The 72089-nt window shown below is 43.1% G+C and overlaps 2 long non-coding RNA genes across 2 annotated transcripts; one reads left to right on the forward strand and one right to left on the reverse strand.

The window, feature by feature from the left end:
* Positions 1 to 34334: 34334 nt before the first annotated feature.
* On the reverse strand, positions 34335 to 57858 carry LOC130543704 (uncharacterized). The gene is made up of 3 exons (XR_008959212.1): positions 57559 to 57858; positions 37998 to 38061; positions 34335 to 37559 (listed from the first exon to the last, which is right to left on the reverse strand). It is a non-coding gene; the product is annotated as an uncharacterized LOC130543704 (long non-coding RNA).
* LOC125283369 (uncharacterized) lies at positions 34909 to 42649 on the forward strand. The gene is made up of 4 exons (XR_007191139.2): positions 34909 to 35069; positions 36528 to 36658; positions 42243 to 42363; positions 42492 to 42649. It is a non-coding gene; the product is annotated as an uncharacterized LOC125283369 (long non-coding RNA).
* Positions 57859 to 72089: the final 14231 nt, after the last annotated feature.

Genomic DNA, 72089 nt, shown 5'->3' on the forward strand with positions numbered 1-72089 from the left:
TATGTTACAACAGCGATAGGAAACTATTACAAGGTCTTAACTCAAATATCACTTATTAGAAAGAACTTCATACCCTAACTGAATAGTCTCAGTCACTTTACCGTATTATCTTCTTCACGGCATTTATCAGTACTTGAAACTACTACTTTAGACACTAAGCACATTAAAAAGTTTTTTCCTTCTGTTAGCACACGAACTCTTTAGGGACAGCAAGGACTCTGTCTTGCTTGCCTCTATGGTCCCAGCATCTTAGAAGAGCGTCTGGCACAGAGTAGCTGCTCACATAATGTGCGACGCCTCCTTTCCAGTCTTCCTTCTCCTCTCCTTTTTCAGGATATATCTGGCAGAAGGGGGAGAACACACTATTTTCATTTTAATTTTTTTTTTTTTAACTGCAAAACAAACCATTTGGGGCCATGCTAAACACTGAGTGGGAGCGAGTGTCCTCTGATCCCCTCCACTCTCCTGATTACCTTTCTACTCAAGCTTGGGAATAAATCAGCCCAACCAAGTTATTCTAGAATTCCATCAGATTGTTCAGCCAAGAAGGAGGCTGAAATTCCAAGATTCAGATCTCTGGTAAATTTCCTGAGGGATGTAACTTGGGCCTGAGCTTGATGTACTCCCTGATATGATATTATCATTCATTTGTGACTTTTTGGAAGCTTTCTGTGGCATGTACAGCAGAAGAGATTGGCCGGTGGAGTGAGTGGAGGCATTCATCAAATGCCTGTGCTTGCCACATAGGGTCCTGCCTTGCTGGGCCACCATGGACTCATTCTTTACTCACTCTCTTCCATGTAGGTTATGTTCTTAGGCTCCCAGGAATCTTTGCTGCTCCCTTAAAACACTGTACTTTCATGCCCTGTGTCTTTCTCATGTTGCTTCTGAGCCTAGAAAGTCTGTCTCCTTCTTGTCCACTTGGTAAACTTGTGTCTTCCTTTAGAGAACAGTTCTCCTCATCTACTTCCCACCACATTTCCCCTGGGTAGCTGGTATTGACTAAGAGTTATAACACAGGCACATCTTCACGGTCATCTGTCTGAAGGCAAGGGCATTGTCTTGTGAGCTCTTGAATCCCTAATGCCTAGCACTGGAACCAACATGGTTATTTGTTGGAGGACAGCATCTCTCTCCTGTGCTGGACTGGACCAGGGCAATGCATTACTCATTTCTGTATCTTGAAACAGTGAAGTGGTCCAGAGTGACATTGAATGCAAGTTTAATGACTAGACTTAAATTAAATGGCATGGATGGTAGAAACTACTCACTATCCCCTGGTGATATTCTTAGCTTGAAAGAGTTTTAGTTTGACCTTTGGCTATTGAGAACATTTTTCAATTTTACAGCTTACTGTGGCCAAGCAAGCAAGTTCTGGCCAATGAAATGTGAGCAGAGATGTCATGCGGTAGCTTCTAGGAACCTCCATTGAGATATGGATGGCATGTGCCCCCTTTGACTCTTTTTGGGTCTATCTCCCATTTTTCTGTCTGGAACATGGATGCCTCTAGTTATGCAGCGTCAGAATCCCAATGTGGTGTCTCGTGGCTAGTAACAGTGGGATACTGTTGATACTCCAGGCCCGGGACAAAAGAAATGAGTAGTTATTGGTATCTAGGTGAAGAGGGCTGTGTGGAGAAAGCCACCCATCAGGAGTTATAAATTTTCATGGAGAGAATCAGATAGCCCTCAGGGAGATCACTAAGGGAATAAATATCTGACCTGACTTTCCTCTGTCCACAAATCAATGTTCTCCACAAGCTGAACTGTGTGGAAATCAGAAAGTGAGAGAGCCCATTGATGTGGGGACCTCCAGGGGCATAGCAGGTGAAGAAGGATGGCGAGTGGGTACGGCTGGGTAAATAAAAGATAATCGGTGCATTTGGGTAGATCTATTTTCTCATTTTAAAAGCAAGGAAATTGGATTTAATAATCTCCACTATTCTTTCTGCTTGTAATATTCAAACTGGATTTTTTTGTATTAATTGGTTTCACTTTCTCAGAACTTTATGCCAAGGCTATAGGGCAACCTACAGTTAGACATTCCAGAGTATCAGTTACAGACTAATGTTTCAACTCAAAATCGTAATAGTTGATGAATAGAAGACACATGGAACAATGGGTCATATTAACAAGCGCAGAAACACGGGGCACCTGGGTGGCTCAGTCAGTTGGGCATCCTACTCTTGATTTTGGCTCAGGTCATGATGTCAGGGTTGTGGGATTTAGCCCTGTGTTGGGCTTTGTGCTCAGTGGGAAGTCTGCTTGAGATAATCTCCCTCTTCCTCTCCCCCTCCTTCTGCCCCTAACACCTCTCACGACCTCTCTCTCTTTCTAAAATAAATAAATATATATATTTTTTAAAGTACAGAAATAAATCCACACAGTTGATTTTATGATAAAAGTAACACTGCAGTGCAGTGGCAAAAGGATTGGGTAGTCTATAATAAATCACGCTGGGTCAATTGTATATGGACATGGAAAAAATAAATCTTAACCTGTAACCCATACACACTTCCATATGGACTGTCAACCTAAATGCAAAAATAAGTAAGTAAGTAAAGCTTCTAAAGAAAACATAGGAGAGTATCTTCATGACGCTGTTGTAGGCTAAAAGAATGGACAAAAGACTTTAGCAGCGCTTCATAAAATAAGCATATCCAAATGGCAAATTAACATAAGATAGGAGTTCATCTGCATTAGTTATCATCAGAATGTCTAAGATTTCAGAGACTGATGATTAAAAAGTGTTGGCAAGGATGTGGAGCAACTGGAACTCTCATATGCTGCTAATAGGGTATAAACTGGCACAATCACTTCCTAGTATCAACTAGAAATATGTTTTCTAGTATCTACTAAAATTGATCATACATAAAATATATGACCCAGAAAAACTAGGTATATCCACAAAAGAAATCCATACATACGTCCACTAAAAGACATAATCTAAGAATATTCACCGCAGTATTATGTGGGAGAGGCAGAAACTTTTAACAACCCAAGTGGGAATCAACAGTAGAATGGATACATGGCTTGTGGTACTTTCATAAGGAAATACTGGTAGAGACCAATAAAAATAAATAATTGTTATATGTGGTAACAAAGCTGAATCTCATGAAAAGTACATAGTATGGTCATATTTATACAGGCTTTAAAAACAAGCAAAACAATAATCAATGCTGTCAGAGAACAGAGTTATGCTTACTTTCTGGAGGTGTGTAGGGACTGGGAAGGGCAAGAAGTCAACTACTGGGGTGGGCTGGTAAATTTTATTTCTTGATATTGGTTGTGGTTCTCTGGGTGTGTTCACTTAATGAAAGCTCTTTGTACACCTATTTGCGTGACTGTTTCTATAAATACAAACTTACTGATTCTAATAAGTAAGTGTTATTATTTAATACAGCTTTTTTTTTTTTTTTTTTTAATAAAAGCAAGGGTAGGAACCTGAGTACCAGCCCTTCACTATTCAACATGAACATAAAGATCAGGACAAGAGCATGTCTGTACTGCCAATAAGGAATTAACAACAGCGGACACTTTCAAACAGGGTTTCTTTGAATAGGTGTTCAAAACCAAAAAGGTTTTTTTAAGTGTTTTGTAAAACCAAATTTTACTGCAGTGTGGAGTCCTCGGTATTGTGTCAGAAATGAGATGCAATGAGATCATTTTCTTTTGCTTGCATTTTTGTCTGATAAAGAAAATAAATCTGTCTGCCAGAACAAAGAATTGCCTCAGATGAGAATATATTGAAAAAAAGGCAGCATTATTTTCAACTCTGAGGGCCTAAAAGAAAATGATAGGCGGTTTAAAAGAAAGAATTCTCTGTCCTGGGAAAGATTAAACTTTTACACACTTTCTGAACAATTTTACATTTTTAAATTCCAATTACTTCCAACAACTTTAGGTGAATGACCAGAAAGACACATCAACATAGAATTATAATAAAAATGTCTTTGATAACCAAAACATCCCAAACATGAACCGCGTTGAAGATCAGAGGGGTGGGAGGAGTTTTACCATAAAATCTATCTACACCAAAGTTCCTCCATTTGGGCACCACATTTCACTCTTACTGTCCTAGTGGCCAAGGCAAAAGAAAAATTTAATAAATTATTTAGCTCTCATTTTAAAAAAACGAAAGAAAAGGAAGGAAAGATGTGTGCTAGTCCAACGCAACAGACAAACATTCCCTGCATATTATGAGAAAGTAATTAGGAGGATCGTTTACAGAAGGTTGAAAACGTAATAAAAATTGTCATTGTAGTAAGTTTTATAGTATAGATGAAAACATTTTTTATTATCTCTGGCAAAAGGCAAAGCTGTAACAACCTTGAATCATGGTTTCTTGAAGGCACAGTACAATGTATATGCCCTGGTGATGTCAGCCAGCACTGAAGTGACTGTGTTGTGCTGGGGGTGGGGGTGGGGAGTGGTGGATTTCTGTCATCCCCGTTTCCTTGGCCACACCACTCTGGGGCACAAGTAGAGTAAGGCCCCACAGTGTGTCTGGCCCTGCCCTTAGTCAGCACTGCAGAATGCCGGCCCCCCACCCCCCAGCTGTTCATGGGCAACCCCAGGGCTGGCCATGGGTGCTCTCCTGCGTGGTCCTCTCCGCTGCCATGTGATGTCTGCACTCAGCTGGCTCCCTGTGGCGATGCGTGTGTTGGGGCATGATGTATGCCTTTCCCCTGAGGACACCCATGCCACTGAGGTGCTATAGCCGTGCTGCAAAGCCACGAAACGTGTCCCCTGCTGCTGCAGCTGTTGGCACGGATCTCTGTCTCTCTCTCTTGTCCACTTACTGTGACGCCTCCCTCCCATTCCTCTTCTGTCTGGGTTGGGCTGAGGTGGCCCTGGCACACGCTCTAGCCATTTTGGGCTCCCAGCCATTTTCATCCCAACCCCAGCCAGAAGTCACCATAACTCCCTCTCGTGCTCTCCATCCAAACGTTGCCCACTGGGGCTCCTGGCGGGGTCATGCTCTTGTTTCCTACTGTCTCTTCTCCTTTGGGACCCAGCCACTGGGGGCAAGACCAGAAATGTCCCAAGTTCAGATAAAGTGTGGGATTAATCACCCCTTTCCTTTCTAACATGAGTTTATTAACTTGAACCAAGCTTGTGTGACAGACTTTATTCCCATAGACTAAAGGCTTCCCCAGGGTGGGGGATCTTCTGTCGGGAATGCCCAGGGATGTGAGTGCAGGGGGATCAAGGCTGGAATCTGAGCAGGGATGCTAGGGGCATCAGCATGACCCTAATACCATTCCCTTCACGTGTTTATGTCTGTGCTTCCATCTTGTCTCAAGCCAGCCTCTTCCAGAAAGTGCACATTCCTCTTCTGGCCTTGCATCACCCCGGACAGGAGGCTCCATGTGAGTCACAAGAGTCCGGGTTGCTTAACTGCTGCTTCATGCCGGGCCCTTGGAGGCATTATTTCTGCTTTTTATAATCAATCGGGAAGGGAAGTACTGGTCTTCAAATTTTAAAGATGGCGAGGTTAAGCGGTAAGGTTAAGTGACTCGCCCATGGCCGCACTAAGTGAGTCGTGGAGCTGACCCAAGGCCAGATTCGTGAGAATCGAGCCCAGCCTTGTCTTGATGAAACGGTTGAGTATTACACAGTCCTTGGAATCAGAGCCTTCTCATGAACGGCTTTCTTCAGACACATTCAAATATTTTCATCTTCTTTTCCGAGCATTTAAGACACAGGTACAAGTCCCCAACACACACCTTTTTGAGTCTTGGCATCAAGTCTGCTCCTTTTTATCCTTGGACTTTTTATCTTTGGACATTAATTCCATGCACTCAACATTTTTTAACTAAGGAAAACTTCCAGCTTTCATATACTAGGAAGGCATTCCAGGGTTGATCAATTCAAATTCCTTTGCTTCTCATGGCTTACTCCTGTAGAAATCCCCTGGGCTTGCCGAGGGGGAGGAAGACCTCTCCGTGCCCTGTTAGCACCCCGCCTAAGCCCTTTCTCTGAAAGGGACATTTCTTGGTCTATTTCTCTTCCTTTTCCCCACTCTCAGTTCCATTTAGGGATTCCTGTGCTGCCCACACCTGCCTCCTCAGTGGAACACGGGACTATCTTCTGGTCGTGTGACTGATTCGCTCAGCTTAGGCCCCGAGTGCCATCCCTGAACCAGACCGAGTCCCAGGACACTTTCCAGAAAGGCTGGGGCAAAGACACTATCTCTTTTGGCTGGATCTGAACAAGGAAGCATGTAGCACTGGTCATCTTCAGACTGAAGGAGTGCATCCAATACCCCAGAAGACAAAAGGGGGAGGGATGGAAAGGGAGCCCGGGGACGGAGCCAGGGAGAGGGAGCCAGCTAAGGCAGACCTCTTCGGGGAGTTTTCAATCATGTGAGCCAATAGACTTCCTTCCCTGTTATAGCCTGATGGAGCCATCCTTTCTGTCGCTTGCGTTACAGGCATTGTAGACATACATTGTGCAATGCTGAATCACGTTTTTAATATCTCTCCTGCTAGATGGCGACCTGCCTGATCCCCGAGAGAATATCGTTTGAATGAATAAATGAAGGGGCCAAAGAAATGAGGGAAGAGATGTTGAGGGCTCATTTAAGGCCATTGCCACTTCCCTAGTTCTTCATTTCTCTCAATTCATAGCCAGTTACCAATTAATGAGCTGAGCAATTCTTGGTGGCAAGAAGCCCCAGTCCTTCAGAACTTATGAAATCTTGCAAAGTGAGAAATAACGTGAAGAGAGTGCCGAGGAAGGACCTGCATCTCTTATCATGCAGGAAACAGAAGACTCTGATGCATCCATTTTTCAAATCAGGATCTTGGCAAAGAAAACCCTCCGCAGGGATGTTGCCATTTGACTCTAAGTTCAGAAAGGTTGGTATTTGGAGGCCCCCACAGCCCCCTGTTCCACAATAAAGGCACAGGATGAGGTGGGGGGGGGGTGAGTGGGTGTGGGTCTTTCAGTCTTTACTGTAGGAATCTATTGAGTATCTGATGTTTTTATGAGCATTTATGTGCAGCCCTCTCCCGCCCCCCATTCCGGGCCACATTTTCCGTTGAGTCTCAAAATAAAAAAGTGAAGTTGTCACTGAAGCCTCAGGGGCAAAAGAACATGTGTGGGGATAGATTTCTCGCAGTTTCCCCTCATTTTGCTTGCCCTGGCTTTTGCCCCACTCGTCCCCCTCCCCCTCCCCCTCCCCACTAGAACAGCTATGCTCTTCGGGAATTGCTGGTTAGGAGGAAATGCCCGGCCTCGGCCTCTTGCTTTTACAGCATCAAAGGTCAGGGGCCGTGAGCCCTGGGCAGGAAGCATTGCATACATAACTTTGAGTTAGCAAATCGGAACTAAAGGCTTTCAGGCAGCAGCTGGGAGGAAATAACGGATGACAGAGAGCATTGCTCCAAGAATCAGGTCTAGGACTGGCTCTGCCACTATTTTTGAGACTCTTGGCAAGTCCTTAGGCTTCTCTGGCCCTCAGTTTCTTCAATATCAAAGCAGGGAGGTTCTGGGTAACAAGATAAGGCCGGATGGCTGCTACCACCTGGAGACATCCCACTGGCAACCAGCAGAAGGAGGACAAAAGTCATTTTTCCAGTTCCTCTGCAGTTTGTCTCACCAACACCTATAGCTGCCTGAGAGCTTGTGTCCTGAATTCCTTCTCTCGTCCCCACAGATGGCCAACAGCATCCCCCTCCTCACTCAGAGGGTCTCGTTTCCAAAAGGTTCATGCTGCCTGCCAGACTTTCCTATTTAGGAAGAGGGAAAAGTAATATTCACTTGTCAGGTGCTATGGTTTGAACATTTGTATCCCCTCAAAACCCATATGTTGAAATCCCCCCCGACGGTGATGGTGGCAGGAGATGGGGACTTCAGGAGGTGCTTAGGTCATGAGAAATTTTGAATGGGCTTGACACTTTATAAAAGAGTCTCCAGAGAGTTTTCTAGCCCCTTCCACCAAGTGAAGAGAAAATGAGAAGTCGGTGACCCAGAAGAGAGCCCTCATCTGGCCAGGCTGATGTCCTGGTCTCAGACTGCCAGCCTCCAGGATGGTGAGAAATACGTTTCTGTTGTTTATAAATGACCCAGTCTGTGGATTTTGTTATAGTAGCTCAAAGAGACTACGACAGACCCCCAAACTGTGGGGTCACGACTGAAAGACCACCTGAAGGGGTAGCACAAAGAACCACACACCTGTACAAAAGCACAGTCCGACAACTCTTCTATCAACTGCCATTTATTCATTTTTTAATTCACTCATTCAACAAATATTTATGATGAATTTATTCACTCACTCAGCAAATCTTACACTGCCAGGAATTTGGGGGTATAAGAGTAACCAAGGTATAGACATTGTTTTCTTGTTGTTTAGTTTAGTAGGAAATATGGATTAATAAGTAGCCCTAAAAACACTTAATTAAATTGCTTTTGATAGAGAAGCCATGGAATAATATAGGAGTACCCATGAGGGGCACCTATGTCCCTAGACTTTCCAAAGGAAATGACGCATAAAGATGAGCTCCAGGATTAGCCAAGGAAGAAGGGATGGGGGAGGGTCTACAGAGAGGATTCCAGGCAGGAACAGCCTGTGCGAAGGCCTGAAGGTAAGAGAAGACACAGCAGGTTACACAGCGATTGCATGAGGATAAGGGTGGGAATGGGTGGGAGCTTGAATAAGGTAGTCATAATAAGGTACTGCTGTAGATTCCTGAGCAAGATGATGGCCAAAAATGCTTTTGGAAAACAATTCAGGGAGAAGTAGAGTGGGTATTGGCAATAAGGAAGACAAGAACTAGAGTGCTGTCCATGAAAACTGAGACTACAGAACTGGTAGCCACTGACTGTCTTTCAAATTAGCCTACGCCCTACTTGGAGAGCCTAGAAAAGAACTCCGTTAAGTAATAAATGAACCCAGGAACTGTCATCCATTGGGTGGAATTTGCCCGATATTCACCTGGACTTAGTTAGTGTTGTGGTTTTCAAACTGTGTCCAAAGATCCCTAGGGTTTCCCAGAGGCGCTCCAGAGACCCCATTCAGCCAGAATGGTTCTGTTGATCTATTTTGGACAAATGGACACTTGAAAACCTCTAGTCTACTTTTTCTTCAGTGTGCATGTTCTGTCCAAAGCCCAGTGTTCCTGGTGATTACTAAGTTTGGATTTGTGTGTGTGTGTGTGTGTGTGTGTGTGTCCAGACCACTATTTTCTCTCTCAGAAGCTTCCTAGCAGCAACCCCATCCAAACCCCGACTAAAGATGCGGTTGCTCTTTTTTCTGTTGTTCTGTTTTCTGTTGCCCTGCCCTCCCTGCCTAATTCCGGACCCAGTTCAACAAAGAAAAACCTTCCTCAGCAGTCCTCCCCATTTTAATTCTCTTGCACTCTTCTCTGGAGGGTAAAAAAAATTATTACTGTCAACACCAGTCATAATAAAGCATGAAAACTGACCGGTGAGTTTTCGTTCAGTCAAACTTCTTGAAGAGAAACGGAAAACAACAACAGTATTTTTTTTTTCTTGACTAGAATGATCATTTCCCAAAGGAAATAACAGAAGTTCTGCATTTTGTGGGAAGGAAAGAAAGGCACAGATAGGAGGGAGGTAGAGGGGTGCAGGTACGGTCCCTGGCTCACAGAAGTTGTTCAATAAATGGTGGGTTCAAAGACTCTTTCATTCCTTCGACAAACTCAAATGCTAATCTCTATGAGGGTATTTTATTTGCCTCCTAAGCTCTCTCTTGGCAAAGCCAACAAAGTCACCATGTAAAGGACAGGCAGTGTCTGTCAGCTGGCTTGCATGTTTCCCAGGTTACCCAAGTTCAGCACAGTAAGCAAGAATTAAAGGCTCTCAGACGTGGAAAGGACCTTGAAGAATGACCCGAAGTCAATCGCCCAGAGAGATTCCCTACTTGTTTGTGCAGGCCCAGCCTCTCTGTCTTTGGACAACTCTGATAGAAAGCCCTTCCCGATACTGAGTTGAAATTAATCACCTGTAACTTCTCTCTATTGTCTCAAGAAATCCAGCATGGGAGACGGGAGGCAGCACAGAATTATTCTAACTCCTCTCCCTCTTGTCAATCCTCGGAAAACTGGAAGGTGGAGACCAAGTTCTCTGAGTCTTCTTGCCTCCAGGGTCCCTGTATCCTAGTCTTTCAAACATTTCTGTAAAATGGGATTTTCAGATCCAAAGTTATCTTGGTCCCTCTCCACTAAGAAGCTTTACTTTCCAGCTCCTCAAAGCATGCTGCCCACAGTAGAAATACCTCTGTATTGCCTGGCCAGTGCAGAGGAGAAGGGACTCAATTCTGTCTGATTCCAGAGCCGACTGCTGGCTACCAGCTTTGGCAAGTTTCCTCACCTCTAGGAACCATGGTTTGATATGTAACCTCATGCAAGGTGCCAACTCAACTGACCCAAGGCTCTTTTATTCTTTAGTCACATATTGCATGTGTGTGTGTGTGTGTGTGTGTGTGTGTGTGTTTGTCCAAATGTCAGAATTTCAATTTATCTTATAAAATTGTACCTGTTAGATTCAGGTTATTGTTTTTCTCCTAGCTTTACTGAGGTATAATTAACAAAACTGCAATGTATTTAAAGAGTACAATGTGATGATATGTTGTATGCATACATTCCCACCAATGACTCAACACCTCATGTATTTGTGTGTGTGCTTGTGAGAAAACTTAAGTTCTTTCCTCTTAGCAAATTTCAATCAGACACTACAATATTATTAATTATAATCACCGCATTTACGTGAGATCCTCAGAACTTACTTATAACTGAAAGTTTGTATCCTTTTACCACCCCCTCTCCATTTCTCCACCCTGCTGCTCACCACAATCACAGTATTCTACTGTTTCCATGAGTTTGACTTTTTTTTTTTTCCAAATTCGACGTATAAGGGATACCATGTAGTATTTGTCTTTCTTTGCCTGGCTTATTTCATTCAGCAGGACATTGTTTAATGTGAGCACACTTAAAAAACAAACAAACAAACAAACAAACAAACAACAAGCCCAAGCCCTCTATAGCTTTATCTAAATAACTAATAAAAATGTTTGCATGGTTATAATAAAGAACCAAGCCCGGCTACTATTAGAAAACCTCCTTTGGATTGATTCTATTATTAACCGGCACCTTTTGAGTAAGTAATAATCCACATAATTCCATTTTTCTTTTGTGAATAATTTTCCCTGTTAAGCAAAAGAATATGTGAAATTTTGTCAAAAGACTTGGACAAGTCCAGAAACACCAGGGCTCCTGTGTTTTCTTTCTTTACCAACCCAGGAAACTATCACAGTAGGCAATGTGTTCCCTGTGAACTCCTTCAGCTTCTAGTGATCATGGCTCTTGTGCCTCTATGTTTATGACTTACTTTAATGACTCACTTGGGAATCTCACTGAGGAATAGAAAAAAATTTTTTTCTAAAAGAATGATAATTAATTAAGGTAATGCTAGTAATCCCCACATCTCAGTGGTAGCACTTTATTTCTCATTCATGTGAAGTCTGTAAGGGGCCTTCCTGCTCAGTAAACGATTCTGTCTCCGAGGAGTAATGCAAAGCTCTTGGCTTCCTCCATCTTGTGGTTCTGCGAGCCTCCTGATGGATCTACCTGATGCAAAGAATAATGCAGGGTTAAAAGGAAATGGTTGCAATAAAGATACTGAAGAGAATCTCAAACTAGCAGGGGAAGAAAAGACAAACAAAAGCAGGGGTCAGAGAAGTATAGAGTATGTGGCACACTCAGACTCAGGTATGTGGGGAAGGTTTGAGGGATGCGGCCGCCTTGCATCAGTGAACAAGGAGGGAGCCAGGACATCCATCCCCTGACTTCACTGTCCTCCTCCTGGGTTCCACATTTTAAAAACGGAACCATTAGCCAAAAGGCAGGGGAGTTCACTGGTCCTCTCCATCGGGGTTGGCCTTTTGGGCACAATAGAGGGAGAAGGGCAGAGTGGGTCTTTAGAGGCAAAACAAAGATAGTACAGGAATCACTACATTTCTGAGGTGAGAGTAGCACAATCAGACCTGTGTTTCACAGAGCTGAGTTTGGTGGCGGTGGAAACAGGGGCTGGACAGGGGAGATACTGGAGGCAGAAAGACCTTAAAGGAGGCAAGGGCTAGGCAACACAGGGCAAGGGTAGGACGAGAGGCAAGGGCGAAACATTGGAATCTGTGGATTCCCAGATGTGAGAGGCAAAAAAAAAAAAAAAAAAAAAAAAAAAAAAAAGCTGAAGGGGACTATAAAGCCATGGTTTTAAAAGGAAGATGATGAGTTCATTTGAGGGCAAATTACCTTGGGACATCCATATAGAGATGTCCTGAGTCAGCCGAGCCCCAGGGGAACTGATATTGTCATCTGGTTCTGTTGCCTTCTGGAAAGTGCTCAGAAATGTGCAGATAATCAGGCTTGGCCCAAAGCAAAACTGTAGCTGCCTATCTAAATCATGTCTCTTAACAATAAAAAAATCGCTGGAGAGCAAAAGTTATTTTATACAAATTCCATATCTCCAGGAATGGTTTATTTCATGCTATATTGATTGCATTGGTTTCCAGAAGATGCACGCTAGAGATGAGTACGAGGCAACACGTGCTACCTGTAATTTAAAATGAGCTTAAAAGTGCATGTTGGCTTATCTCCCAGAAGGATGGAACTGAATCCGAGTTTGTAAACGTTAGCATTAGTCTCAAATGCATGTGTTAAAATATAGATTGACTCTGCATTCATCGCTTAAAAACATAAAAATCAACACAACAGTTCAGCAGGCTCAGACTCCTGCTTGCCAAATATTTGTCCAAAATTAAGGTCACTTTGATATCGTAACAAATTCAATACTCAAACTTATTCTTGACTGGAATATTAGAAATAGCTTTTAAGAAATACAAAATTAATTCTAAATTGAGCCTAAGTAAACAAATCGGGAATTTAACGTGGGTAGAATTAATCTACACGTAGTGCCAAAAGTCCCTTCATTTTTTTAATATCTTTACCCTCAGCTATTTACAGTAATTATCTTTCTAGAGGGATTTGGTTAATTTTAGGTTGAACTATTTTAAGTAAAAATATCCGACCATCTTTGTATTTTCATATTTATAAATTGAAGTACAAGCAGCTACTCTTACATTAAGGCAGTATCGATTACAAAAGGTCAGAAAAGCACTTTGAAAACAAAATGCCTTAAAATTGTGCATAAGATTCAGGATAAATTAGGCATGTGATGTTTAATCACATGTATAATATCTCACAAGACTAGCTGGTGTCATAAACATTTACTCCGACAACATTTGCCGTAAGTGAGTCACATTTCAAGGATGGTTGACTTTTCAGGGCCCTCAGTAAGTAAGTTGGAACATGTCCATTTCTTCTTCTAAAAAAAAAAAAAAGAAAGAAGTTTCCCTACAAACAGAATATTTCCCTGAAATATTTTTGGATCTTAGTTACTGTGGCCCGAATTATCAGTTATTCTAAACAACCTAGGCTGGGCTATGCCGTGGAAGCAAACAACCCTAAATTCTTGGTGGCTTAAAACAAGGTTCATTTCTCACTCGGGTGTTCTGTCCATTGCCCTTCAATGGGGCCTCTGTTCCACACGTGTACTCAGGGAGCAAGGCTGCTGGGGCCGCCTTAACTGCAACGTTGCTGAAGACAGCGAGACAGGGATAATCACTGGTAAACCCTTAAAGTCTCCCACCTGGAAGACACACGTATCTCTTCCATTTCCATGTTACTGGTGGAAGCAGACAAATATGGCGGTGTCTAACAGCAGGAAGGTAGGGAAGGGTAATCTTAATCATGCCCAGAGGAGAATTGGAAATTTTAGTGAAAAGCACCAGTGTCTACCACACCCACCTTTCTTAGAATTTTGTTTTTTAGTTTCAGAAGACAGTTGCCAGATCAAGTGAAGTCAGAGAAGACTTGAACTTGGTGTTTGGGGTTCCTGGATTTCAAGGACAGAAACAGTACTGGAGTCAACAGGAGCTGGGTCATCTGGACATAGATCAGCTTGTCCTGAATGTGGCCTGACAAGGAAATTTGCAGAGCTGGTAGGAACCTAAAGCCTGGTGAGCAAAGGGTGTATGGCTACGGACAAGTCAGAGTGAGGGAACATTCCTTTTTGGAAGAGTGATCTCCCTTCTGATCTCTCTGCCCCAAAAGCTGCTCATTCTTGAACAGCTCTAGCGTTTTTAGCTTAGGAACGCCTCATCTTTTGTTGCTTAGGGAAATACTTCCTGCCAAGTGGTTTTAATTTTCTTTTTAGCTCCTTTCTTTCTTGGTATCATCTGTATTTAGTTGAGAAGAATAGTTGGGGAAGACATTAATCTGAACCATTCTAGTTGCTTATTTTCCAATTCATTACTTTTTATTTTGGATCAACTGACTTTTACCCCTCTGTTTTCACATTTTTTTTCTCCCTTAAGTGGCTCACAATGTTGATTCTCAGGATTTTTGAAGAATATAATAATTTGGCATTAATCGTCTTGTCCTAAATTGGACCCAAGCACATACTGGTTTTCCTGCCCACTCTAATTTTTGGTTTAAATCTCTTCTGAAACCAGGTGGTATGCAATTAAAGTTGCTTCTTTTTATTTATTTATTCCATTATGGAACAGGGTCTTCCAAATTTTGAACAATCAAGAAATTCCTTTAAACCGTTCTATAATCAGGATGCAGCGAGCTTGGAATGATTTTAAGCCGGAGTTTGCTTTGAGGATGGTCAAGATGAAAGCTCACGTTGGCAAAGAGAAAGAGTTTAGGATGGAGTCTAAGCCAAGTCTTTATGGAGGGTTCCATCAACCAGCGGGCCCTGGAATTGCTGTGATTGCTGGCTCTCAGAGATTTCTGGAGGAGAGAAGAGGGAAAGAAGGAACCAGCTAAGTCCTCTCCTCAGAGAGCTCCTCATTCCCCGTTCCTAAGGACAAATTATTTAACAGGTTGGCATTCTTTTCATGTGGTTAGAGTGAGTATAAATGAAGGCCCACATGCTAACCACCCATAGACTGAGTTTCATAAAACAAATTAAAGTTTCATTATTTTTTAAAAATATCAATACACTTTATTTTTTTACAGCCTTTTTAGGTCCACAGCAAAACTGAGCAGAATTTCCAGAGTTTCCAGTACCGCCGTCCCCACATGTGTGCAACTCCCCTCCCTCCCCCCGCCGTCCATATTCTACACTGGAGCTGTACATTAGGTCATTTCTACTCCAGTGCCCTCTTTGCTTTATGTAGATCTGAGTTTCTGACCTCTATCAGTTTCCTCTCTTAAAAGAACTTCTTTTAACATTTTTTGCGAGCCAGCTCTATTGGCAAAAAATTCCCTCAATTTCTATTTGCGTGAGAAAGTTTTTATTTCTCCTTTACTTTTGAAGGATGACTTTGTAGGGTGCAGAATTCTAGGTTGGTGGGGTTTTTTTTTTCCTCAAAACACTTTAAATATTTCATTCTACTTTCTTGCTTGTATGGTTTCTGATAAGTCAGATGTAATTCTTATTTTTTTTGCTCATAGGTAAGATATTCTTTCCCTCTGGCTTCTTTGCAAGATTTTTTTTCTCTCTCTTTGATTTTCTGATATTTAATTATGATATGCCTAAGGATAGGTTTTTGTTTTTGTTTCTCTGTTTTTGCCATTTATCCTGAGTGGTGTTCTCTGAGCTCCCTGGGTCTGTGGTTTGGTGTCCAATATTAATTTGGAGGTAATTTCTCAGTCATTATTGCTTCAAATATTTTTCCTCTTTTTTTTTTCCCTCTTTCTTCTTCATGTGGTATTCCCGTAATGTCTGTGTTAGACCTTTTCTAGTTGTTCCATGGTCTTGGAATATTTGGTTCCAGATTTCCTTCCCTTCCCTCCCCTCCTCTTCCTTTTCCTCTCCTTTTTCTTTCTTTCTTTCTTTCTTTCTTTCTTTCTTTCTTTCTTTCTTTCTTTCTTTCTTTCTCTTTCTTTCTTTCCAATATTTTTCTCTTTGTTTTTCAGTTTTGGAAGTTTTTATTGCCTTAAAATTCCTTCCCTCAGTCAACTCCAGGCTACTGACAAGACCCTCTAGGGGGTGCTTCATCTCTGTTTCAGTGTTTTTGATCTCTAGCATTTCTTTTGGTTTTTTTCTTAGACTCTACGCATCTCTTCTTACATTATCTTTCTGTTCTTACATGTTGTCTACTTTATCCATAAAAGCCCTTAGCCTATTAATCATAGTTTGAAAAAATTCCTGGTCTGAATAATTCTAACATCCTTGCCATTTCTGACACTGTTTCTATTGCTTGTTTTCTCTTCGAACTGTGTTTTCGGCCTTTTAGTATGTCTTGTAACTTTTTGTTGACAGGCGAACATGATGTACTGGATAAGAGGAACTGTGGTAAGCAGGCCTTTCATCACGTCCTGGTAAGGTGTGTGTGTGTGGGGGGGGAGCGTTCTGTGGTCCTATGCCTGGCATTGGGTATTTTCCTTCCGGCAGGTAGACTAGGCCCTGACAAAACCCTGGCAAGTTAGGCTCTGGTTAAATAGTTTCTCATGGGGCATGTCTCGTTAGAAGAACAGTATGTTCTGAAGTATTTCAAAATGGTGCCTCTTTCCTACTCCTGCTGGAAGCATGAGGGGATTTTGCCCCAACATCACTGTGAGAACCTTGTAGAACTCCCAGAGGTAAAACTCACAAAAGCTTGGGGGGCCCCCCAGTAGCTGGATCCCCCTGGAGTGTTTAGCTCTCAGACTTGTCCACTGCTAGCTTCCGGTAATCATCAACGACAGCCCGGGTTTCCTCCCACAGATGTTTCTACTCATGGGCTTCTGCTCCAGTAGTTGACATTCTCTGTTAACTGCCTTTCTGCCTTTCTTCAATTTGGGGAGCAGTGGTTTGCTCTGTGACCTCACTTTTTCAACAGATCTAAAAGAGTTAGTTGTCGATTTTCAGTATGTTTAACTTTTTACTTGCTTTTAGGATGGAACAACAACTTCTAAGCTCTACATGCCAGACCAGAACCAGAAGTGTCTCTCATTTGTTTTTAAACCTTAAAAGTATTGAATGAATACCCATATTATAAAATGAGTCAGAATCCAACTATAGTGGTGTTAAAAACACACACACACACACACACACACACACACACACACACACACTTTATTTCTAAATCAAGTTTCCCTGAGGCTGGTGTAGGTGTTTTCTCTCTTCCTCTTTGTGCTGTGTCTCTTATGGGTCTTTGCATGGGAAAAGCAAGAGTCTGAGTCCTGGGATGAATGTAATAGCTGGTAAGGACCTCCTTTCCCTTAACTTTCCCACTTCCCAGATTCTGGAATCCCTCAACTGGGACTGGGTTTTGGCTTCTTCAGGAGCTCTTGACCACGCTATGAAAGTGACAACAGTGTGTGAACCCCACACTCAGGCAGGAGGAGGTCTCCATTCCAGCTGTCATCTGGTCTGTTGGAACGCCCTTGAGAAAAAGGTAAGGAGAACAGTAGGTGGAACACAGGGAGAGGCATGGAAGAGAAGCGTGGTGACAGAGCACAGCTTGGGCCACATGAGGCCCAGACCCTACTCCCAGTTCTGCCACGAACTCATTGTTAAACACCAGGCCACTCACTCATATCCATAAGCCTCGTTTGAGGTTGGATCTGTTACTCCCTGGTGCTGCTCTCAGCTCTGTCTATGGATATGATCCTTGCAAGCAGGGAGGAAACCGCTAAGGGTTCTCGGAAGGCGACATCTCTCGATCAGCAAGGCTGCTCCCTGGCAGAGAGGCCTAGAAATAACGCCCAAAGCACGTCATTCCCAGTCCTCATAGGTGTCCACTGGGGACTCTGGGAAGGGCTCTCCTCAAAGCCCAAAGCACATTCTAGGAAACTTCACCTGGCTCTCTCTTTCTAGTAGTCAACCTGGGGCAAAGGTATGAACTCTGCGGGGCGGGAAGGGGCCCCTAGGAGGCCAAGAGCTGGCACAGTGCTCATAGCATGAGCTCAGAAAGTGGGCAGGGTGTGGGCTTGCACTGGGTGGAAAGTCTGAGGCTGGGTGGTTGCACTGGGAGCCAGAGCACTTAGGGAAAAGCTGCCAGAATCGTTCAGACAAGCACTTGGGGGAATTTCAGTTGTCCCCAAAGTACCTTTTAATTTGAAAACAATCAGGAGGCAGGTCAGAGGGTTTTTCATCCTTTGGCAGTGAGTGGCAATGACTGGGCTTGGAGAGCCTGGGCTGTGTTGTTACAGGCTCCAATTAGGTATGAGAAGTGGCTGCTGGGGCCTGCCAGCTGGCGAGGAGCCAGGCAGCTCATCATCCCTTGTCGTATAAACACAAGGAGCTCTCGCACCAAGCCCAGAAAGACCAATGATACCATTCATCACGCAAAACTTTCCAAACACTGGAGGAAGCTCCAGGTCCTGCAGGGAGTGTATCCACCCGAGAGCCTGACATGACAGCACTCAGAGATTTTGGAAACTAGAGATCCCGGTCACAGCAAATATAAGTGGGAGGATGGCACTGAGCACCTCTCACCAGTCTTTCCAAGCCAGAGGGCACCAGATCTCTGCCAGGAGGAGGCAGGGAGGAGAGCTTCAGTGGGAGCCCTGGGACCAAAGTGAGTGGCTCTTTTTCCTGGGAGGCTCCAAGGTATGGGCTCTGGATGAGGCTGTGCGGGCTCCGAGCCGGTAATCTTAACTTCAAGCCTCCGTGTTCCCAGTTGTAAAATGGGGTGATGATAGTGCCAAATTCATGGTGTGGTGGTGAGAATAAGTGAGACAACAGACCTGCGCGTGGAATAAGGTGCACACAATAGAGAAAAGGGTTGAAAAGTTAGAATTGTCCTAAGTGTAAGCAATGAGGAGGGTTATAAGTCTAAGTAAGATGCTAAAACTACTCTCCCAAGCTTCTGAGAGGCTTGATTTAAAGACTGCCAATTGCACAGCATTTTGGGTTGAGCCCGAGGAAGACTTTTTAAAATGTTTGATGTTGGGGCGCCTGGGTGGCTCAGTCGTTAAGCGTCTGCCTTCGGCTCAGGGCGTGATCCCGGCGTTCTGGGATCGAGCCCCACATCAGGCTCCTCCGCTGTGAGCCTGCTTCTTCCTCCACCACTCTCCCTGCTTGTGTTCCCTCTCTCACTGGCTATCTGTCTCTCTGTCAAATAAATAAAATCTTTAAAAAAAAAAAATAAATAAATAAATAAAATAAAATGTTTGATGTTATCAGCAGCGCATTTTATAGATGAAGACATTGACTTTCACAAAGTGGTGGTTTGCTTGAGTTCATACAACTAGTCAGTAAAAAAAAAAAGTTAAGTTTCAAATCTGGTACTCTTGACACTAATTCCTATCGCACACAATAAGCCATTACAAAAATCATGTCGAACATCTTCTAAAGCAAAAATATGCATGGCAGAGATATTAGAAGAATAGAAAGGAAAAAAATCTAAAAATGCCTGAGTTCTCTAACTCAGAATTTCCCTTGATGATGAGATGATCTGGGTCCCATGGCCTGACCAGCACTGTGGACCCACCTGACTGGGAAGAAATCCTCTTCTGATTCCTCTAGAAGTCCCACACCTGTGGCTAAGGGGCCATTTGCAATCACTTTCTATGCAATATTTTCTTTGTTTTCCCCTCCACGTAGCAACCAAAGAGTCACACGACATCTTTCTTTATTAATATTTTTCGTAAGAATTCACTTCCATGGAAATCACAGAAAAATTTTCACAGGGCATAAAATCTCTGAAGGAAACACTCAGAAAGCAGCAGCCCTGTAGAAAGGAAATTTCTAAACAGAAGGTCTTAGCAAACCCTATTCTAAGGAGACTTGACCCCTCAAGGAGGCAGTCTCTAGGCAGACGATACTGCAGTGATTTCTTCACCCCTGATAGAGGCATGACCTGCAATCCTCAAAGTTCCTCCTTTCCACTCAGGAACACTGCCTTGGCCTCAGACTGTTAGAGTAATGATCTTCTTGTGAGGTATCCATTTATTCACAGGCCTGCCTTGCTTGAGAGGAGGGTCAATATCCTTGTCCGATGCAGGGCCCAGCACTGATGGTGCTGCAAAACGAAATATATTGAAAGAGGAAGAGAGTGTTCTTTTGTAGTCTGGGTCCTACTGTCGGTTTTACCAAATGGTATTTTATTTTCTTTCATCTATATGACCCGGAAGTTGTCTAGTAGGCCCCTGCCTCCTGGAGAATCTAGTTCAGCTGAACTCAACCCTACTGTCCTGAATCCGGAGCTAGTGGAAGCCTAGAGTCCCCTAAGAATCCCCTGAAATCCTGTGAGCCCAGTTCTTCCTCTACCTGTTGGTTCAGTCCTATACCTTGCCATGAAGCAACTGCCCCTTTTCTGAGTTCCATTAAAAAGGAGATAGGAACTGAAAAGTCTTGATTGATGATTTTGGAGCAGAAATGGAGTCATGTTGCAGCAAGGCAAGGAACTTCTGGTGGGAAGCAGCCCCAGTCCTCTTTTTTTTTTTTTTAAACATAAATGTATATTTTAAAAAATTTTATTATTATATTCAGTTAGCTGACATATAGTACATCATTAGTTTTTGATGTAGTGTTCAATGATTCATTAGTTGCATATAACACCCAGTGCTCATCACAACACGTGTCCTCCTTAATACGGATCACCGGGTTACCCCATCCCACCACCCTCTTCCCCTCTGTATCCTTCACTTTGTTTATCAGAGTCCAGAGTCTCTCATGGTTTGTCTCCCTCTCTGATTTCTTCCCATTCAGTTTTCCCTCCCTTCCCCTGTGGTCCTCTGTGCTATTCCTTATGTTCCACATATGAGTGAAACTATATGATAATTGTCTTTCTCTGCTTGACTTATTTCACTTAGCATAATCCCCTCCAGTTCCATCCATGTCAATGCAAATGGTGGGTAGTCATCCTTTCTGATGGCTGAATAATATTCCATCATATATATGGACCACATCTTCTTTAGTGCGGCCCATGACTGGGCATTTTCACCCTGTTGTCATCTCACCATTTCGCTCTGTGTTCCTGTTCCCTTCCCCTTCCCTTTCTTCCCTTGTCTTCTTATCTTCCTTCATCTCAGAAGCAAAAAGGGAATCTCAAGGCAAGCCAGTTGTACTCTCTTCTTTGAAGTTTTATGGCCATCAAGCACCCAAGCCCCTGGGGTCCCAAGAGCATTTCAAATGATAGCTGTCAAGGTAATGTAGATTTCTTTCATCTCCGAATACAAGGAAATTAAGCAGTTTACAAATATTGCCTGATGGAAAGTCTTCCCAACCCTATCTTACATCAAGAGAAATGTTTTGATATTCTGAGACAAAGTCAAAATAGAAACGAATTTTCAGCTCATCAGCCCAATTCTCTTCTGTACAGTGTATCGGCCAAAGCCCTCTTGGGATTACAGACATCTGGGTCAGACTGTCCCCTCAGAGGAGTTCCTTTGTACCTCTGCTGGCCCCTTCTCTTGTTTTCCTTGCCCTCTCACGAAAGAGAAACCCAACAGTGAAAGGCTAAGTGCTGCACGTCTCAAGCTCTGTGGCCCAGTCCCCACCCAGTTCTGGAGTGAGGACCTAGCGCCACTGGAGGTGCTGTGTAGGGAGGGGACCAACCATCCACAATATAGAACCCACTGACAATTGCTCTGCAAACAGCCTCTGTGCCTGAATTTGAGGAAACAGTGTTGCTATTTTGGGGTCTGTCGAGAGAGTGCATTAACCACTTCGATCATTTAAAACCCTAATTGACTCTCGTCCCTCACATCTGTTGCAGGGAAGTGCTAAGCCTTCCTGGGGGTTTCTTCTTCCTTTGATTGGCAGCCTGGGGCAAGTCTCTTTTCCCAGGACTCTGGGTTCCAAGTAACCAATTTTCAGGGGAACTTTCAGAATCCTATTCAGTTTTAATGCAGGATTAACTGCTTTTCATTGTTGGTTGTCTTCACCCGAAGCCTTTAACCTCCTAGTTCCCGGGTCTCCTTAACCCCATCCTTCTCCAAATCCATTCAAGCATTTAAAGGGAAATAAATCCATCAAAGTAACTCTTAACTCTAAACACCTACATTTCATTGAAGCCAGTAAAATACACCAGTCAGTTAAACTTTCCCAGTGCTCCTCTCTCCACACCCAAACCCAAAAAGTATCCCAGCTTTGTTTGTTTTTAATGTGTCTATTTTTCTTGTTAAAAATAGATGTCCCTGGATCTCATATGTGTCACAAAAATAAAACTCATTTGCCAAGCTGAAAAAGAACCTAATGCCAAGAAATTGTATTTAGATCGATCTGGAAGGGCAAGTGCAAATGGGTTGTGTTAAGAATGACGGCCACTGATGATGTATCTCTTGTGATGCTGAGACAGGGAAATAAAAGGGACCCCATGAAAAACTGCTTTTTTCAGTCCTTTTCTTGTTTTTGTTTTTGCTAGGACCTACACACCTGCCTTACAGACACCTTACAGAACAGACAACGTATGTCCTCCTTGTGAAGGTCAAGGACTTAATGATTTCTTTGGAATCTTTCAACACAGTAGAGACCATCTAAAGAGTGACTGGGCAGGGTCATCAGGAACATTTTCCAAGACCCCTGACTCCTCAAGACCCCTCGCTCCAGGGCATAAGTGACTTATGGAGAACACCTAAATACTCATCTTTTTCCTGGATTACTGAGAAGACACGTGCACCAGACCACCCTCCTCGATAAAAACCCCAGGCCCCAGGCAAAGATGAGACTCACTCTTCTTTCTTTTCTGAGTCTCCCTGACCCTCTGTCCATATCTACACTCACTGTTTGTCTTCAATAAACTCTGTCTGTTTGTTCTTACTTCCTCTCAGCTTGAGTTTGATTTCCATCCTTCTTAAAGCCAAGGACCCTCCTGTAGGACCCCCACTCTGGGTTCTTGGACCCACCCAGGCTGCATCAATATTAACCTCAAAATGCTATAGGCCTGACAAGAGGGAAGAGGCCTTCAGTCATAATATGAATAAGGTCTGAGAATCTAATGTATAACATGGCGACTAAAGTTGATAAAACTCTATTGTATAATTGAAATTTGCTCAGAAAACACAACTTAAATGTTCTCACCTGCCCCCCCAAAAGAGAAGTTAGGTGTTTGAAGTGATGGATGGCTTAGAAGTCACTGTCAAATATGAGAAGAACTGAGAAATGAGTTTGGTAGGACACATACTAAATCATGATGCTTCTTGCAGAGTGATTTCCAAGAAATTTCCTAAACATTGTCCAGATTGGCAGAAAGAATAGAGGATATTTCCTGTAGCTTATATAAAATTCTTACAATTAGAGCACCTCTGAAGAAGACATGTTTGAACCCCAATAAGGTGCAAGATTCAAATCAATGAGCATTCAATGTCACAGGCGGGGTTCCCTGGATAGCAGACTTGAACACAGAGATTAGTGTGTAGGAGCTTTCTAAAGGAATGCTCTTCAGATTGACACCTGTAGAAGAAAATAGAGGAAAACAGGATCGGGCACAGGGAGCAGTTGAATTCGATGCTGGATTGGATATCTCAGTGGAAGACACAGTCATCCCTGTAGTGAATTCTGAAGATGGGATCATGTTCAGTGGGGCCCCCACTGCAGGAGAGGAGGGACCATACTCTATAACTCTGTTGATTAGTCATTGGATATGGGCTTCCCAGGAAGGAGATGAGGCCTTTGGGGTGGGGGGCTCTCTTCAACTGAGGCAATCCCCACAGGGGCAAACAGCCAAAGGCAGTTTGCCTGAAACACTCCCTGTAGGATTAGGTCTTTTGTTCTTGAAGAGAGATCTGAGAGGTGCTTCACAGTGTCCACACCTTCGAGTGACATGGAAGTGAAGGAGTTAAGGTAAACAGTTGTTGCTATGAAAGCTGGTAGGATTTTTTGTTTCTCATTTTTGCAGCAAATACAGGAAGAAGAATGCACTCAGCCAGATAAGTTTTTTTCCCTTCACATTTGGCAAGATATTTCTTTACAAAGAACAATCTATTGCTGATTAAGCACTGCAAGTGGAAATTCTTGGTTTACCTGAACTGTGATCAAAAAAGTAAAAATATTCTTATCCAAATACACTTAAAAAAAGGGCAGCAGCGGGAGTAGATAAGCTATTCCTAGAGGACAATTTAGGACTCAAGTAGAGGCCCAAATAGAGGCCCAAGCAGAGGCCCAAGCAGAGGCAAGGAGGTCCTCATCTTTCATGGGTCTTGTCCTGGCACTTTTTTCTTGGATTCTCCAGGCTCTTAAGTGGAGACATTGTGCACTTCTCACTCTGAAGGAAAGTACGGCGCTGCCAGCATGTGGAGGGGTTTGAAGGCGTTTTATTTGTTTGTTTGTTTGTTTGTTTTTACAAAAAATTTGGCAGTACTATTGGCCTTTTGGTAGTTTCTCATTCTCTGGAGATCTGTTTATTTTTTCTAAATGTAAGAAACACAGGTATTGGGGCGCCTGGGGGCTCAGTCGGTTAAGCATCTGCCTTTGGCTCAGGTCATGATCTGGTGGGTCCTGGGATCCAGCCTTGAATCAGGCTCTCTTCTCAGTGGGGAGTCTTCTTCTCTCTCTCCCTCGCCCCCCACCCCCGTCTCGCTCTTTTGCTCTCTCTCAAATAAATAAATAAAATCTTAAAAAAAAGAAACACGGGTATTTTGTAGTGTATGCATTTTATAAGTCTAATATTTGGAATCTTTGTGCTCTGCTTCTATTGTCTGTTACTTCTGCTTGTTCTCATTCAGGTTACCTTGTTTATGTAACTGATCGTATTTGACTGTGTGTTGGTCATTGTACTTGAAAAATAATTTAGGAATGACTGATGTCTGGGACAATGGAACTTTTCTCTAGGGATTTTTTTTTTTTTTTTAATCTATTCCTGGAACATTACACGTAAGGGACCTGCTTAGTCCAAATTCAACACTTGTGGTTCCTGGGACCATCCAGGTGATACAAACCTGGGCTGCAAATGTACACAGGGGCTGGTTTACTTTTGACTTTCGAGTTGCCTTAAGGTATAGGCCTTTGGATCCCATTGTAATATATTTGGGGAGGAAATGGGCTCCCCACCATGGGTGGGCTCCAGGCTCTGACTTCTTTTTGCTTCTTTTTCACCAAAACAGCACCTCAGTTTTGAATGTTTCTTCGGGTTGATAATTGCTGTTCGGGTCAAACTAGGTTCATGTGCTCAGTTTATCTTCTGGGGATTTAACCTTCTAGAGTCTTACAGTTTAAGCCCTCATTAACTAATTAGATCCTAGATATTTTAATTAAAATAAAGTCAACAATTAATTTCACTCAGTTGGTTTTTGTTTGTTTTGTTTTAGCTGTTCTTATTGGAAGGGAAGAAACCTCTGGTTCTTCTTATCTATGGCCAAATCCTGCTGTATTCTTTATGAGAATGCAAGAGAGATTGGGAGGCATGTCATTCAGTATCTCAAACTTATAAGCTTTTTTTTTTAGTTGAAGTTGAGTCAACTAGAGTCATACATTACCTCTACATGGTCCTAAGGACTTCAATGAAATTTAAAACCTTCGTTCATCATGGATCTAATTTTTCATCTAGAATGTAACCACATAAATATAAGATTTTGTATTGAATTATTGTAATTTCTCTGAAACTAACAGGCTATGAGACCTAAACCTTTTAAAATAAAGCTAGGGAAATGCCCACATCAGCAATGACATTTTCATCTGTATATTCTTTTTAATTTATGGGGTGTGAATTAGCTTTTGATAGCTAATAGCTATAGCTGATAGCTTTGGGGATGAGAAAATTTTAAGAATAAGTATTTTTTTTCCACTACAGAAGGAAAGTTACGGTCAGTGATGAGGCGAAAATTCAGGTCCTCCTTATAATTATAGAGCTAGCACCTAAGAATTCCATGAGAAAAGCCTCTCACAGAGAATAATGTAATCTAAACCATCCAGTTTAGGGTAATTTTCCTTATTTAAAAAGTGCCAAACACAATTAATATTGAATAATGTTCGAAAGCATCATGACCTTTCATCTCTCCCGTTCACGATGACTCCAACCCAGGCAGACAAGTTCCTGTTTTCGGGAACTAGTCACCCACAAATGAACCCTTATGACATAAAGGAAACCTGAGACTCTTCAAGTGCCAGATTTATTTCCATGAGGTCAATTCAAACCAAAAAGATTTCATTCTCTCAAAGAAATTACCCCGTCGTCCTTGCAATGCTGTGGTTTATAGCAGAGTTATTATTAGCTTTGACCACAATCATGCCACTGTTACAGCTTCCCCACCTGCTCAGACCAAGCGTGATCTCCCCGTGTCTGGAATGCTGGTCGCACTTACCTTCATACCACTCCACTGGCACTTAGCATTGCATAATGTTACTTAGCCTTCTAAGTGCATGGCTGTCTCCTCGGGGAGAAAGAACCCTCGAAGGACGAGGACCTGCCATGCCACGCCTCGTGATACGTCCGTGAAGGGCCAGTCCCAGCGCCTCCTACACAATATGTGTTGATTGTGGGTAGTGATGATTTCTATTTGATTTGAGTGAGAAATGTATCTTATTCCTCGTTTCCTCCACTGCCAGCACATTGCCGGGTCCACAATAGGCAGTCAGGAAGAGTTTACTGAGGGGAGCCTGGGTGGCTCAGTCGGTTTAAGCATCTGCCTTCTGCTTGGATCATGAGCTCAGGGTCCTGGGATGGAGCCCTGCATGGGGGGGGGGGGGTCCCTGCTCAGCGGGGAGTCTGCTTCTCCCCCAGATGTGTGCTCTCGCTCTCTCTTTCAAACACACACACTTAAATAAAATCTTTTTTTTTTTTTTTTAAAGAAAAGTTTACTGAAGGAATGGACAAATGAATGAAGGGATGACTCAGTAGGTGAAAACCTGGTTAGAAACATACACACCGAGAGTGGAGAACAGCGTGATCGGAACGTTCTCCAGGCTTCCTTTCTGAAAATGCAAAAGTTACCACACTTTCTTCTTTTTCTTTTCAGTTGACCACGAAAGGATAGACAGACTATGACTTAATCGTTTTAACCGCACAGCCCTTTTCCTTGCCTCAGGGATACAGAATATAAAGCTCAAGGGCCCTCACGCTCCCCACTGCCATGTGTGTTGTTTCGTGAACAAACCCAGAACTCCGGCGTCTGTGACATTTCATTCCTGATCTTCTGCTCTACTTTAGAGGGAAGATGTGACCCATTCCCAGGGATTTGGAGAAAATAGAATATTTGTGAATCTCTCTTTGACCATAATAAGAGACAAGTGTTACAAGGATATAGAGAAGGCTTTAGGGTCACACCTATTATTTAAAAGGTAAGTGTTATCAGTACTGGATTAGCACTGAATCCTTTGCTAGAGCACTGTTTCCCTAATAAGATGTATCATTCTGCGAGATTCCCGCCCGCTCAACGATGCAACGCATTATGGTAGGAAATAGAGATTTTAGAGTTTGATGAACTGAGCGTCACATCCTAGCTTCACTTTTCACAACTTTGCACTGACTTTGAGCAAGTCCTATAGATCTGTCTGGCTGCCTCCCCTCCCCGCATCGCCCCCCACCCTCGGCCCGCTGAGCTCAAGCAACCTGTAAATTGGAATAGCCAAAGCTCTTGTTTTCTTATGGCCTCTCTTATCAAAACATTTGCCAATTAAGGCATTTTTCTGCTTTTCAATGCTTTTGTAGTACCAGGCTACCAACTTGCCTTTGGACTGAGTTCCCTTTTTTCCAGAATTTAATTCCCAAAACAAAAATAGAGCGGGCATGCTTGCCACCATCAACCTCATAAATCCGCAGTTAAAAATTATGTTAATCAGCACTGGTGTTTTAACTATAGGCGTTTATTTGATTTTTTTTGTTATTTTTAGAAATAGGATTGATTTAATATTATTATCATATACTTGAACTCCCCATTAAACACATTTCTCTGGTATAAACCTACTGATCTCAGCTTGCTAACTCCCTAAAAGCCCTTGGCCCTTGGGACGCTCGTGAGGTAATTACGACCGAGGACACACAGATAGTTAGTGTTCACATTAAATGTCAGTTTGTAGGAGTGAGGCTGTGGATTCAGGCCCTATGAGCACGCCACGCCGGGGCATCGCGGGGAGTGTAAGTAACTGCTGCTGTGCATAGGCCTTTAGAGCGCGTATCACAGCGAGCCTCATACTTGGTTGCGCTGGCTGACTGTGCGCTCCTTGAAAGCAGATACTCTGGGGGCGCCTGGGTGCCTCAGTCGTTCGGCTCAGGTCATGATTCTGGGGTCCTGGGATCAAGCCCCAAGTAGGGCTCCCTGCTCAGTGGGGAGCCTGCTTCTCCCTCTCCCTCTGCCCTTCCTCCCTCCCTGCTCTTGCTAGCACTCTTGCTCTCAAATAAATAAATAAAATCTTTAAAAAAAAAGAAAGAAAGAAAACAGATACTCTGTCTTCTCTCTGTCTACTTCCATTGCCTCCTATTGTTACCAGATGGGGGAGCACTGACTTCCTAACAGACTGGGCCAGAAATCCTATATCCTAACGCATGTGGTCTTTTCGTTTTTGTTTTTTAAACAGGATCACCTTTGGAGGCAATGCAGTTGTTCCAAGAGTGCTGACATTGTTAAAAGATCTTTGTCTGTAGCAACCTTTGGTGGTAAGAAATATTTGTCTTTTGAGGACAGATTTTTTAGGTTTATTTTATTTGATGGCTACCAAGTCTGGTGAAGAAGTCATGCAGCTGATACCAGTGTGAGTAAAAAAAAAAAAAAAAAAAAAAAAAAAAAAAAAAAAAGCTGCGTTTATAATGTGGTTGGATTGATTTCGCTGTGTAGCTAAGCTACCCTTTCAGGCTCAGTTGCAAGAGGACAAAATCCTCTCCAATTAACTCAAGCAAGTCATTCAGTACTGGGTGTATGAAGTGGAAGTTGAACAAAGTTTAGGTTGTGCTTTCAAGAGTGATTCCTAAGACCATCCCCCGGAATAAGGCTTCCGAGGGAGCGCGAATCTACTTTTGCTAAGATTGGGAAAACGCTGCCTCCCAAATCACACGCCACTGCTGCCAATGACACCACGAGGAGCCACCCTGACCGGGAAGCTGTCCCGCGGGCTGCAGGTGCCGGATTTGCCACACCTGCCATCATTGGCACCAGCAGAATGGGTGCCCCATGCCTTGCCTTTCGACACCAAAATACCATCGTGGTCCATGCGAAGGTACAAAAGCCAAATGCCTTCATCACTCAGGTGCCAACAGAAAGGGCAGAAGTCAGCCAACCCCCCGCCCCCTGCCTGCCAAATCCTGCTGCCCTATCTGGTGCATGTTCACGGAAGGCTGAGCTTACATCGTGGTTGACATGGGAGAAAGAACCGTCATTTCTAGATTCACAGAGCCTACCGTACACCGAGGTTCTAGAACAGAGTTCCTCAGAGTGAGATCCTCCCCAGAGATGCATCAGGATCTCTTGGTGAATTTGGGAAAATGCAGATGCCCTGTCCCCCTGCCAGCTCTCTGAGGTTAAGGCCCAGGAATCTATGCACTTACCATGGTTCGAGTGGCTCTTACGTTTGGCAACGTGGAGTTCAAAGTGTAGTTGGTCACCCACGTATGGGCACTGAGATCAACTTAGTGGGCTGCGATTAGTACTTTTAAAACAAGAAATAGGGGATAATAAAAGAGAAGGTCACTGAATGTATCACATTGCAGTAAAAGAAAAGTATTATTTCATAGAGCTTTTGTTTTAGTTACACACATATAGACGTGAGCAGATCAGAAAGCCCGACACATTTCTCAGTGTGCCTTGTAGTAAACATATTGGAAAAACTCTTCCGCCCCGAGGAGGTAAAACAGCTCTCGGTGCTAATCCCCCAGGTCACTGCCGCCATAAACAAACCAAAAGATGTTCAAGAACGAAGTTTCAAAAATGTTCTGCGGCGACAGACCATATGATATGTGTTTAATCGCCCAAGAGGCCGCCGTGAGAAATACCATTAGAGAAGAAATGGGCACTTATCGAACATCTCCCGCGGGCCCGACCGTCTGCCAAGAGCCTCCTGAATTTCCTTGCATGAACCTCGTCACCAGGGTGAAATCGTTATTATCCTCATCATCTCACAGAGAGGAAATGTGGCTCAGAAGTTCTCTTCTCGAAAGGCCCGTATGCAGGAAGTGATGGGGCGAGGTGTTGGAAAAACAGTAGCCTCAGAGAGAAGAAGAGAAGTCCTGCTGACATTACTGACATTTAATGGGGAAAAAATTAGTGCCCCTCGAGAAATGGGGTTCTCACTAATGAAGCGATAGCCTCTTTACTGAGCACCCACCCCAGTGCCTTGCAGAAGCACTGAACACATATTGTGCTCACATGTGGTGCCTAAGATTGATCCACCATGACTTTAATGATTCCAGTTGATAGAAGTAATATAATTTGTTAGAGAAAACTTGGAAAAGAAGAAAAAAAGTATAAGGAAGAGTATAAAAATCCCAATAATCCCACTACAAACACAGACACGAGCACACACTGCAACTTTATTTTTGTATTAATATATGCATAGATATGCATATCTATGTATATAGGGTATCCTGATTTTGCGTCTTGACATTTACCCATGCCACTAAATACTCATTAAGAACATCAGTCATCAGTTTTAAACACTTGTATAGACTTTAAGAAGTATGCTATTCTTCATCTAAATGAGGTCTTACTTTTAGACATTTAGGTTATTTTGAATTTGTTTTTTAAGATCTTATTTATTTATTTGTCAGAGAGAGAGCACAAGCAGGGGGAGCACAGGGAGGGAGAAGCAGGCTCCCGGCTGAGCAAGGAGCCCCATGCGGGACTCGATCCAAGGACCTGATCATGACCTGAGCCAAAGGCTTAACCGACTGAGCCATGCAGGCATCCTCGTTATTTTGAATTTTTTACTGTTAAATAATACTAGGTTTAAAATCCTGAATCATGAATCTTGGTGTGAATTTTGATCTCCTTAAGTACGAACTGCGGGCTGTAGAGTCACTTGTCCTGAGTTAAGAAACTTTTGAAGGCCATTGACACACAATTCGAACTGCCCTGCAGAACAATTGTCCCCATTTTCCTGTCTTCAGCTGGCAAGGAGCTGCCTCTTCCCCAAGAGTAGAGTGGGTAGAATCCTGCCGTGATGACGGTTGGGGGCTGGACCTCTGCGGCAGAATCATGGGGGTCTTTCCGTCATCCTCATAATCATATGACCCTGGTACTTTACACAGTTAGATTTTTTTGGACCCACTGACAGCATGATGATGGGGTTTTACTATAACGAGATATTTTTAATCTGGGCCAATTTGATGGGGGGAAATAAAAACAAAACCAAATTGTTTCATTTTGCATTTCTTTGAATACCAGTGAGGCCAAACTTCCGTTCACAGATGTTTTGATTCCTGTTTATTCCTTTTTCCTAAATGGTTTAGATTATCGTTTGTTCATTTTTTTCCATCAGACTATTCATGTTTTTCTTATGATTTTGAAGAATTCTTTAAAAAAATAGTAAAAGCTGGGGCGCCTGGGTGGCGCAGTTGTTAAGCGTCTGCCTTTGGCTCAGGGCATGATTCCCGGCGTTCCGGGATCGAGCCCCACATCAGTCTCCTCTGCTGGAAGCCTGCTTCTTCCTCTCCCACTCCCCCTGCTTGTGTTCTCTCTCCCTGGCTGTCTGTCTCTGTCAAATAAATAAATAAAAATCTTTAAAATAAAATAAAATAAAATAATAGTAAAAGCTAACATTAAGGAAACACTTAAAGAGCTAGGCACTCTTCTAGGAGCTTTACATGTTTTCTCTCTTTTAACCCTCATACCAAACCTAGGAGGTATAATTCCACCTAGTTTGCAGATGCAAAAACTAAGGCGTAGAGAGGTTAAGTGACTTGTCTAAGGTTGCGTAGCTAGAGAATGGCAGATCTGGGATCTAATCTTGGGTCTTCTTTTTCCCAAAGATCATTAATTCACCAGATTAATCATGTTGCAAACATTTTCCCCATTCTGTTACCTTTTAATTTGTTTGGATGGTTTGGGATGGAAAACAGTATTTGCTAAATTAATTTAATAGGGGAATTTCCAGATCCATCTGGTGTTATTCTGGGAAGGAAGTGCATTTCTAATAAAAACAAGTGCTTCTTTAGGAAGTCCATTGGACTCTGATGCTCTGCAAATTCAAGCTGGCACTGGGACCGGGTGTGGGCGTTACCTACCTGATGGCGTCCCGCTCTCCCGTCCGGAGCCAACCTGTACTACCAGAGGCTTGAGCATTCCCAGTCATGGGACTCAGGGAATGTTCTTGTGCTCCAGCTCCTGCTGAGCATTCTCTGTGCCTGACTCTCTGAGCCCTGCGCGGGTGCCCACAGGCAGAATCGGCTCTCTCTCATGGAGATGTGGTGATGAGCTCAACTGAAGAGGCAAGGGACAATTTTTTAACTCCAGATCCACAATCTTTTATACAATTTCCTTGAAGTCAAATGTACTTTGGAATTGAGAGTAGCAAATTTCTCTGGAGCGAAGTGAATAAATACTCACCCAAAGTGGGGTAAAAAAGGAAGGCTATGCTTGAACTGAACAGCAAGGTCAGGTTTTGATGCTAAATGAGTTTGTCCCACACTTATGAAAGCACATCAGCTTTTAGAATTTTAGGATTTTCTGAACTGTGGACAAGGGCTTGGGGACCTGTAGTTCATCACAGGGTCCTGAGTTTATTGTCTGTGGGGAGGTGATGTAATAAGGTCAAGTACCCCCCACGTAGATTCTGTCCACCTCGGAGTCCATTCATTATTCTATCCCTGATATTTACAGAGGTGTCATCTCCTGTGTTCCCCTCTTGCAGGTTCGCAACGTGGGGGAAATGGATGATTGTGAGACACAACAGACGGAACCCTCCCAGGATCCGATGCCTGCTCCTTGTTGCCTCTTTCTTGGTCTTGGCAGTTCAGGGAGGCTGGCTCATACTAGGAGCCAATCTCTGTCTTCTGGCAAGTGTTATCACTTTGCACCCGCAGACCAGGAGTCAAAAGTTGGTGGAAAGCTGCTGATATTCAGCACCTGTTCTTCATGAGCAATGAGGTAACTTACAATGTTCTATAGCAATGTCAATCTTTTACTTCCCCCCCCCATGCTCGCTAGAAATGTAGCACTTCTTGATTCAGATTGGTAAACATTTTCTGAGCAGAAGAGTGCCAGATTCCCCTTCCTTAAGTTCTGCTTTGATTATGTCATTTCTTAGCTCTAAAACTTTCAAAGGCTTTCCATTGCAAACTGAATAAAATTTTTCAAAACTGTTACACGCTTCCTTCTGGCTTCTTCTCTAGTCTCCCGGAGATGTGCAATGTTGCAGCGTTGCTTCTGCACTGGATCCCAGGATGCACCAGTGGGATTCAGCTCTGGTTACCCATAGCATAAACTTGTTCAATAATGAACAGTTTGTTGGTTTTCTTTTCTTCCCTGTCTCATTTCCCCATTCCCTTACCAAAATTCCCTGGAATCAACTTTTTTTTTTTTTTTTTTTTGAGGGAAAAAGAGAGGGGAATGGGGAGAGGCAGAGGGAGGGAGAAAGAGAGAGAGAGAATCTTAAGCTGGATTCACACCCAGGGCAGAGCTTGACGCAGGGTTGGACGCGGGGCTCAATGCAGGGCTCGGTCTCACAACACTGAGATCATGACCTGAGCCCAAATTAGGAGTCCGATGCTTAACTGACTGAGCCATCCAGGCGCCCCACCCGCACCCCAGAATTAACTTCTAAATAAACTACTTGCACTTGAGTTTTACCTGGTCTGGCTTGGGGGAAACCTGAAGTTCCTTTCTAAATAGGCTTGTGTTTCCTTCTGTCTACATAAGAGGTAGCACAGAATGGTGGGGAAAGCACAGGTTTTGCATCAGACAGACCTGGGATAGAAACTTGGCTCTGCCACAGACGAACCTGTGACGCCGACATAGGTACAGAAGGGGGAAGTGGTCGTTAGGACCAGGTGAGGCTGATATTGACAATAGCACATGGTTGGCACTTGAGTTGGATTTTTCATTTCCAAATCCCCGTATCTTTATTTGAGCTCTTCCCACTGGAATGCCCTTTTCCCACCATTCTTGCCTGTAGAAACCTTGCATTTGCCTCAGCCACGAGGCGTTCTCTGAATAATGCAACAAGGAATGAAGTTTTGCTCCTTGGTGCCTGTAGTTATTAGGAGTGCTTACATGGCACTGATCCTAAACCGACCTGCATTGTGATGATTTGTCTCTCTCTTTCCCTCCCTACTCATTGTGAACCGATCGTAACAGAAGCTACATCTGGATCCAGGATAAGGCATTCTGTTTGCTGAGCATCTGATAGAACTTTCCCTAGGCCTGTGGTTGAGTGGGGCTATGACAACCAGCTCACATGCTGGGGAAAAAGGTAAGATCTCACAGCACCAATATTATAGGCATGTAACTTTGTTTCCAATTCCTATGATAAACACCTTGCATCTGTTCAGGCTTCTACAATAAAAATACCATAAACTGGGTGACTTATAAACAACACACATTTATTTCTCGCAGTTCTGGAGGCTGAGAAGTCCAAGATCAAGATGCCATCACATGCGATGTCTGGTGAAAGCCTGCTTCCTAGATGGCCGCTTTTGTTTTTTGTTTTTAGGATATTTTCTGTTGTAACTTCACATGGCAGAAGGGGCAAGGGAGCCCTCTTGGGTTTCTTTTATAAGGGCACTAATCCCATTAATGAAGGCTCTGCTCTCATGACCTAATCACCTCCCAGTGGTTCCACCTCCTAATATCATCACCCTCTTGGCTTAAGTTTCAATATTTGAATCTGGGGAGAAGGAGGGGAAGCAAACATTCTGACCACAGGACCCTGGTTTTTAAAAGTTGAGAAGAGAAAACAGACTGACCTTTTGTTTCCCAGGATCTTAGGACCTAGGGCAATGGGGAGTCAATCTCAGGGCAGTTTCTGCCAGTGAACCGTCCCTTCACTCAGACAAAGCCCTCCTCTGTGTTCTTCTCTCCCCTTCCTTGTGGGACTCTCCTGGAAGGTGAATGCCCTGAATGCTTTATTCATAGCCACGGTGCCACTTTGACGAGACTTCTTTGCCGGGCTGCTGCCACTGCCGCCCTGAGGTTCTTGGGGGAAGCTTCCATAGGACCCACCAGGCTCCCTGCAGATGACCACTCCATTTATGCCACCTGTCCACCAGCCCTGGCAGCAGAAAGGGGACAATACACAATGTAAGATCACATTGCATCTTCTTTTTGTTGTTGTTATTTAGTATTTATTCTATGGAAACTGTACAGGTACATATTAGTTTAACAGTCCACAAGGCTAATTATCAAAGCCAAGAGTCGTCTCCATGCCCAGGCCATGCTAGTTCCCCAGAGGAAATGACATGCAACAATTTTAGCTCTTTCTTTGGATATTTACTTTCATATTTCTGAGGAACACTCTTATATTGTTACTTCTTCATAATGGTTAAAACTAAAAAAAGACCCAGGATTTAACTTGTTTTTCGTAGCATTCCTCCACCTCCTGAAGCCCACTTCCCATCCTGTTATTCTCTCAAAAGAGTTATACTATCATGTAGAACACGTCAATAATCAGCGTTTACATGGTTACAACTATGTAAATGTTGATCTTCATCACTGAGCCAGGTTGTATACTCTTTTCCTGTGTTGCACATTTATTTTTTAATTTTCCTAGAAGTTAGTGATTGCCTTGTTTTATCATTTGCTTAATTTTCTATGTGCCAATCATTAATTCAGCTCCAACCCCCCCCCCCCAGGAGTTGAAGTGTTCTCTCAGTATTTTCAAATATATCAGATATTCTATCAATTTCAACCTTTTGAGGGCATATTCTCCGGATGGAACGTTCTGATGTGTTCCGTCCTGGCCTGGTTTTCTCTACCCCAAGTACATAATTGTCATCTTGAGAATCTCTCTTTCCCATATTGCACAAACTTTATTTACTCCTCTCTTTCTGAGACTTTGGATATTTGATAATATTTTTATTCTACTTTCACACTAAGCTGAGTGTTTGGCTGAATAGTGATCTCTCCCAATTTTCAAGGCAATTCTCTGTTGTCCTTTAACTTCCACTGAAATAATCATAGCTGTGTATCAGCATTTGCACAGTTTCCAGAGCATAATTTCCCACAGGGCAACACAAAGAAGGCCGGGTGATGCTTGCATACACAATGGGTTATGGGAGAGTAACCCCGAGCTTAGGGAGCCCTAATCTCTTATAACACATAGGCAGTCTTTCTGACTTTTGCTTGGGAGTGTACTGGACAGAAAACAAACGTGCCCTCTGCTGGGAGGGAAACATTATCTCTATCTTTCAAGGCATTTTGCCATTTATACATCTTTGAAAAGATAGCCTGGAGCAAAAGCACAGGGCCTGGACTTGAGAAATATCCAGAAATGTGAGAGACTCATAAAGAATTATCTCCCAACATTGTTTGTTCTCTATATTTCACACTAAACACTTTCCTCAAATGTCTGGTGATTCTTGGCTGTGTGCCCTTGTTTGGAAACTGCCTTCCTGCTGTAAACTTTGCTGTCTGAGTTTTGAAAGCCAAGTGGGAGGAAGGAGGCTGTGGGGAATAGTGTGATAGAGAAGCAAGTTTCAGCTTTCAGGATTCAAGCTTCTACTTAACCCCCATTTTACAGGAAAGTGTCTTAACTTGCAGCTCTGCCTGCTGTCCTTCCGTCCAGAGGCTCTGTCGTACGCTCTGTAGGCTTCACTGTTCACTACAGTAGCCGCCGGTCTCATGTGGCTACGGAGCACGTGACATGTGGGTTGTCCAAATCAAAGTCAGTGGTAAGTGTAAAATACTCATTAATTTCAAAGACTTAGTACAAAAAAAGGTAAAATATCTCAGTAGCAATTTTTATACTGATCATGTACTAAACTGACAAAATTTTGTATGCATTGGGTTAAATATATTGTTAAAGCTCTGTTTGTCTTTTTCTTCTTACTTTTAAAAAAATGTGGCTACTGGAAAATTCTGAGGTTTGTGACGTTCTTCCTCAGCACTTTGTGGGGATACCTAGTCACCTATCTCTTCTAGTCAGAGGAAGCCGATTTTCAAAGTCTTTGGGCCTTTTCCTCAACTTCCCAGCAAGCCTTTCTTCTATCATAACGTCTTTCTCTTTGACCACCTCTGGGAAAGGTTCTTTCATTTTTTAGTGATGGAAATGATTAGATAGGGTCCATCCAGATAATTTAATCTTTCACCAAGAGGTCTGTAGCCGTAATCACACAAAGTCCATTTTCCAGGTGAGGGAGCACCTTCACAGGTTCTGGCGGTTATGGTGTGGACATCCTTGGGGATCATTATTCTTTTTTTTTTTTTTTTTAAGATTTTATTTATTTATGTGCCAGAGAGACAGCCAGCGAGAGAGGGAACACAGCAGGGGGAGTGGGAGAGGAAGAAGCAGGCTCATAGCGGAAGAGCCTGATGTGGGACTCGATCCCAGATCGCCAGGATCACGCCCTGAGCGGAAGGCAGACGCTTTAACGACTGCGCTACCCAGGTGCCCCATGGGGATCATTATTCTGCTTGCCACACTGTCCTTGTGTCCATTTTCCAAGTGATGAAACTGAGGCACAGAGAGGTTAAGATCCATATTCAAGGTTGCACAACCAATGAGTGTTCGAGCTGACTTTTGAACCCACGCTGCTTGGAACCAGAGCCTGTGCTCCATCAGGGCTTGGATGACTGGAAGATAAGAACACAACAGGAAAGGACAGGAGGTTAAAAAAGTGGCAGAGGTGAAGTCACCTTTTGGCAGAGGCCTTAAGTATGTGAACTGCATTCCTGTCGAAGGCTTATCTCTATCACGTCTAAAGGCCTAGATAATAAAAACAGAAGAAACATCCTTTTGTTGTTTTTGTTAAGTGGCATAAATCACACAGGGCCCATTCACGATGACAAGCATATTGGCTCCAGGAAAACCAATCAACTGTGAGTCTGTTTGAAATTGATAAAAATTCCTGACTCCTATTGCCCTGGGGACAGAGGCGTCTGCCCCTTGCAGCTTTCCCGACTCATCAGTTTGATGAAGCCTTTGTTTCAGGCCTGGGAAAATGGAAGGAAGGATGTCCCGGATGTGTTGGAAACAAAACTCAACCCGATTCTGAACAGCGAGCTTCTCACCTCCACTGAAGAGCTGGTCTGCCATGAGCAAGCAGCTCCCTTTGTATCTCTGAGGCCCAGTTTTCTGTTTGGAAATGAAGAGATACTCATTTAGAGATTTTTATGATGATCCTTTTGAAACACATATACCAATGGAAAGGATCATATAATAAGCATGTATACACCTACTGCCTCTATTGCATAGCTGTTAACATTTTTTCTGTATTTGTTTCTGTATATATGTAACACAAATGTGCATGTTTGTGTGTGTGTATAATTAACTTAAAACTTGTTTTTGCTGAACCACTTAAAAGTAAGTTAAAATGTCTTGACACTTCACCCCTAAATATTTCAGCATTCATCTCCTAAGATTGAGAACATACTCCAACATAACCATACTTTGTTACCAAACTTACAGAAATTAACAATTCCCTTAAGATTATTAATAGCCAATGCATATTCAGATCCCCCCTTGTCCCTAGAATGTCTTTGTAGCTCTTTTTTTTTTTTAAACCAGGATTCAACCAAAGTTTATGTTAATAGGTCTCCTTTAATCTATAACATGCTCTATTATTATTATTTCCCTGGAATACACATTCTAACAACTAACAGTGTTTCACTCTAATTGTGATTTTAAGTGGGGAGGGACAAGACCACCCTTAAATTGTGCAGGGGGTTGTCTTTGTGGGTAGGGGAGGACTGAGACTCTGGGGTGCCTAGGACCCAGTCTAGGCTTGGGACAACCTACCAGAGGCACTGCTGGCCCAGGCCAGTCCCAGCTACCCTAAGAGGACTTGGACAAATTTGAGGAAGTCATTTCAAGACAAGATGCCCACTGAAGTGTGGAGGCTGACCAGGGGCCCTGCCTGCCCAGGTCAAGGGCAGTACTGGAGATGTGGATGGGATATTGAGAGAAATATCACTCTAGTGGAGAGACATAAGTAGCATGTATAGTTAACTTATCCAGGGGTTGTTTTCTCAGATACTGTCTTGCCTCTGGGTATGCTCCATTGTATCTTCCCTTTCTTTCCCCTTTGTTCATTCAACAAGTATTTTTTAAGGGCCAAATATGTGCCACACACTGTTTTAGGCACCAGTCAAGCCAAAAATACCAGCCCTCACAAGACTCACATTTTAGTGGGGGAGACAGATGACACACACATTTTATAGTGAAAATGGTAAGGAGAAACAGAGGGCAAGGTCTGAGCGACATGTTACAATTTCTGATGGTGTCTTAATTATCTATCGCTGAATAACAAATTGCCTCAAACATTAGTGGCTTAAAACAATAAGCATATATTGTTTCACAGTTTCTGTGGCTTATCCGTGTCGTCCAGCTCACAGTCTCAAGGCTGGAACCAAGGTATTGGTAAGGCTGCAAACAGCTCAGGACTTGAATAGGGAGGATCCACTTCCAAGATCATTCCTGTGGTTGTGAGCAAAGATTCGGTTTCTTGCAGAAAGATTTGGTTTCTTATTCAGTTTCAATAAGGCCTTAGCCCCTTCTTGGCTCATGGCCAGAAGCTTGCCCCCGGTCCTTACCACATCGGTTTCTCCATAGGCAGCTCATAATATGGCAGCTGGCTTCCATCAGAGTTAGCAAGTGAGAGAGCAGGGTGGGGGATTCAAGAAAGCCACAGACAGATCATTTGTGACTCGATCTGAGAAGTGACATCCCATCCCTCTTACTGGATTCTGTTCCTTAAAAGTGAGTCATTAAGTCCGGTCCACACTTAAGAGGCAGGAATTATACAAGGGCATGAAGACCAATGAATGGGTATCTTGGGGGCCATTGAGAAGCTGCCTCGCAGAGGTAGAGTAGCCAATGGAGGCCTCACTGACAAAGTGACGTTTAAATAAAGACATGTGGCAAGTAAGAGGGGGAGCCATATCTGGAGGAAGAGCATTCCAGGCAAAGGGAGCAGAGCATTTGAAGGTCTCCAGGCAGGAGCAAAGCTGGTATATTCTCCCATAAAAGTCATCAACTAGATGGTCTCCAAGGCTCTTCTTGACTTCAATGCATTTGGAATCAAAATGTGTTACTCACATAAAGATCTCTTTATTCAGTGAACATATGCCATCTCCATACGTCAGGCTCTGTGCAAGGCCAAGAGTGCCAGCCACCCTGAGCTCAACAAGCGAAAGGAAAGTCAATCAGGCCTGCACATAGACCCCAGAGCTTTGTTTTTAAGAGGGTGGTCTGTGATTTTGATGATCTCACTGTACTTTTCTTTGAACTCAAAAAATATCTAGAAACAAAGATGCTCTCCATCTATCAGGGGTTGTTAACCTGGAGTCTGTGCATCGAACATAGAGAAAAATTTGTATCTCTAGTCTTACTAAGCTTTAACTGAAAGTTAGCATAAACTTTCATTATTAGTGTCTGTGTGGCAGCCCCCTCCCAGACAACCCCAATGACCCTACTCTTGATGTCAACAGCCACGTGCACTGTGGCCCCCACCATTTTACCAGGGTTGGTCTGTGCGACCAATAAGATGTGGAGGTGATAATATGCCCCTTCTGAGATGAGGCTATAAAAGACTGCAGCTTCTGCCCCAGGCTCCTGCTCTCTTTCTCCATCATTCATGCTGACAGAAGCTGGCTGCAATGTCTTAAGGACACGTGACAGGAACTAAGGTGTTCAGCCAAGACACAGCCAGGAACCGAGACCCACCAACAGCCTAGTGAGTGAGCTTAGAAGTGGATTCCCCAGACTTCAGAGATTGAGCCCCAGCCTATAGCTTGACTGCAGCCTCGTGGCTCTGAGTGGAGGCACCCAGAACTGGTTCCTGGATTCCCAACCCTCAAAAACTGAGTGCTATGGTGTTTGTTATTTTGAAGTTGCTACACTGTGTTATGCAGCAATAGATAACTAATACAGTGGGTAGAAAACACAGTAGTGTTAGTAGTACCTGGGATTTTGTCATGAATAGAAATCATAGTTACTGTTATATTATCATTATTACAGAGGGAATCAATATGCTATCACTATTCTGAAAGTACAGAACTTGTTTTTATATGTATTTATACAAAGAGAATATAAAGAAGCATATATATTTATCAAATGAATTAAAATATTTTGGTAATTGAATTTCAGTCTAACTGGTGTCCTTTATATTCCTATGTATGCAGCTTAATTTTTTGCATTTAAAAACATTTTTCTGAGAAGGGGTCCATAGGCTTCACCAGACGGCTGAAGCACACAAAAGAGGTGAAGGATCCTGGGTTTGGAAGCTGGCTTCTCCCTGCCGATGTGCAAGGAGACCAAGAACACTTCTACAGGCGCAGTTAGGTCCTGCACAGCCAAGACGGCAGGATCTTCCAGGCGCCGGGCCAGCGGCCTGCGTCAGGACGTGGGACAAGCCCGGCTGGCCAGGCCGGCCTGCGGGAGCCTTAGCCTCGGGAGGGGGGAGCAGCTTCTGCAGCAAGCGTGGACTAGGCCCGCGCTGGGAGCTCCTCCTGCCCACGATTTGCACCAAGCACTGCCCTTCCCTTCTCATCCGGTCTCAGAACGGCTCTTTTCATTGGCTGCCAAGCCTGAAGCACGCAGAGCGCAGAGGAAGGCGGTTGCTGTGCCGACGGCCATGCGAGAGTCAGCACAGAGCACCCGTGCGCAGAGGGGCCGGAGGCCCGCTCGTCAGACGCAGCCCAGAGGAGTGCGCTGCCTGGGAACTCCTGTTGGAGGACCCTTGTCTCTCCCCTAGATCCTAGGGAGCTGTGTCTGGAGGACACTGGCCCCCAGGGGGCAGCCTCCCAGCCCTTGTGGAAGGGGAGGGAGCACCCGGAACTCCATTTCCATGACGAGAGTTTGTCTCTGTTCTTAGAGGTCCGGGGTGAGAGAGCTAGAAGAAAGCTAGAGAATGCCGGCCGCCCTCTGGTCTCAGTCACATTAATTTAATTTCATTTAATTTAATTTGGTTTAATTTTGTTTTATTTTTAAGATTTATTTGTTTATTTTAGAGAGAGTGTGTGCAGGAGAGCACGAGTGGGGGGAGGAGCGGAGGGAGAGAATCTCAAGCGCACTCTGCACTGAGAGTGACTCGGGGCTCACCCAGAACCCTGAGATCACGACCTGAGCCAAAACCAAGAGCCGGTTGGTGGGTTGCTCAACTGACTGAGCCACTCACGTGTCCCTCAGTTGCAGTTTAGAGATGGGGACGTTGAGAGGTGAAATGTCTTCTCAGGACCATGAGATTCATTTGCCAAGAGGCAGGTCAAGGTTTTGGTGTCCTAACGGGCTGTCTTGTTGACTCTTATATTTCTGAGGCCTGGCGGGAGGGCAGAGACGTGAAAACGTGTTGGAGGAATGAATGAGTGCAGCCCAAGCTGGTGCTCTCGCTATCCCATCAAGCCTTGCGCACTTTCACTCAAGGAAATGGAAAACACGGTGAGCCTGGGTGACCCTCTTCATTTTAATTTTCCCTTTGTCCCAACAAATGGTAAATCATTTCCTTGTCTCTTCTTCTTCTTCTTCGGTTCCCTCCACAACCTAAAATGCACCCACGTTTTGTCAAGCTCCTAGGTCATCAGAGTGCGTTTCGTTGTGAGCTTGATACTCCGAGGGTCCTTACTACTTTAGCTTTAAAACGAAGCTGTGCTTGGGCTGGATCCGACACCACCTGGCCGGGGTGAGCAGGAGAGAAGAAGAAGGGAAAGTGCTGGGAACCCTCTGAAACCTGGTATGAGGGGCGGTTGGGGTGGGGGGAGAGGGAGGGAGACCCCCGCTTGGAGGCCACCTGGACTGGGGATCCCCCTCGTATCTCCACTGCCCACAGCAGTGCCACGTATGCAGCGCATCGTAGAGATTTGTTGGTTTGCTGATTGACTGACAGATGAGTGAAAGCGCCCTAGACGCTGACCCCTGGTGGCTTCCAGAGCCTTCTCTAAGATCTTCTTGCAAATGAGATGCGCTGCCAAGAGCGAAGGGCCTACCTAATGGAGTCAAGCCAGAGCCAGATCTCAAACGTGCCTTTCTGGGCTCCAGTAATAAAGATATGGAAAGTCCAGGTGAAAATGTGTATTGCACGTCTGTGGGTATGTGTACTTCGCGAGTCTCCAGTCGGCTAACAGCAGATGGTGGGTATCTACCAAGGGCAGAGAGCCAGACTCAAAGTTCCCAAAGTGGTGGCATCATGATCCCCCAGCTGACGGAATTTATCTTCTCCATCTCCATAGAGAAAGCAGGAACTAGGTCTGAGTTTTAAAGAATCACAGTATGGCTTCCAAAAACTGTCCCTGGCCTCAGGTTATATATATATTTATATGAATCTTATGTAACATGTATTTATATATAACATATATATAACGTGTGTATATGTGTGTGTGTATATATATATACACACACATATGGTATACTTTTTAAATCTAGAAATATTCCCATAAAAATCAAATTCAAAAAATGAAATAGAAAAAAAAGTACATTCTATTTCAGCTTGCTTCCTTTTTCTAATCTTCTCCAAATTTTTGACGCATGCTTCCTTAATGATCTCATGAATTGGATACTGTATGTGTTTTGATTTTCTATAAAATCCTTAGAAAAGTATACCAAATAAAGGAATTTTTTCCTTTCTGTGACGTATTTGAGAGGGAAGGAGTAAAGGAGGTATAGTCCCCTAAATTTTAGCAATTCTGGTCAATAAATATTTATTGATACCCCACTATATGCAAGGCATGCCTTGGAGACTGAGGAAGGAGCACGTTACATCCCCAGAGGTAAGGATCTGTGCCTTGGGAAATCCCAGAATCTATCATACACACAATAGATAAAACGTAGAGCACACAGTGATAATACATGCAGAAAGTGCTAGATGCAATAAAAGACTTCAAGCCAAATATTTTGGAACGACAAAGAACAGTTTTGGTGGAAGGAGTGAATGAGAAATGAGATGGGGAGTTAGTGAGTGTAAGGATATAGAGTTAAGATAAAGACGGGAAGGAGAGGAAGGGCAGGAGCAAAGAAAGAATTATTTTTCTCCAAGTGGGGAATATGGAGTCCAAAGCTGCCACTCGACCGCTTGATTTCTTCTCTCAATGGGCTCCAGAGACACACGGGAGGTTGTTGAATGGAATGCACAAGGATGGGGAAGGAGAGAGGAGAGGGTTAACATTGCCAAAGACCAGCTTTACTCTGAGACCCAAGAAAGGAAGGTTGAGGGGTCCTGTGACCTAATTCCTTCCCACCTTCGAGTCTCTATCTTTACTCTGCTTAAGTGGTTTTCCATGTTCCTGCCTCCTTAATGATAAAGATGGATGTCAAGTTGAAATAAGGCAAGAGGACACATTGAGGGCTGTCTTTTTGTCTTTCACCCAACCGCCTAAGTACACCCACAAATCAAACTCTACTCAAGAATGGTGATGTGGAAGGTATTGTCATTATCTTTGCTCTTTTAACCCCTTTCTTCAGAATGACTCTCTGACCTTCTGCAGTTAGCACTTTTTCTTGGCAACTTGTCTTCAATATTATCCTTCCTGTTTTCTTTCTAGCCGTTATGTTATCTATTTCACCACTGAATATGATTTCCTCCCTATCCACTCATCAGCTTATTTTAGCTACTTATTCTCTCCTATCGCTTTTTTTTTTTTTAACAAACTTCCCACGTATGTCCCCTTTGGCACTTTTCCAGCCATTTTCCTTCTTAACTCCTATTTTGTGCAGAGTTCATAAAAATGTATATGATTATGTATATTAAACCCATTCCCAAGGTCACGCTTCCCAGGAAGCATCTCACAGGTTCCATGCATCAAATCCCACACTGTAACCTGGCCCCAAAGTCTTGTTTAAATCCTGCCCTTCTTTTTTTTTTTTTTTTAACGATTTTATTTATTTATTTGACAGAGAGAGAGACAGCCAGCGAGAGGGGGAACACAAGCAGGGGGAGTGGGAGAGGAAGAAGCAGGCTCCCAGCGGAAGAGCCTGTCGTGGGGCTCGATCCCAGAACTCCGGGATCACGCCCTGAGCCGAAGGCAGACGCTTAATGACTGAGCCACCCAGGCGCCCCTAAATCCTGCCCTTCTGATAGCAGATTCTACTTGAGGCCTTCGGAGCTGAATCCTGAGAATGTAACCTAGCATCCTCTTGCCCCATCCTGCTTGCTTGTCCGGTGAGATAAGCTGTGTGAAGGGTTTTGAAAGCTGTAAAGCCTGTGCTGTGGTATTTGTCGTTGCTGTTATAGTTTGTTTGCTCATGCCTTCATGAAGTGAGAATTCATTGAGCACCTACTATGTGTCAGAGAGGAAAGAGAAAACGCAAACAAGATAGCATGGTCCAGGATGCAAATGGTGAGAACAAAAAAGCAGAAAGAGAGAAAATGACATCGTCTCTTGCTTCATAGATCTTATGGTCTGGACCAGAATATGGGTGTCAATCAAATAGTTGTGTGACTAGGTATAAAATGACCACTGGGCTCAATGCGATGGCGGAAAGGTTTCTCATACTGTACTGTAGGGAATGCGTACCTGGTCCAGCCTGGGGAGGAGTCAGCCACCCTCCTGTGTGTGGGAGCTGGCGAGTTAGCAGGAGCTGACTCTGTCAGCACAGATGTCAGCCCGGATGGTGGAGTCACGCCCCGGGCACAACGCACTGCAAGGTGGGAAGCCGCAGGGTTAATGGTTCCAGGAACTACAAGAAGGTCAACGTAACTAGATCGGAATGCAGGGAGGCTGAGGTCAAGGAGAGATGTGGTCTGTGAGGAGGTTGGAGAGAAAACAGTAGCACCAGGCCAGACAAGGCCAAGTTTCATGAGACTTTTAGCTTTTTTAAAGACAGTAAAGCATTTAAACAGAAAAGAGTTCTGTTCCGAAACCTTACTCTCTGAATACAAGGAGCCCAGGCAGGCCTCATCCTAAATGCTTTCTGCGACAAGAGAGCTTGATTGCCCCTCCGTTGGGGCAAAATACAAAAAGACCTGCCTACAGCCTAATTCTGGGGGTATGACGGGTCCCAACACAAACCTGGATGCTTCTCTTTCTAGAATCCTAAACTCCTCTAAAAGGTTATTCTCGCATTCTTTTTGGACAATAAAATGTGACTACCTTCAAGGAGGTTCTTGCCAACAAATACAATAAACCCAATCTTTGTGGCTGGAAATGAAGGGAAAACATACCTTGAGTCACTCCTAAAGGCTGCCCACAGATCCTTTGAGCCTCACTCCGTAGTTCACAACAAAAGCATAAGTTTAATGTCACCAAGGCATTCAGTACAGCTGCTGCATTGTCAAAGAAGCTTCCAACTGTGGAGAAGGCCTCCGGTTGTCCTCCAAAATCCCAGCTCCCCCTCCACCTGGACAGATAACCAGATTAAACTCCCAGCCTCCCTTGTCGTTACGTGAGTCCCTAGGTCTAAGTTCTCTCCAATCAACGTGAGTCACAGTGATTTGCTCCACTTCCAGGCCGGGTCCGTAAAACCCTCCCACTGTTGGCTGATGGGACAGTTGATGCTCAAGATGGCTTTGGAATCCACGTGTTGAAGATGGCAGCCCAGCTATTAGCCTGAGTTCCTGAATAATTATAGAGGATAATGGCTCTCCCTACCAGAACACCTACCAAGACTATTACATGAAAAATAAATAAGCATCTTTTCATTAAGTTGGTAAACTTCTGAAATGTAACAAGTAACAGACCATTTTGATAACCTGAGGAGGCTCAGCCACTAAACTGTGGGCTTCTTAAAGGCAGGGACTACGCTACTGCTTCCTTGAGTCTGTAGTCCCTAGGACAGTGCTTGGCATATAGGAAGATCTCAGTAGATGTATCTCAAGGAGTGGCATTGCTTAGGAAAATTATGTGATAGGCTTGCGAATTTGCTTATGTAACAACTCAGATACGCAGAGAGATGTACTTCTGGACCTGGTCTTTCTCATGATGAATTCCTAGCTTGGTGGTTGGGGTAGGTGGAAGGGATAATCAAATATCAATCCAGTTAAACCTTTGTCTACTGCCATATTTAAATAGCCTCATTGGGCAATGTTTAGTCTTTTGGGATACTTGCTCATTTTTACACTCACTTGACTTTCTCCAAGATGGTGTCTAGGGTGTAAGAGGAAAAACACTTGAATAAAAGCGTCTCAGAGCTACCTGAAACCCTCCCACCTCCTAGGTGGCCTTGGCTATGGAAAATGTAATCGGAGGTGTGCTGCTGCTGAATTTTTTCTCAGCTTAGTCAGCGTCCTGTGGCCACTTCTTGTCTATTCAGATCCCCTCAGTTTTTGCAGGGTGGCCTTCTCTGGATCTCTGTCAAGCCCTTCTAGAGCCCGACTCAGATTGCCGCCAGCCTTTACAATGAGATCTCCTCATTTGCTCTGGGGCCCCCAAGGATGACCACCTGGCTCTCTTTTTGGTGTTTGTGCCATACAAGAATCAGGGTAGAAGCAAGAGTGCAATCCCGATCCTTATCTGAATGCTCTCCTCTTAACTCAGCTGCACGGCCCCCTTTTAGCATGGGGTCCACTACATAGAGGCATCTTACAGATTCATAACAGGAAGTGAAATAAAAGCCCAGAAAAGGAAATTCTGGACCCACGTGCCTGACAGTTTTTGTCTCCTACTTTGTCTTCCTTCTTCCTATAGTCACCAGGAGCCAAAAAAGGATAAATTTTTCCTCCTTCCTGCAGATCCTCCTTCCACCCAGCAAACAAGCCACATGGGCTAAAAGCTTGTCTGATCCCTAATTGTGCCCTAGGTGTGGTTCTTGCTACATTAAATGGGAGATAAAAGATTTGAGAAAGCCTTTTTCTGTCACATATATGTGACTCTCAAGTTGTGTTGTGAAATCTCTTTCTTTTTTTAAAAAAAGATTATTTATTTATTTATTTGAGAGAGAGAGAAAGAAAAGCAGACTCCCCACTGAGCAGAAAGCCTGACATGGGGCTTGATCTCAAGACCCTGAGATCATGACCTGAGCCAAAGGCAGACGCTTAACCAACTGAACCACCCAAGAGCCCCTGAAATCTCTTGCTTTTAATGTCAGATGCTAACAAATATGAAAATGTTGATGAAACTCAAGGAAGTAAGTCTTGTAAAAGATGATTATGATTCTTGTTGCTGCTTCCCCATTTCTTTTAGAACAGGTGCTCCACACTAATCAAATGTATTTCTGGTCCCCAGATAACTTGGTCTGACCAGAAAGTCACACACTAGGAAATGCAAAAAAAGAAACTTCTATTAAAATTATATCTTATTCCACATCTGTTTGGGGCTTAGGACATCCCAAGATATTGACTTATAAAATCAGATGTGTAGATGGTGAGAGGGCCATGACCTCATCTACCCCTAAGGACTTTCTCCGCTGTGATGCTGGCATAGGTGTCGTGCTTAACTTTAAAAACTTAAGTATCAGAGATACAATTCTCTTTATAAGGAAATTCCACTGGCTCTGACTTCTTCCCAAGTTCAGAGAGTGGATACCCTGGAAATGAATGCAGAACACAGATAAGAAGCAGTTAGTTAGTCCCAGTCATTCCCAAATCATCTAGGAGCTCATTAAACTAAAGGCAACCTGAATAATCACATGACTTGTTTACCTTTTCTTCTTTCAGAAAGGAGATTAAGTTAAACATAATTTTTCAGGTCAGGTGATCTAAAGCAAACATCTTAAAGAAAGACAAGAAGACTAAAGCCTTAGTCTGTTATTATTAGTGTCTATTATTCATTCTACATTCTGACAACAAAGGAGCTGTATTTTTTTTAAATCAAAGTATATAATGTGAAATCTTCACAGTAATCCAATGAAGTAGTCACAATATTATTTTCCTTTTGTAGATGAAGAAACTGAGGCTTGGAGAAGTTAAGTGGCTTAGTCAAGGTCCACAGGGAGGAAACGAGTCGTAAATAGAGTCAGGTCTTGAGCTGAAACCTCTCGGGTCTATTTTCATTTCATATACACACTGTCAGTCCTCATGTCTAAATGTTATTCCTTCTGATTTCCAACATCTGCTGCGGGTTTTTTTTTTTTTCCTTATAAGACCGTTGTGGCATGTTAATTGATCAGAGCCCAAACAAGTGGATGGTGATGTTCTGGAGACTTCCATGACGTAGGACTTGGCTTATTAGTAATTTAAATCATGCTATAAAATAATCCCACTCCTACTCTATTGCTTTAAGCCATCTGCTTTGTGATGATCAGAGTTTCAACCTAATGAAAAAAATATTGAGTTAGAGGTCTTTTTGTTTGTTTTGTTTTTGATGATAACCTAATACCAGGGGTATTGCTGGGAGGCATTTGCCACACACTTCAAATTGGGTCACCTGCCTCATTTGTGTGCAGAGCAGACACCTGCCGAGGCTTGTCTTTCCAAGATCTTTGTCTATGAGAGAACATGGGAATAGGAACATGAAGAGATTTCTTCCCAATGAGCTCCATAGGTCTGCCAAGCCAGGAACAATATAAGAGCAGGAAAATGTAGCTGGAAACTCCTTCATACATTAGCCAATCTGGGTTTGGTTTCTTTTTCTACATAACAGTTTGTAATAGTTCTTACAAATGTAAGTTGTCCAAAACCACAGACAAATTTAAAAAAGAAGAAGAGGAGGAGAAAGAGGAAGGAAGAAGAAGAGGTGTATTTCTGTCTTTAAACACTCTGAAAACATTTTTAGAATGAAAGACTCTTCAAACACTGAGCCAGATTAGACCTCATCCGACCCCCCACCCTTTTACTTTTCCTCTTATATTGCTTTATCCAGACAAAACATCCGTTAGTCCCTCCTGGTATGTGTAATCGAAGCAATAATTCATGGCTTTATTAATTTAAAACATAGCTACTAGTTTATATCTTCATTCTGTGAAACTTAATTGAATTCTAGAATTGATCAAATTAAAGCCACCTAAATTCAACCAGCCATCTGTGAAAGCGGGTTCATAAACTTGAACATCATCAGACCAGAACTATTACTTCCATGTTTCTGCATCTGGTCTGAGAGTCTCCCTCTTGCTGAAATTTCTTAGCATTTCTCCATGGGCACTTCCCAATTAGCATGGCTTCTTAGGAACATTTAGCAAAAGTTTAAACATTTCAGTGAAGCTTATTGATTATTTTACCTATTAGCAGAGATTAGCTTCAGCAATCACAATTCCCATTTGTTATAGAAGCCTGGTGGCGAAAGCTCAGAGCAGGCTGAGAATAGGACAATACGTGTAAAGGTATTTTCAAAGCATAAATGGGGTTAGTCACAATACAAGTGTGAAACCAAACATGTCAGTTGGTCTCAAATATCTCTGTGACTTCCATGTTGTAATCCTGGTTTATGTGTTTACTCTAAGGACAATTGAGTAGCTGCGAAGATAGAGAACAACTTTCTAAAGGGATGGGACCCCGGATTAATTGGTTTTGAAGAGGAAAGTTGGTCAAGGCTACGGGTCATTAGTGATTAGTCATAGGTCTGGCGGTCCTGGGAGTGAGCAGGGGGGGATGCCTGGGGAGCAGAAAGCGATTCAGGAGAGGGTAAGAGAGCTGTTTCACTGTTCTTTCTAGGGTTAGCCTACTTCCTTTCTCCAGTCTTTGTTCCCATTACTAGTTTTTTCTGGTCAGAACCAAAACGCAAAATGTCCACACCCCCTGTACTTGACATATCTATCCGATTTATGAGACTATTATCGTATGGACAAAAAACTTTTGCTTTTGTTCAGGAAAGTATTTTCAAAAAAAGCTCAGGTCCTGCTTCTTACTGAGTGAAGATGAAGAAACATTCCTCCCCAGCAACTCAGCACCTTTTGTCTTGAAGAGCCTTGAGCAATGACACTTCAGCTGAGCACAACAGATAACCCCCACTGCTGCCAGTGCCAGGACTTTGGGGCCAAAGGGGTGCCTCCCGGGGCATGTCTTTTTCATCACCATCACAGATTTCAGTGGGGGCTGGCAGGCAACAGTAAGTTGAGAATCTAAATAAATCTAGAGGGTATTCAGTCACAAGTTGGAATTTATAAGGCACATTGGTATATCCCTGCTTTCAAAGTGGAGTATAGGATCACGGATTGAGGACATGGTTTTCCTAACTCCTGGCCATAAGAGAACCTCGATGTGTAAGCCCATTAGTCATCAGGTGTAGAGAAATGAACAATTATCTCTTAGAATGAAATCTTTGAGAGGAACAATATACATGGTCATTTGGGAGGAAAAAAAATTATACGATTTATATGTATTCACAGGGCTTAGGCCCAATATGGTGGGTTAAAGTTTTATAGTTGCTATTATAATATGCTATTATAATACTCCAATCATTACACTTGATAGTAGGAGTGTAGAATCATTCACAGTTCAGGGGTTTTAAGCATCTATTATTTACAGTGTATTGATTAGCTTGGGAAGCTATAACAAAGGAACATAAACTGGATGCTTAAACAACAGGAATTTATTTTCTCACAGTTAAGGAGGCTGGAATTCTGAGGTCAAGAGAACAACATGGGCTGGTTCTGCAAGACCTGTCTTCCTGTCTTGCAGACAATCACCTTCTCACGGTGTCCTCAAATGCTGAAGAGGGAGAGAGAAAATTCTTTGGTGTGTACTCTTACAAGGGCAGAGACCTCCCCTTATGACCTCTAATCCTGATTACATCCTAAGGGGACCATCTCCAAATACCATCACATTGGGGAGTAGGGCTTCATATGAATTTTAGGGGAACACAAACATTCAGTGCATAACATAGAGCAACATGAAACTCAAAAATGTGGTCATGTGGAATAATGAGAAAAATTTTTTTAGATACTTATAAACCTTAAGTCCAAAAATGTATACCATGTGTGCCTCCTGATTTTGTGACTCTAAAATCAACACTTCCAGAAATTTACCTAGAGATATATTCAGACTTCACACACCTAAAAATGGAAGAACAGAGTTATACATAAGAAGCACCATCTGCTTCATCAAGGGACTTAATATTTTGAGACTGAATCATCTCCAGATTATGATTAAAATTCAGTGCAGAAAATGGAATGACTAAACAGCTCAATATTTAAATAAAATTTGGACAATTACTTATTCTATCTCATCATCCTCATTTGTAAAATGAGGAGAATACATACCCTACCTATGGTAGAGAATTAATATTAGTGTTAAAGTTGTTATAGTTGAAAAGTCATGCCTGAATAAGTAAATGTTATTGTGGTCTGATGTTGCAAGTATTTATTTAGCTGTGTGTGTCTGACACCCTGTCATATTCAAGAAATGCAAAATGAAGTAAGACATGAGTCTCTACATTAAGGAGATCACCATATGGTGGCAAAGACAAATCCATGAATTACTCTGAACAACTAGTTAGGGTACAATGCAACAAATGTTATAATAAAGCTGTGTATAGGATACTAAGGGAAAACTACACACTGAGAATTTAATATGGGGCTGGGGAACTAGTCATTTGGCATGAAAATCTGACTAATCATTTGCTCAGGACTTTCACTTGGCTCCTAAGTTTCTTGCCAAGATTCTTGTCGCATAGCCTGAATAGCTGCATTCATCTGGAAGCTCTACTATATGATGCAACTAATTTTTAGGATTGCTACATCATCTTGATAAATTGACTCCTTTATCATTAGCCCTCTTTATCCCTGGCAATGTTCTTTGCTACTTTGATATAGTTACCCCTTATAGCTTTCTGTGGATTTCTGTTATATGGTATTTTTCAATCCTTTCACTTCTAACCACTTAAAACTTTTATATTTATAGTGGGTTTTTTTGTGGACAGCATATAGTTGGATCTTGCTTTATAATTCAATGTAGCAATCTCTATCTTTTAAGTGGAATGTTTAGATCATTTATAATTAATGTAATTACTGATATGGTTGAGCTAAAATCTACCATCATGCTATTTGTTTTCTTTTCGTTTCATCTATTCTTTGTTCATTTTTCCTCATTTTATAACTTTCTTGGATTGAATACTTTTAATAATTTAATTTTATCTTATGTGTTGGCTTATTAGGTTTAATTCTTTGCTATGGTTACTTTAGGGCTTTTATTACACATTTTGATTATACATTTTAAGTTTTTACAGTATCCCTTCAAGAGACATTATACTCATTCACTATAATAAGAATATAACAAAATTATACTTCGGTTTCTCCTCTCCTAGGCTTTGTACTATGATTGTCACGTATTTTATTTCTATATATGTTATAAACCCCACAGTGTATCATCTTTTTTTAAAGCAAAAATAAATACAATACATTGTTAACAATACATTGTTATTTTTGCTTTAGAAAATGGATTATTTTTAAAAGAAATGGAAATAATAAGAAAATAGTTTTTACGTTTACCCATGTAATGATAATTTCTGGTGCTCTTCATCCCTTTATGTAGATCTATACTTCTATCTGGTGTCGTAAGGACTTCATTTCAAATTTCTTGTAGTATAGATCTGCTGGTGATAAGTTCTTTCAGCTTTTATATTTCTTTTTTTATTAAGAGTTTATTTATTTATTTGACACAGAGAGAGACAGCCAGTGAGAGAGGGAACACAAGCAGGGGGAGCGGGAGAGGAAGAAGCAGGCTCCCAGCTAAGGAGCCTGATGCGGGGCTTGATCCCAGAACGCTGGGATCATGCCCTGAGCCGGAGGCAGACGCTTAATGACTGTGCCACCCAGGCTCCCCAGCTTTTATATTTCTAAAAAAGTCTATATTTTGCTTTCATTTTTGAAAGATATTTTTCTTGGATAAAAAAATTCTAGGTTAATAGTTTTTTTTTTTTTCTTTTCAGTGCTCTAAAGATATTGCCTCACTGTCTTCTAGTTTACAATTTCCATCGAGAAATCTGATAGTATCCTTATCTTTGTTCCTCGTTTTCTCTGGCTGCTTTTGTGATTTTCTCTCTATCAGTTGATTTAAGCAATTTGATTATGCTGTGCCTGGGTGTAGATTTCTGCATGTTTCATGTGTTTGAGGTCTATTGAGAGTTCTAGATATATGTGTTTACAGTTTTCATCAAATATGGAAAGTATCGATCATTATTTCTTCAAATAGTTTTTAGCTTCACCACCACTTATTTGAGGTGAAACCAGTAAGTACACATGTATTTGGTTTCTTGAATTTGTCCCACAGTTCAATGATTTTCTGTTTATTTTGTTCAGTCATCTTTCTTCTCTTTCTCTCTCCCTCTGCTATATTTTCAGGTCCATTAATCTTCTTCAATGTCTTCTGCAATGTTAATTCTGCTAGTAATCCCATCGGTATTCTTTTTGTGTAAGGCATGGTAATTTTCATCTCAAGATTTTCAACTTGGGTCTTCTTTTTATATCTTCTATGTTTCTACTTAACACATTTAATCTTTCTTCCAGTTTCTTGAACATATGGAATATCATCATAAGAACTATTTAAATGTCTTTGTTGATTAATTCTATCACCTGTGTCATTTCTGGGTATTTTGATTGATTGATTCCCCCCCCATAATGGGTCATACTTTCCTCTTTCTTTGTATGTCTGATAACTTCTGATTGAATGTCAGAAGTTGTGAATTTGACCACACTGGCAGCTGGGTATTTTTTTATAATAATTTTTTTTATTATATTATGTTAGTCACCATACAGTACATCCCTAGTTTTTGATGTAAAGTTCCATGATTCATTACTTGTGTATAACACCCAGTGCACCATGCAATACGTGCCCTCCTTACCCATCCCATTTCCCCACTCCCCTCCCCTCTGAAGCCCTCAGTTTGTTTCCCAGAGTCCATAGTCTCTCATGGTTATTTTGATTCCGGTAAATATTATGGAGCTTTATTCTGGATGCAGTTAAATTACTTGGAAACAATGTGATCCTTCAAGTGTTGCTTTGAAGTTGTGGGGGGCCGGACTGAAGCTACCTTTAGCCTGAAGTCAATTTTTCCCCCACTACTGATGTAACATTCTTCATAGTTCTCTAATTCTATCTGAATGATGAGTTTATCCACTAGGGCTTTAGGGAACAGGCACTTTTCTCAGACCTGTGTGAAGTCTGAGGACTATTCCCCCTAATCCTTTCAGGTGATTCTTTCCCAGGTCCTGGGTAATTTCTTCACTTGCACACACTGGTTGACATTCAACTGTATACTTAAGGAGGACCCTCTCTCTTTAGCTCTCTGGGGTTTCTACTCTGCGCAGCCCTCTTCTTGCTGGTACTCCGCATCATAAACTCTAGCCATCTCTGTTTCCCTGGACTCTGAGTTCAGTCTCATCAAATTGGCAAAACAGTTGGGCTCTGCCTGGGTTCTTTATCCCTCTGCTGATGGAAAATTACCACATGGGAATGTGGTAGAAAAGTTTCTGGGCAATCATCTAGTTCATCTCATTTCTTTCTCATCTCTCAGTGATCCTTCATTGCCTGATATCCAATGTCTTGAGCATTATTACTTCACACATTTGTTCAGATTTTTTTGGTTGTCTCAGGTAGGTTGGTAAATCTAGTTGCTGTGACTCCGTATTAATCAGAAATGTAAGTCCTTGTGGAATACATTGTAATCACTTTAATACAAAAGTCACCATGCCAAGCCTGAGCATGGAATTATAAGACAGAAAACTTGACTTTATTATACTGACCAAAGAATGTAAAATACCAAAAGGAAAAAGAGGTTAGCCTTCCTTCTCATCCTCTAAGCCTGTCCTACTGAGCAGCTGAGGGCCATCAACAAGTCTAAATGAACAACCGATATTATAATTTCCTAAGAGCTGTGAACGAAAGTGCTGTACAGTGTTGTTAAGGGTTATCATTCTAGTCTTGGGAGGATAGCCAGGGAAAACTGGTGTCCCTTTGTACCCCAAGAAGGACATATGGGAATGAGTCCCACATAGGAATATTCTCCAGAGGTACTGTCTCCAGCTACACATGGACAGGGATGAAGCCCCTTTGGCCAGTTGGATTAGACTAAGCAGCTTCTAAAACTCCACCCTATTTTAATTTTTTTATCTTTAATGCAAGGACAAAGTCTACTTATTTTCTTAACCACAAAGGCTTTTCAGTTTCTAGTTCTTACTTAATTAACACCTTGCAAATTAGAGCTTCAGTTTGGCATATTGGGTATAACAAAGTATAGTTCCAGAACATTATTAATCATATGTGAGTGGACCAGGTGGAACATTTGAAATCAACAATGTGCTTTCATGAATATTTCTTAATCACAGCCACTATCCCAGGAACCTGATGTCTTCCTTACTTTGTATATGTTGACACTTGATATAATCTCTAAAGTCACTTTAAGCACCAACATTCTATTTTCCTCAGATCTTTGCTAGTCTAATCAACTTATGAGAAACTGAAAGACAAAGAAGCAAAATTTGAAAGAATCTGAGTGTAGAAAGAACATTGGATTTAAGAACCAGGAAGCCTTTTTGAGACAACAATCTATATATCTGACTAGGTAAACTTGAGGCTTAACTTCTCTAGGTTTCATTACTATGTCTATTTTTTGGGTGAAGAAATCATCAGTCCAGACTCACCTGTGATGTAAGAGTAAGTTAAGTAAACATGAAAGCACTTTTGAAGCATAAATTGCAATTTTCCAAGGCCACCAAAGACATTTTTAAAAGAACTCAAAAGAAATATATATCGAGGTTTCTAAACACCAGAAACATCCAAACAACATAAACATTCCAACTCAATTATTTTTCTGATCGCCCACGTAGAACAAAAATCACATAAAAGTAATGATTGAAGGTGATTTGCCATATCGTGTAGCCACGGTACAATGTTCAGTGAGGTCACTGTGGCCAAATGTACCACAGAGCAGAAAATCACAGTGGCATCTTGTCAGTGATGTCAGGACACTGTAATATTCATGATGAGACAGTTCTTCATCATGTCTGTATTAGGCTGGTTATAAAGTATGGGCTGCTATCATACAACTCTTATCATGTGATGAAACATTTTCTTGTGATCATTATTCAGTTTCTGAACATTCTAGGTGAATGACCTTCAGGGAACCTTCCGACTGAGGTTTTTCTACCCTTTGTTGGCCACCCTCTACCCTCACTTTGCATCAAAGCAGAAATCTCATTTTCAACTAGAAAGAGATCATGAAACGCATTTTGCATGCATTTTTCCCCCACCTCCGTCCTCCTGACCAAGGAAAATTCGTTGAAAATAAAAGACATGAGAATTCTCTCATGCAATCATAATGATTGGTCTAAAGAAGAAAAAATTAAAAATCATAGCTGTTTTGGTTGCTTCTCTTCCGCTTGTTCATAAGGGAGAGATTCTATTCTAGGGTTAGGGGGCTGGCCACACATATGACACCCACTGCTGGAGACTGATGGCTGCCTGTTGTCCAAGGAAAGAAGATACCGTGCCACCAGAGCTGGGCAGGAGTTGTCATGGGGAACCCGGTGAACCAGCAGGGGCTCTGGGGGGCAGGCTTTATAGTAACAAGAGGTTGGAGGGACTCCTGGTATCTCCAGGAGGCTGTGATTGTTTGATTTGAATATTTCTGTAGCTGGCAGGGAACTGAAGCCTACTACTCAGGGATAAGCAGGCTCTGTGCCTCGTCCCCATGATACGGAGGGTTGTTTGGCTACGGGACCTTATCTGAGGTGCAGTTAGGCCATTCAAGGACTTCCCAGTTTCCCATGGCAGGGGCAGCACGGAATACTAATTGTGGGTCTGACACCGCGATAGAGATGATAGAACACACTTACCCAGCTGGACAAGGAAGCTCCTCACCTGTAAATTGCGGGTCATTGCTATGATCCATTACCTCTTACTCCTGCTCTTAAGTCAAACAAGACGTCCTTTCAAAACCAGAGATAAAATTAGGAATGTTGGAAGCATTGTTGGGGCTGTTCCCAGCCTTGCTCTCTTCTTTAGAAAAAGGTAGACAGACCGGGGCTTGGCGTGATGGTCTGGAGCCTGTGGTTGCCCTGTCTGCAGGCAAGCATTCTTGTGACTGTTGAGACATTGGACTGACTCCCCAGGGACTCACCATGGGCTGGCCCAGCTGCAGTTTCTAGAACAAGGAAACAGAGTCAATTGGCCTTCTCAGCCACTGTTAAGCCATAACTTAGAAAAATAGAAACCCAGTAGTGAGCACTCTTTAAAAAATTACAAAGTCTGTAGTTAAATAAGGTGTTTGTGACGGTTCATGGAAAAGAATTTTCGGGGAATGTATTGAGAATAGTTTTAATTAGAGATACACAGGAAAGGAGATACACGATATGCTATATTATAATAAAATTAGTAATATAATATCTGTGGTATTTACACACTCTGAATGAACTTAAAACAATGTCATTAAATGAAAAATTTTTTCCTGTGCACAAGAACAGTGATATTGCCTTATTTTTTAAAAAATGTTTAAATGTTAAATGATGACATTTCAAATATATAGCCAAGTGCCAAGAATATTGACAGATACTCATGGACTGACTTCCCATATTAATAGATGTGAATTTTTTACTTTATTTGCTTCAAAATCAATTTTCTCTCTTTTTAAGAAAGAAAAGATTAAGTGCAGATTGACACGCTCATCTCATCCTTACCTCTCTTCTTAGAGGCAACCGGGATCCTGACCACGTATGTATGTTTAAACTTTTGTTATATAGATATATCCATAAATAATATATACTATTATTTTGTATGCATTAAATATTTATATAAACATTAGAAACCATATGGTACATTTCTTTTTGTAATTATTATTCTTATCAACATGTTTTGACATTTCTTCATGTTGGTATATGAAGATCTAGTTTGTTCATTTTACCTTTCTGTAGTATTTCAATTATAAATCAGTTTATTTACTCATTGGTCTACTATGATACTGTGATTTATAATAAGAAATATAACTAATTTGCTGTGCCATGGTAAAGACTGAGATAGCTGAAATTTAGACTGGAGAGAAGAAATATTATTTAGATGTAACAAGTTAGAGCAATTTAGTTTTCCTTGTGCCTTATAGAATTATATACCTCTCTTTTAAGTTTCCTTGTTTCAAAAATGTCTTAAGGTGAGGCTGAACTGTCAATTGTCCCTGACATACATTTTCCTCTTTTTTTCCTTAATAAAGGATCCCACTTTTTTTTGCTGGCTCATAGCCTCTTGGAATAAATAAGGTTGTGTAGCTAGGTATGGTGAGGAGACTACCTTCTACTAAAGTAGAAGATAAACTTTCTCAGAAGTTTTCTTCAAGTGAGGAAGCGAACTCTTCTTTGTTCTCTTTTGCACTGGCTGGAATGCAGACACAGTGGCTGGAGCTTAAGTAACCATCTCAGGCCATGAGGCAATAGCACACACTGAGGATGGCAGAGCAACAAAACAGAAGAATCCTGGTTCCCTGATACTGTAGAACAGGGGTCAGCAAAATGTTTCTGTAAAGGGACAGATGATGAATATCTCCAGCTTGGCAGACCATACAGTCTCTGTCACAACTAGTCAACAATGTCAAGGTAGAGGGGAAACAGCCATAGATAATATGCAATGAATGAGTTCCAATATGTTCTAACATGAGTTCCAATAAAACTTGTTTACAGTCAAATTGCATCTCTTATCATGTTCATACGTCATAAAATCGTATGCTTCTTTTGATTTATTTTCAAGAAATATAAAGCAATTCTTAGCTCACGCGCTGACACAAACAGGCAGCAGGTCAGTTTTGGTGCAGGGCCTGGTTTGCCGGCTACTGCTCGCGCATCGTGTGGTCTCAGATTGCTTATCTTTAGTCTTCATTTACCCGAAAGGGACAGTTTTTTGGTTTTTTTTCAAAGATTTATTTGAGAGAGAGAGTGTGTGCACACCCCAAGGAGGAGGGGCAGAGGGAGTGGGAAGAGAGAGAATCTCAAGCAGACTCCCTGCTGAGCCCGGAGCCCAAGGTGAGGCTCGATCTCATGACTCTGAGATCATGACCCCGAGATCATGACCAGAGCCAAAGTCAAGGGTCAGACGCTTAACCGACTGAGCCACCCAGGCTCCCCAGGAGAGAGACACTCTTAACGGTGTTCCTGGGAGATGGAGTTCGCTGTGACTCAGCAGAGCTAAATCCTGAACATCGCGTTCAGCACACAAGGAATACTCTATAAAAGTTAATTATTATTATCAATATGAATATGTTGTCCAAGGCCCTGCGACACAGCCACTGCTACTTGTGAATTTCAACAGCGTTTTCTTTGTAGGTGATAGAAGAGCGAGCGGAAAACGCTCTGTGGAAAGCTGAAGAACCACCAGATGAGATTCTTCGTAGGGAATAGGTGAAGAGCAGGACTCTTAAGTACAGTACAAATATAAAGCAAGGGACATAACTGGCTCCAAAACTTCAGCGACAAGTAGGGCAAATGGCTGCGCTCTGAAACCAGGCCCCCAGGGCCACAGTCCCGAACTGGCCACTCCCTGATTCACTAGGGGTGTTACCAATTTACGCAAGAGGGCTGCCAATGCTTATCTCCTAAGGTGGTTGGTTATGTTAAACTAAACTGTGTACGTAAAGCCCCTAGCTACTCCCTATTCAGAACTTTCTGATGCACCAGGCACCGTGCTATTATTATCCACAACCCGACTTCACAGACAAGAGAAGCAGAGAGATGCCAAACATCATTCGGGCACATTGGCCCTGATGACAGATGCAGCAGCGGGGCCAGTTCCCAGAAAACCTTTTAGGGATAATCACTGGTTCTTTCCTTGGCTAGGGAATTCCACCTTCTTGGGTTGGGTCAGTATGCTTGAAACCAACACACGCCCCCCTTACCTCCCCCCAACCACCACCGGGAACACGAGGGAAATAAATGAGAGAAGGGGAAGCGCAGGTCCTCTGACACTCTTCGCTCTGCTTGCTCCCAGCAAGTCTGCATGGCAGGCAGCACCAGCCCCGCAGGGGGGGTCGTAGGTGTCCCTGCACAGCGTCTTGGAAGCTGCCAGTGTTTGTGCATTGCTCCTGGTGGAGACCGTGCTTGCCATAGCACAGAGCCCCTGTGTGGCGCAGGCCGACTGCCAGAACGCAGAGGGCACACAGATCCCTTCTGTATGGCTGTGAAACTCACCAAGGGGCCTTTCTGCTCTGCCTGGGGAGGGAGGAGAGAGAAAAAAGGAGAAACCACACGCTCCAAGGGATTCAATCAATATTTGCAAGTCTGCCTGACTCACCAACTTGGTCCGACCAAATAAGAACGACCCTTACTTAAGTATTTAATAAATGATCAATAGCAGGATTGTATTTCCATGAGCTAGAGAGTTCTAATTTAGTGGCACAAATTTTTTTTTTAATTCAAACTTTTTTTTTTTTGCCACATTCAGCAATTGCTATCAGATGCTGAATGTCTGTGGTCACACACTCAGCTTCCTGTTTATAAACGCGCTCTGTTTTCAGTGAGTCAGCGGCTTCTTGTTCTGCAGAGAGGTATAACTGGCCATGTCGGGCCAAGGAGGTCGAAAGCTTTGGGAATGGCCCAGGGTGCACGGGCCTCTGTGCATCAGACCTCACGATCCGTGTGTTTGTGGCCGTATGCCAGTTAAAGTTACTCTGCCCAGTGAGTTTGGTAGCTTCTTAACTGGTTTCAAGCTGAACTGTTTGTCAGAGATAAAACCAGACACCAGTTAAAGTAATAAGGACAGATTTTAACCAGTACTGACTACTAACCAGTACTAACTACTGCCGGAGGGAAGAGAGTCTAGTGTGAACTCAGCTTGACTTAATGTATGCAGAGGTGACTGGGCTTTTTAATGAGAGAATGGGGGGTAGGGAGGGGTGAGCCGGGTACAAGGGAACTGAAAACTTACAAAGCGTTGGTCAGTGTAACCGGGATTAGGTCAGCTGGTCTGTTAGCTGGCAGTGATCAAAGTCAGAGAAGTCTGTGCTCCCACAGAGACTGGGAGGCAGAGGCCATATCCGCATCCGTCCTGATGATCACACTTCCAGGAATGCCTTTTGGGTTCTTGAGAAGATCCTTCTAAGTTGTACGAGGTACAGGCCTACCTCAAAGGGACAGTGGAAGGATTTACAACGGCGAGCCCTTTTTAGTAAATGCTCTGAGACAGGGTGGCCCAGTTTCGGCTGGAACAGTCAATTCTTCCAGCCGCCCAGAGTTTTCTCCTGTGGCAGGCACTGTGAGGGGACTAAGGTCATCCTGGGGATGTGGCTTTGAGCTGTTAGAAACTGTGTTAGTGTCTGTGCATGCCTCTAGAGGCCAAGGCTGAGGCCTACTTGAGAAGAGGGCTTGGAGGAGCCTAGCGTTGGGCCGAGGAGGGAGGCTCCATCACCATGAAGCAGGCCGGTGTGTGTCTTCAGCTAGCTCTGGTGTGGCCACGCCTCCACCTAATAACTGGACCACGTGTCGTCCTCAGTGCCTCCCAGCCACTAGCTGGGCTGGAACCGCAGATGCCTAATCTCCTTCCAGGGCAGCTGAGCTCTAGCCACAGCCCACATTGCTCTGTCGGCCTGGACGTGACTCTTGTTACTCTCCTTTAACACAGCCCCCCTAGTAAGCCAACTGCAGCCGCCTTCTGAGCTCAGTGTATCCCCATCCCTTCCCTGGTAAAGCCTTCCCTGATCGCTGAGGGCCGGCTCAGGCACTCCCATGCCCTGTGCTTTCCCTGCACAACATTTATTTATTTATTTATTTATTTATTTATTAAAAGATTTATTTATTTATTTATTTGACAGAGAGAGACAGCTAGCGAGAGAGGGAGGGAACACAAGCAGGGGGAGTGGGAGAGGAAGAAGCAGGCTCCTAGTGGAGGAGCCTGATGTGGGACTTGATCCCGGAACACCAGGATCACGCCCTGAGCTGAAGGCAGACGCTTAACAATTGTGCCACCCAGGCACCCCTGCACAACATTTATCACCCTGGAGCGTGGCACCTGCTTGAGGTCCCTTCCCCCAAACCCTGAGTCAGAGGAGGGCAGGGACCACGCTCCATTTAACCTCGCCTCCCCAGCATGGAGCTACAGCAGGTGCTTAATAAGCGCTTGCTGAGCAAGTGAATGGATGGTAGCTGTCTCTTGATGTATCCTCGTAGCACCCTGTTCTTAATGGGGTTCAAATCCCAGCTTCCCAACTTCTGTGCTGTGGGACCTTGGGCGAGTTGCTAATCTCTCTGCACCCAAGTCTTCTGGTCTGTAAAATGGATGCAGGACAACATCCGGCTCACAGGGCTGAGCATGGAGCCCAGCACATAGTAACGCTCAGAAAATACTACTACTATTCTTGTTTGTTCTAGGATGCAGCTGGATACTCTCTGCCAGTGATCTGTTGAATGAATGACAATGAATCCAAAGATGTCCAGCATCTCAGCTGACCCCTAGTCCTTGCTTCCTCTGCCCTCTGGGCAACATTTCAACATTTGCCATTACTGCTTTTGTTTTCTAACTTAGCAGGACTCAGCACCCCCCCTTCTGCACCCACCCCCAGCCTCCCCTTGACCCCACTGGCTATTGTTCTAACTTGAAACAGATGCTGCGTGGAGATGGAAGGGGAAGGGCACAGCTGGTATCTCGTCGGGTCTCTCGGCCTTGAGCCCCAGGAGCTCCCTTCCCTCTTTCCTATGTTCATGTCCCCTTCTTCCCAAATTGTCTGGACTCAGGTCTAGCTTTCCTCACCTACCACACACTCCTCAACCCATTCCAATCTGGAGTCACACACATACACATACACACACACACACACACACACACACACACACTCCAACAAAGCAACAGGAGCCCAAACCACCAAAGGCTCTGTGTCCAGTCAGCAGACCCAGGACCTTCTTAGTCAACAGCAGACCATTGGAGGTGTTGGCCACACCTTGCCTCTCAGAATATTCTCCTTCCTTGGCTTCTATGACCCAAGTTTCTTCTGTTTCCCCCCTGCCTCTTCTCTGTCTCCTCTGCAGTTATGGCCTTTCTTACCCAACCAGTAGTTTCTCTCCTAGGACATCCCGCTCATGCCCAGGGCTTCAAATACCACCCACAGGCACATGCACCACAAGCACCTTCCTGCCTCTTTATGCCTTGAACATATCTCACTTCTAAGTCTCTGTTCAAGTGTCACACTATCCGAGACACTCCCCTGACCATTGGAACTAAAAGAGCTCCACACCCTTTCTCACCCTCTCACCCACTTACCCTGCTTTAATTTTCTTCTTAGCACATGGTACCACCCAAGAAATTCTGTATTTGTTTATTATCTATTCACCCCTACCGGTGAGTAAGCTCTGTGAGATTTTGTGGCAGGTATTTTCTAGGCACAGACAGAGCAGTGAATAAAACATACCAAGGTCTTAGTGAATATTTGATAAAAGGTGTGGGTGGAATTTAGGTTTCTAGCTACAATTCCCCTCTGAGCTCCAGAGCGATACAATCAACTGCTGCCTTGAAAGGCCCTCTGGATGTCCCAAAGGCATCTCAGACTCAGTCTTTCTAGACCAGGGCTGTCCACTAGAACTTTCTATGAGGATGGAAATACGTATCTCTGCATGGTCCAATATGGTTGTCAACAGCCACACGTGACTATGGAACTCTTGAGATGTGGCAATTGCAGTGGAGGAGCTGAAGTTCTAATTCTCTTTAAATTAAATTAAGTTTAATTTAAAGAGCCACAGGTGGCCTATGTGTGGGGCAGTGTGGTTCTGGATTAAGCTGATGATCCTCCTCCCAAAACCTGGTCCAGAAGCCTCTATCTTATCAAATGGCACCATCATCCACCCACATAAGAAAGCAGAAAGGCAAAAGTCATTCTTGACTAGCTCCCTTTCCTATACCAACCAGAGCCAATCCTTCATGAAGTCTTATTTATTTTGCTTCCTAGATTATATTTTTTAATCTGTCCATTCTTTTCCATCACTACTGCCACCCGAGAGGAAAATACATAATCTCTTATTGTGACTATTTCATTTCTTATTTTAAGTAAAGCCTCTGATTTGCCCAACCCACCTTCCCTTTCTCCAATCCATTCTCCATATTCTCCAAGAGTGACCCCAAATGCATGCAGTGTACCCTGATCACATTACCACCACCTCTCTCCTCCCCTGCTGCTTTGGATGACTTCAAGTTCCTGCAATGGCTTGAGTCTTACCCCTCTTTCCAGAAGGGTGGGTTCTTTCTGGGCTCCAGCTGCAATGGCCTTATTTCCATCCTGCATTTGGGCCATTTTCCTTCCCACTATAGTGTCAGTCTTCCCTAACCACTAGATAAGGTCAAACCCCTATTACATGCTCCCATAACACCAGGTACCACTCCTCAGCCCTTTTATACTCATTTAGTCATTAATTATGTCCATCTTTCCCACTGGAAAGTGAGTCTCCTAGAGCAGAGACCTCGTGTTTTGTTGACCACTTAGTAATATCTGTCTAATTGTAGAAGCTCCCTGAACTTTGATGTGTAAATGTGTAGCTAGACATTCTTTTGAGACAATATAAGTTCTCTGTTAGTGTATATTTTCCTGATGCCCCATTGAGTCAATGAAAGTGAATGCAGAACAAAAGAGTCAACTAATTATGTTTCTCAATGAACGTTTTAAATTCATAGCAAACACACGTGTTAAAGGTGCTTGAAAAGACAGACACTTTCTGAATCTGAAGATTCAGAATTTTCCTTGATTACCAAGGCCCATGTTCTGGTTAATATGGCTGCATAACAAAATATCCCAAACTTAATGGCATTAAATGATAATTATTTTATTATGTTCATGGGTACTGTTATGGACTGAATTGTGTCCTCTTCAAAATTCATATGCTGAAGTTCTTATCCTCGGTATGTCAGAATGTGACCGTATTTAGAGACAGAGTCTTTACAGAGGTAATTAAGTTAAAATGAGATCACTAGGGTGGGCCCTAATCCAATAGGATGGTGTCCTCATAAGAAGAGGGAATTTTGAACACAGACGTGTATGGAGTGAAGACTTAGGGAGAAGATAGCCATCTATAAGCCAAAGAGCAAGGCCTGGAATATATTCTTCCCTCATGACCCTCAGAAGAAACCAACCCTGCTGACACCTTGATCTCAGATAACATCTGGAGGTTTCTACCTCCAGAACTGTGAGGAAATACATCTCTTTTGCTCAAGGCACTCAATCAGTGGTACTTTGTCTTAGGAAGACTTGAAGACCAGAGCACCTACACAGAACTTTCTATGTGGCTTGGCTCCAGGAACTCAGGCTTCTAACAGGGCTGCTCAGGGCCTCAAGCCCATGGTTCTTCAGTGAACAAGGCAGAATTTGTATCACCTTTTATGACTTAGTTTGAGAAATTATCCAATGTCACTGTACTCTATCATTAAAGCACATCCCTACCTTACTCAGGTTCAAAGAGGGGAGAGTTAGACTCCACCCGTTGATGAGGGATGAAGACCATATAGAAGAGGAGCATGTGAAATGAGAACTATTGGTGCCACCATTTTGGAAAATTAACTCTGTCACTGCCCAGAATCTGAGGGAAGACCGTGAGGCATAAAACAATAGATTGCAAGAGACTAGACAGAGAGCAAGTTTTCTGTCTTTCTGAGGGAGAAATTTTTCACTGAGTCCGGGAGGAGAGGTAGAGAGGGAGCTCTGCATGTGACTCCCTGAGAAAGGTGGTGAGAATCCTCCTCTCTTCTGAGGTAATAGCCTGGCAGTGAAGTGAGAGAAAGAGACCAAGGGCAGGAGGATGCCAGGGCAGAGGGGACCTGTGCTTTGCTGCTGGTCCTATAGAGAAGCTCTGACCACCATGGTACCTGAGTGGTAGAATGAGAAAGTCTTATTGAGGTATCAGGAATGTGGGCCAAGGGCTGCCATAGGCAATCCCTCCCACCCCACATGGAGATCACAGACAGTTCTCTCAGAAAGTGTTTCCTGGGGTCAAGGTGTGGCTCTACCCCAGTAGAACCAGAGACCTTAGCAATGGAGGGCCAGCTCCTTGATAATTCTGAGTTTTTAGTGCCCCTAACTATGAGTTTTACAGAGACAACGCTATTCAGAGGTTTGCTCTGTTATTCTTAAACCCGAATCTGATTTATTAAGGTTATAAATTTAAAAACCTGGCTTTACCCATAGCTTTTAAGTACGGCTTATAAATAAAGTTTGCTAGTCTTGCAAATATTATTTGGGCAATTGCTTTTTAGGTAACTGCCAAGTTACCCTGATTGGGCAATTGCTTTGCTTAATATTTGGTTTCATTTACAAATATTCAAAAAATTCAGATATCTCCAGTGACGTTTATATTTTAATATGTTTAGTTCCACTTTATTTCCACTTCAAGTTTTTTAACTTCCCAAGAGAAATTGAGAAATTTATAGGAATTACTTAAACTTCAGTATGGTGAGTCAAAGTTGGGTTTAACTGTTCTAGGTGTATATGGAACAGTAAGATTTTTACTTAAAAATAACAAGTTAAAATCAATTACTTAATTACATTCCAAATTGGAGTTATAAGGCTGACCTGTTATTATAATAGGCCTAGTTCTCTTAAACATGAGAAGCACATGGAATAGAAAATATTTTCAAATACCTTAATGTAAAACATCAACATTATTGCTTGGAGTCCTTGAACTGTTTTATATGTAACTCCCAATCTTCCTGGTTCCACTGAGGAAACTGCTCTTTCACACCAACCCTATTTAGGGTTTGCTTTCTCAGCTTGTGTGTGGTCACCTCAGACTAAACCAGGGCCCAGATGACCTGGCCAGCGGCATGAGCCCCCGGCGGGATGTAGTCAGCTCTGCTTATACTTGCTGTGTAGTGGACATCATAACTTCGAGATGATCTCTACCTTCTTAAGGTCAAGTTATAAATACCCTAATTCTTCCATCTGCCCAAAGAGATTGAGATTCTTACTCGGGATTATCACTTGACTGAAGTCCCTGAAAAAAAGACACTTAGGTCTCTAAAGAAGCAAAGAAATGCAAAATCCAGGGGCGCCTGGGTGGCACAGCGGTTAAGCATCTGCCTTCGGCTCAGGGCGTGATCCCGGCGTTATGGGATCGAGCCCCACATCAGGCTCCTCTGCTGTGAGCCTGCTTCTTCCTCTCCCACTCCCCCTGCTTGTGTTCCCTCTCTCACTGGCTGTCTCTATCTCTGTCAAATAAATAAATAAAATCTTTAAAAAAAAAAAAGAAAGAAATGCAAAATCCAAAAATAGCGTTGTAAAAAATAAATAGCGTTCTCTCGTATCTAGACGTTCTTTAGCCCTAAGATTATACAAATGACACAAGAGCCAGGTTCAATCACCGGAAAATAAAGCCAGTTTTGCACAATTACCTCTAAGGAAGATATCTAGGTCACATTCCTCACCCTTCCTGGGCCTCACTTTCCACATCTGTGAAGTGGAATGTTCTCTACACCAGGGCTTCTCCACTGTTGTGCTTACAGTCACCTGGGAATCCTGTTGAAATGTAGATTCTTTTCAGTGCGGATGAGTCAGAGTCTGAGATTCTGCATTTCCAATAAGTTCCCTCTTGTTGAGGCTGCTGGCCCGCTGACTACACTTTGAGTAGCAAAGGAATGGAGAAAATTCTAAGGCTTGTTATTTTATGGTTACAAATTATCCGGGGAGAACAATCACCTAACTGTCTCCTGCTAGGGACCAGCCTTGTAAAACCAGAGATGGCTCTTAGGTTAAGCTTCACATCTCAGAGTAGAAAAGGAGAAATGTCTTATTTTTGGAGAATAATCCACTTTTCCCTTCTTTCTTGGCCTCCCACCTGCCCCCCCCCAACCCTAATCCTGCCATTTTTGCTTTCTTATCAGTTGCATGAAATCTCCGGCAAAAAGAAAAAAAAAAAGAAAATGCTGCCAGAACCAAAGCTGAATGCATAAAAAGACCTTAAGAAACATGTTTTGGGGAGGGCAAAAATATCTTTTTTGATAAACTTTAAATGAATGATTATAGAGGATGGGTATGGGGACTTTTGAGTATTTTAGGGAGAACTGGGAAAATGATGAAATCTTAATGACACATGACATTAAACACTGAGACCACATATCCTGTTGACCAGTTCAGAAAATATGTTTTGACCCACAATATTTAAAATACAGATCCTTTCAGAAAATCTGTGGCAAAAGGTCCCTGCAAAGTTACTTTGATGGAAGTTGTCACCCCACTTCCCCTGGGGGTAGAATATATGTACCGTGTACACGCACACGTACACATATATTCACGTACACGCATATACACTCATCCTATGCGCCATACACACTCATGTTTTAAACTGGCAAGGCACTAAAAAAATAAATAAACTAGCAAGGAATTAACTAAACGAAACTAAAATTAAGTAAATAAACTGGCAAGGAACTAAAAAGAATGACCAAGGAATGTCCTTTAATAGAAGCTTCACTTCCTTCCTCACAAAATTATTGTCTCTCTTCAGTTCCCCTCCTTCTGACCACCCCAAGTGAGCCTGTGTGCTGCGCTGTGCCCCAGGCTTCTCTCAAGAAACCTCCTCTGGTTGGTGTTCCCTGTCAGACTCAGAGGCCCAGCCCCAGGGCCGCCAGCATGCCTCGGGTCCCTCCGTGTCCCTCCGCAGTGGAGCAGCAGGAAAACGCAGGCAGGGGAGCTGTACCTCTCCCACAGAACATTCTGGGGCCATGGAGCTGGGGCTTGGTGTTTGGACCGCTGGGCAAGGGGTGCCTTGTGGGGATAAACTTGTCTCAAGATCTGAGGTGGGTGTCTGGTCAATGCAAACACGGATCCATGTAGGTCACCTGCTATTTGGATCTTGCATGAACCCCTATGTAGAGATTACAAACACATCCACCCAGTTTAGTGAAAGAGCAGAGCACCCACACCAGGACTTCCCATGTGGCTCGGTGCAGGCAGAATGTTATAGTGGGTCCCAATAGCTCATATTCACTAAGGACGTCCCACGTACAAGGTCATACACTTGAAGGAGCATGCTCATAGATGAACTTCTTGAATCTTCACAATAACTCTGTGAGGTAGGCAGAATTATTAATTTCCAGAGGTTTGTTCTCCATAAGGAATAAAGAAAGACTAGAAGGATAAAGGTTAAATAATTTGCCCAAAGTTGCTTCTGACATGTTAGACTAAAATCAAACAAACCGACCAACCTAGGACAGCGCCTTAGCACTTAGTAGGGGTTAGGAAACTGCTAACCGTTATTGTTAAATGTTCATCTATACCGTCAATCAGCCCAGTAGTAACGATTCTGTGAAGAAAGTATTGTCACCGTCACTTCCATGTGAAGAAAACAAGGTTCTGAGAAGCCTTGTCATACACCTGCCCCATCACGTGCTCCTATAGCGGCCAGCTCTTTGAGCCACATCCCAGCGCTCGTTCACGGTTCAGGCTGCCCATCTGTGAGGCGAACCTCGTGGCCGCTGTTGCAGGCTGGTCTTCTTCCCGGTCAGATATGGACAGGCTGACATCCCAATTACATTCCATTTATTCTCCCTGGAGCTATTCCCAAACCTCAAAAGATTTTTCAGAGAAGAGAAGACTTGCGTTTCTAGCCACAGCAAGCTGTAGATATTTCCTTAACTTTGATTCTAATAGGGACTTAAATCTGGAACACTTGCCAGATTTTCTTGATTATTGGTCTTAACTTTTACTTTTTATTTTCTTGGGATAGAGCAAATATGCCTACCTAGCTCCAATCATAGCAGAGTTGAAATAACCTTCTGCCTTGAAGCATTTTAACCATGGCCGACCCTCCACCACCTCGCTTTCATTCTCTACAGTGAAGTAAGATAACTCACAATGCTCACACGGGCTTAGCCCTTCTGGCCATATCAACCTTTCTCATCTACTGGGTTCCGGGATCTCTCAATATAAATCTCTAGAATTCCTGTTTGCAGAGCAAGTGAAATGCCGCTGGCATATTTTAAGGTTTACCCTCAGCTAGCAGGGAGAAAACGAGTCCCTAGTCTGAATTCACACCAGGAACATTCTAAAGGTTCTATATTGGTCCTGACAGCAAGCCTGCTGGAACTGTACAGAAATGAGTGTTATCCTCTGACTTCTGTTGTCTTGGACAAGAGATCTACCTTCTCTGGGTATCAATTTCATTCACGAAACCTACTCAGGTGATAATGGTGCCAAGCAAAGCTAGACCTGAATGTTGGCCTTGAGCGCAGCTGTAGAAGGATGTTGAAGTGGATGATGGCGGAAGTTGCTTTCAGATCTGTTGATAAGTAGTAGATTCTGTGAGCAGGATATGTTGGGAGGTTCTTTCTCTCCGTCATGTAGGTTCCCCTTGGTTGTGGTCTTGCTCTGTCACGGAACTGGGAGTCGTAGCGGGAAACAGCAGTGATTAGTTTGGGGGTGTTCTCATCTGCCCTCAGTAGTCTCTTCCGGCTTTGAACCCCTATGCCGACCACCCTCTGTGCTCTCCTTGACTTGCTGCTGAACATCTCCATTGCAAAAGCAAAGGTCAAGACACAGCTGACCCAAAGCAGTTTGAAGAAACAGGCAAGATCTCAGCTCCTTGTTCTTTGGCTGGCACATCCCCCTAGGTTGAGCTACTTTGGATCACATCAGTTTTTATTAAAGCGTTAATGTATTTCTCAAGGGGTGCAGGGCGCCGGCAGGACATCTGAAGCCGGGTGCAGAATCCGAGCGCTGCCTGCCACCGCATCTGCTTCACATTACGCTCTGCAGAAGACAAAAATACAGCCCTCGGAGTCTAAAAATACTTCTTAGTTGTTAGCCAAAAATGCATTTATTCTTGGATTCATAAAAATGCAGGCCATGTGAAATATGTGGGGGGCATGCACTCTCATAAAAGAAAATTGACCAAAGAAAGAGAAGAAAAAGTTAAACTTGAAAATCCTTTATTGAAGTTAAAAGGAGAAGGTAGAAATGATAAAGCTTGGGGTATGACTGGGAAGCCGAACTGGGAATGCTTTGCACCCAGGGAAAAGACCATCTCTAAGGACTAGCCTGCCCTCTGCTCTCCAGTCCCTCCTCAGGAAGGCCCCAAGCCCTGGGCCAGGCTCCCCACACTCACCACTTTGGGGGGCCTAGGAAGGCTAGAGGCAAGGACCCATCCCAACCCCAAATCTCAGCATTTTGGTCTGTGCATTGCTTCTCAAAGCTCCTGGGATTTGGAAACAGTTTTTTCCCCCCTCTAATCCATGGGGAATTGATATTTTTACAAAATACAATAAGAACAAATTAATAAAAATGAAATTAAAAAGACATATAAAATGAGCCCCTTTTCCTTTATTACTATATTCAACAGACATAAAATTACATTTCAAAATTATTTTTAAAAAGAAAAGAACTAGGGGCACCTGAGGGGCTCAGTCGGTTAAGTGTCTGACTCTTGATTTT

This window comes from Ursus arctos, unplaced genomic scaffold (genome assembly GCF_023065955.2).
Source record: "Ursus arctos isolate Adak ecotype North America unplaced genomic scaffold, UrsArc2.0 scaffold_15, whole genome shotgun sequence".
NCBI classification, from domain to species: domain Eukaryota; kingdom Metazoa; phylum Chordata; class Mammalia; order Carnivora; family Ursidae; genus Ursus; species Ursus arctos.